Raw genomic sequence first — 68177 nt, 5'->3', positions numbered from 1 at the left:
TCTGCATTCTGTATTCCTCTTGAGCCAGTTTTTAAAAAAATATATTTTTATCATGATCTGTTTCTTCTATTTGTATGTGCAAAGATATACATTTGCTTTTTTATATTTAAGAAAGAGAAACCATGTTGATTTTTCTGGGTACCAGTTTTAAGTTTCCTGGGTACTGCATGAAGCTAGGTCTGTTTTCCCATTTAGTTCTCCCGGAAGGAAAAGGTTGACCAGGTGTAAGAATGAAGTTTGTTCATGAAGTTTGTTCCGGGCATAAGAATGAAGTTTGTTATTATAGTGAGACTGGGCTAGGAGTTGACTTTTAGCACTGGGAGAAGGGTATTCCCTATCGTTAATCCCATCTTGCTGAGCTCTACAAGAGTAGAGATAGCAAAGGGTGTGGTCTAAGGAGGGCATCTTGGGAAGTTGTTAGGGAAAGACTTCCATTTAATCTCTGCTCTCATAACTCTTCTTTCCTCACCAGCCAGCTCTTGGGCTCTGCTGGGTGTACCAGCCCCTCAGCTTCCTTCACTTACTCTGCACAGTGGGCTCACTTCTACTTCTCATCCATCAGCAGCTTCTCACCACTTACTATTTTCTACAAATCTTGGAAAGTCTCTTTTTGGTGATGGTCTACTCTCATTCTCTGCTCTCTTCAGATCGTTTTCTTTTGCTTTTTTTTTTTTTTTTTTTGAGAAGAAGTCTTGCTGTGTTGCCCAGGCTGGAGTGCAATGGCATGATCTTGGCTCACTGCAAACTCCACCTCCCGGGTTCAAGCCATTCTCCCACCTCAGCCTCCCAACTACTGGTGTGCGCCATCACGCCTGGCTAATTTTTTATATTTTTAGTAGAGACGGGGTTTCACCATATTGGCCAAGCTGGTCTTGAATTCCTGACCTCAAGTGATCCACCCACCTTGGCCTCCCAAAGTTCTGGGATTATAGGCGTGAGCCACCACGCCTGGCCTCATTTTCTTTTACTGGCATTCTAATCGAGTTTCAGGAGGGAGAGAAGGCAAATGTTTGTGCTTGGTCCATCATCTTTGCTAAAATTTTATTTTTAATTTTTCATCCATCTTCATAAATGAGATTGTTACATAGCTTTTCTTTTCCTTTATGTCATGTTTCTTTGGTTTTGGGTTCAGGGTTACAGGAACTTTAAAGAATGGTTGATTCATATTCCATGTATTTCTATGCCCTGGGATAGTTTAAATTCATCCACACACTGATCCAGTAACTTACTGCATTGCAGTCACCTGGGAATATATTTTAAAGTGCATATTTCACTTGTCTTTGTATAATCACTGGAAAAATATGGAAAGATGTATATAAATCGTTACATTTATACACTAATAAAATTTGTTTCAGCAGGAGTAAGATCAAGGAGAAAATGGGGAGACAATTTTTCTTTTATATATTGTTGGATTTTTTTTACAACCACTAAATGTAACTTCTGAAATGAAAAAAAAACCTTTATGAAAAATACAGATTCCCAGGCCAAATTTTGGAGACTTAAGTTTGTTGAGTCTGGGAAGCTAGGAAATCTATATATGTTTTTAAATATGTACCTAGGTAATTGTGATATGCAATCAAGTTTAGAAACCCCTAGTATAGATATTATAGGAATTAGTTTTTTCTTGAAATTGTGAAAGTACTTACCTATAGAATCCCACTGCCCTAAGGCTTGGTGGCGGAGGGCAGGGCAGGTGGAGGGAATGTTGTTCTTTGACTCCTTTTTACAGTTTGTCTTGTAAAGATCAAAATATGCCACTCCAAAACATGCCACTTTGGCATACAATTATTTTGAGCTGAAGGCATTTCAGATTCAATAGATGCAGAAAGAAGTCGTCTTATCTGATGAGAAGTAGAAACTTCTCAGAAATGAGGACTGCCATAAATCCCCTTCTCCTAGGGAAGTTTTATGGTTGCAAAGAAGACGGAGTTGGCGCCAAGATGGATCTGAACAAACAAACCTCATTCTGTTAATTTCCCTCATATATTTACTTTCCTGTGGTTTACTGCCTTTGGGAGCCTAAGATTTTTTTTTTCCTTTGTCTTGTCACTTCTCTACAAATTTATTGTTCTTTGTTAAGATGCATAAACCCACATTCTAAACACCTCTTTGAATTTTTCATCACTGAGTTTCTCCTGGGTACATGCCCACTGTACATGCTAATAAACTATTTGTTTTTCCCTTATTAATCTGTCTTTTCTCAGTTAATTTCCAGAGCCCTGGCCAGAGAACCTATGTGGGTAGAGAAAAAAGCTCCCACCCTCTTACCGTCAATTTTGGTATATTATGCATCTCCTGGGAAATCATCCATTCTATTAAATGTATTAATGAAAATTTAGATCTACTAATTTCTTATTAGCTTTACACTTACCCTTTTTATCTTTATTTTTATTTTATTTTATTTTTTTGAGACAGGGTGTCGCTCTGTCGCCCAGACTGGAGTACAGTGGCGCGATCTCGGCTCACTCCAAGCTCTGCCTCCCCGGTACACACCATTCTCCTGCCTCAGCCTCCCTAGTAGCTGGGACTACAGGCGCCCGCCACCGCGCCCTGCTAATTTTTTGCATTTTTAGTAGAGACAGGGTTTCACCGTGTTAGCCAGTATGGTCTGGATCTCCTGACCTCGTGATCCGCCCGCCTCCGCCTCCCAAAGTGCTCGGATTACAGGCGTGAGCCTCTGCGCCCGGCCTTTATCTTTATTTTGAACTCCTTTCTTATTCTTAGTATTTGTGATTACTCTGTTTTTTTTTTTTTTAAGTTTTATTGTGGTAAAAAATATATATATATAACAAAATTTACCATTTAATCCATTTTTAGGTGTACAGTTCAGTGCCATTTTGTTCACTCATAATGTTGTACAACCATCACCGCTATCCATCTTAGAACTTTTTCATCGCCCTGAGCAGAAATTCTGAACCCATTGAGTAGTAACTGTCCATTCCTTCCTTCCCTAGCCGCTGCTAACCTCTGTTCTACTTTCTATCCCTATAAATTTGCCTATTCTTGGCACTTCATATAAGTGGAATCTTAAAATAATTATCCTTTTCCGTCTTGCTTATTTCGCTTAACATAATATTTTCAAGATTTATCCATGTTGTATCTGACTTTCATTCTTTTTAAAGGTTAATATCCTATGAAGTATGTATATATCACATTTTGTTTATCCATTCATCTGTTGATCTCCTTTTGGGTTGTTTCCACTTTTTGGCTATTGTGAATCATGCTGCTATGGACATTTGTGGGCAAGGATCTATTTGAGTCTTTACATTCATTTATTTTGGGTACATACCTAGAAATGGAATTGCTGGATATGGTAATTTTACATTAAAATTTTTGAGCAACTGCCAATTGTTTTCCACAGGAGTCACATCATTTTATATTACCGCCAACAATGTACAGGGGTTCCAATTTCTTCACATCCCCACCAACACTTGTTATTTTCTTTTTTCTTTTTTAATAATGACTATCCTAATGGTATGAAGCGATATCTCATTGTGTTTTTGATTTGCATTTCCCTAATAGCTAGTGATATTGAACATCTTTCATGTGTATATTGGCCATTTGTTTATCTTCTTTGGAGAAATTTATATTCAAGTCCTTTGCCCATTTATTTATTTATTTATTTATTTATTGAGACGGAGTCTCCCTCTGTCGCCCATGCTGGAGTGCAATGGGGCAATCTTGGCTCACTGCAACCTCCACTTCCCGGGTTCAAGCAACTCTCCTATCTCCGCCTCCTGAGTAGCTGGAACCACAGGCACTGCCACTACGCCCTGCTAATTTTTGTATTTTTAGTAGACATCGGGTTTCATGATGTTGGCCAGGCTGGTCTCGAACTCCTGACCTCAAGTGAACCACTGACCTCGGCCTCCCAAAGGGCTGGGATTACAGACTTGAGCCACTGCACCCCGCCTTCCTTTGCCCTTTTTTTTTTTTTTTTTTTTGAGACGGAGTCTCGCTCTGTCGTCCAGGCTGGAGTGCAGTGGCCGGATCTCAGCTCACTGCAAGCTCCGCCCATTTTTAAAAATTGAGGTTTTTTGTTGTTGTTGTTATTGAGTTGTAAGAGTTTCTCTATTTCTTTTTTTTTCCTTTGGAGACGGAGTCTCGCTCTGTCACCCAGGTTGGAGTGATTAGCCTGCCTCAGCCTCCCCAGAAGTAGCTGGGACTTCTGGCATGTGCCTCATGCCCGGCTAATTTTTGTATTTTTAGTAGATTCGGGATTTTGTCATATTGGCCAGGCTGGTCTCAAACTCCTGACCTCCAGTGATCCGCCTGCCTTGGCCTCCCAAAGTGCTGAGATTACAGGTGTGAGCCGTCATGACTGGCCGAGTTTCTCTATTTTTTATTAATTTATTTTTTGAGATGAGTCTCGTTCTTATTGCCAGGCTGGAGTGCAATGGCACAATCTTGGCTCACTGCAACCTCCACCTTTGGGTTCAAGCTATTCTCCTGCCTCAGCCTCCTGAGTAGCTGGAATTACAGGCTTGTACCACCACACCTGGCTAATCTTTGTATTTTTGTAGAGATGGGTTTCACCATGTTGACCAGGCTGGTCTTGAACTCCTGACCTCAGGTGATCCGCTCACCTCGGCCTCTAAAGTGCTAGGATTACAGGCATGAGTCACCATGCCTGGACTATTTTTGAATGATCTGTTTATTATTCTGTGTCTCCTGGAATTCTGTGAAGCGTCCATTGGCTTTTCTAGACTTGTGCTGTTCAGTACAGTAGCCACTAGCCACAGGTGATTATTAAGATTTCAACTTTAGTTAATTAAAATTAAGTAAATTAAAATTTTAGTTCCTTGGTGACATTAGCCACATTTCACATCCTTAGTAGACACACATGGCAAGTGGCTGCCATACTGGACAGCACAGAATGAACAGTCCTGTCATCACAGAAAGTTCTATTGGACAGCACTGTTCTAGCTCTGCTTTCCACAGCTCTTACTTTTTCTCCAGTATTCTGTATCTCTATTTTTATGGTCATCATTCTGAGAGATGTCCTTGACTTTATTCAGACCTTTAATTGGCATTCAATCATGGCCATTGCATTATTGGCTTCTAATATTTAATTTTGAATTTTATTTGGCAATGGTCTTTATAAATGCCAACGTTTCTTTTGTTTTTCTATTGCTACCTTTTCACAGCAGCATATTATTTTATTTTTTATATTTATTTATTTATTTATTTATTTTTTGAGACAGAGTCTTGCTCTGTCGCCCAGGCTGGAGTGCAGTGACGTGATTTCAGCTCACTGCAACCTCTGCCTCCTGGGTTCAAGCAATTCTCCTGTCTCAGCCTCCTAAATAGCTGGGATTAATTACAGGCCCGTGCCACCACACGCGGTTAATTTTTGTATTTTTAGTGGAGACGGAGTTTCGCCATGTTGGCCAAGCTGGTCTCGAACTCCTGACCTCAGGTGATTCACCCGCCTTGGCCTCCCAAAGTGGTGGGATTACAGGCGTGAGCCAGCACTCCTGACCAGCATATTCTTATTTTGTAGGTGAAGTTTGCTCTTGATTATCCCCAAGGACACTAATTCACTGTAATAAACTATTTTTAAGATCTGCTGTTTTCTGAATTAATTGTTTCGTCCATAATTAAATGTCCTATTTGTTCATCTTAGATTTTCTCTTCCATATTGTTGGTTTTTCTAAAATGTCTATTGATTCTTAATTGTCCATTTATATTTTATAAATACAAATCTAGGCCGATTCATAACTTACATTCATTCTCTTAACAATTGAAACTCCATTTCCACAGCTGACATTTCTCCTTAATTATAAGATTGATGGGCGGCTCTCAGTGTGCCAAGGTCAGTAACAGTCAGATCAACTCCCACAGTTGCTAAAAAAAGAAGGTTTTACTCTAGAGGTGAGTGCTTTATTTCAATCATGGGTGAAGCTGCCTTTCTATTTTACCCTTTCTTCCACTTCTATTTTGAATTTACAGAATTGTCTGGGGCCTGGTCTGATTCTCTTGTCTCAAGACCTGACTAAGAGTCCCCCAGGCAGATTCTCCAAGTAATCAGAGAGTGGTAATCATGGCTTTATCCTGCAGTGAAACATTGCAGCCAGCTGCTTTATATAGAATGATGACTTGCTCAGTTGCTCCAGGGCAGACCGTTAATTTGTGACTCCAAGTTCCACCTCTACTCCTTGCCTTTGCTGAGTCCTGGAAGCTCTTTGAGGAAAAAACATCTCTAACTTACATTTTGAATCTCTGCTACATCTATTTAGGATGTGAATTTCCCTGCTGTGATTTCTCTGTCAACTAAATACCACCTTCATTAATTAATCTTTGCTTTTGTGGACCTCTAGTGCATTAGATTGAATTAATCTTCAGAGTAATCAATTATCATCAATCTATAATGTTCCTCTCTGATTATTGTTATTACTAATACTATTACTATTATTTATTTTGGTCTTCGTGCATGACAAAGGCAGTCTCTTTTCACCAAAATGTTAGACTCTTCTGAGTCTTCTGCTTAACTGTCCTATCCTTGGGCTTTCCTCTCTGTCCTTGAAGAATCCAGTTTGAGCTAGAATCCACAAGTCAATTTAATGAAAATTCACCATCCCTGAACATTGAAAATATCTTCTGTCCATCCTTCATCTGTTAATTTTGTCCATAGTATCCTTCACTGTACAGAAATCCTTTTTGTTGGTGTAGATCCATTCACCAATTTTTCCAGATGAAAGTTTTGGCTTTTGGGGTCTTATTTTAAAAATCCTTTCCCCATCCCAAGGCCACAATATGTAATTATATACTTTCTCCTATTAACTATTTTACTTTCCATATCTAAATTTTAATACAGCTAGAGTTCACCTTTTTCTTAAGGCGTGAAGTAGGAATCTTTTCTTTTAATCCATAAGAGGAGCGAATATTCTCAATACCATCAACTATAAAATTAATAATTTATCCACTAATTTATGGTTCCATCTTTATAATATTTCAAATTTATGAAATCTGTTTTTGTCCCACTAGTCTATGTGTTTGTTCCAATTCTTTCTAGTATAGTACTATGGTTTTGTAGAATATTGAAGCAGGATATTTTCCTGACCCCTTCACAGGCCTTGCGACAGGGGTGTTTCACTTACTCAGCCCGCAGTGCTCCACCCCTCACAGAAGGGGGAGCACATGTGAGCAGGTGCAGGAGCCAGGGTGAGTGCTTTTGGGTGCTGATAGGAGCAAAACTCCATGTGGGCCCCACAGCAGTGACTGGGGGAGTCGTCCCTGCAACCTCTGAAGCCCCAGAAGGAGTGTTACAGTGACCTTTTCGCTTTGCCATCTATGGACTGCTTAAGTGTTAACAGCTCAGTGGAGGGTCAGTGTGGCAGCCTTTTGCACCCACACTTGAGGCACCCGAGTTCTCGTCTGGTGTCCAGAAGGAATGAGGTCACACAAATGAATCAAAGGTGGTAAATGCGGGGAATTTTATTGCCAATGAAAGTGGCTCTCAGTGGGTAGGGGAGCTGAAAAGGAGACAAAGTGGGAAGGTAATCTTCCCTTAAAGTCCAGATGTCCTTGGCTGGACTCCTCTTCAAAGCTACACTGTCAAGCTGTCCCTCTGAAGTCAAGCCTCTTGTCTCTGACTTCCAACTGTAGTCTCTGACATCCAACTGCTTCTCCTCTCTCTACTGGCTGAGCCTGTAGTTTTTAATGTGCACAGGATGGGGGACAGTGTAGGCCATGGGTGGTTTTTGAAAAGGCAACATTCAAGCAGGAAAACAGGGATGTCAGTTTTCATTTTGGGCTACAGGTTCAGGCTATTCAGCTTGAGGGTGGGGCTTTAGCCAGGGACCCGCCCTCTTCTGCCCAGAATTTCTCTGCCTCCTGTCCCTATCAATATCTTTGCTTTGTAGAGAATCTCTGCTCTTCTTCACAGCTGTCTTAGTTATCTGTGAATTTCTATTCTTCCCTATGTATTCAGAATATTTTAAGTTGCTAAAACCTTTTGATATAAATTGTACTAAATGTATAGATGATTTTGAAAGACAATGAACATCTTTGTGATGTTAAAATTTTCCATTCTTTTTTTTTTTTTTTTGAGATGGAGTCTTGTTCTGTCACCCAGGCTGGAGTGCAGTGGCATGATCTTGGCTCACTGCAACCTCTGCCTCCCAGGTTCAAGTGATTCTCCTGCCTCAGCCTCCTGAGTAGCTGGGACTACAGGTGTGTGTCACCATACCTGGCTAATTTTTGTATTTTTAGTAGAGACAGGGTTTCACCATGTTGGCCAGGATGGTCTCGATTTCCTGACCTTGTAATCCACCCACCTCAGCCTCCCAAAGTGCTGGGATTACAGGTGTGAGCCCCCATGCCTGGTCCATTCTTAGTTTTTTTCGAGATGGAGTCTTGCTCTGTCACCCAGACTGGAGTGCAATGGCAAGATCTCGACTCACTGCAATCTCCACCTCCTGGATTCAAGCAATTCTTGTGCTTTGGCTTCCCAAGTAGCTAGGACTACAGGTGCCTGCCACCACGCCCAGCTAATTTTTGTATTTTTAGTAGAGATGGGGTTTCACCATATTGGCCAGGCTGGTCACTCCTGACCTCAAGTGATCCGCCCCCCTCAGCTTCCCAAAGTGCTGGGATTACAGGCGTGAGCCACTGTGCCCACCCCAAATGTTCCATTCTTTAACATGACATGTCTTTCCATTTTTTCTAGTCTTTATGTATTTTATTAGAGTTTTTTTTTTGTTTTTTCTGTTTTTTTTTTTTGAGACGGAGTCTCGCTCAGTTGCCTAGGCTGGAGTGCAGTGGTGCGATCTCGGCTCACTGCAAGCTCTGCCTCCAGGGTTCACACCATTCTCCTGCCTCAGCCTCCCAAGTAGCTGGGACTACAGGTGCCCACCGCCACGCCCAGCTAATTTTTTGCATTTTTAGTAGAGACGGGGTTTCACCATGTTAGCCAGGATGGTCTCGATTTCCTTACCTCGTGATCCACCCGCCTCAGCCTCCCAAAGTGCTGGGATTACAGGCGTGAGCCACCACACCCGGCTTTATTAGAGTTTTAAAGCTTTTCTTGTATATTCTTTGATAGGTTTATTTATATTGTTAAAATAGATAATTGGGATGTCATTAGGATGAGACACTCCAATGCCTGAGGTTCTTAGCAGAGAAACCAAACCCCAACTCAGTGTAAACTGTAAAATGAAACTTAGGCTAAACCAATCATAAACTGTTAACTAAACTTCTAACAGACTTTCCACTTTAACCAATTAAATATTTTTTTTTGTCTTGCTTTCATGAGCACCTTATAAAGGTTTCTCCCTTGTATCTTCTCAGCAGAGCACTGACCTGCTCATAGTCTGGTGTTGACTGTTGAATGACAGAATGCTCAAATAAACAAATAAACTCATTAAGATTTTAAGGTGTCTGAGTTTATCTTTTCTTTTCTTTTTTTTTTTTTTTTTTTTGAGACAGAGTCTTGCTCTGTTACCCTGGCTGGAGTGCAATGGCACAATCTCGGCTCACTGCAACCTCCACTTCCTGGGTTCAAACGATTCTCCTGCGTCAGACTCCCAAGTAGCTGGGGTTACAGGCACATGCCACCACAACTGGTTAATTTTTTGTATTTTTGGTAGAGACGGGGTTTCACTCTGTTAGCCAGGATGGTGTCGATCTCCTGACCTGGTGATCTGCTCACCTCAGCCTCCCAAAGTGCTGGGATTACAGGCGTAAACTGTGCCTGGTGTGTTTTACCCTTTTCTTATTAGGGAGGTAAGGTAAGAGACTAATCACAACAATGTGATCAGAAACTAAACTAGATTGGGGTTGAATTGTAGTTCTGCTAGACTCAGTCTCTGGTTTGATGGGGAGGTTGTCAAGTCTCTACCTACTCAGCCATATCACACGATGGGAAATTCACCTATGCCTCCTAAAGGTTTGAGCTTGGTTCTTTAGCTTCCCACTCAACACGGCTTCAATTTTGGCAAATAGGAGAGCGGGACCAGCTGTGCATTTGACACGAGTCCCCCTTCCTCTACAGGGTGTTGACTCCTAATTACTGTGAGAGTGGAAAATTTCAGTTTGTTATTCTGTGCCCCTCCCACAGCCTCCCATGCCACTCAGGCACTTGGCAAATGTTCCATGGGAAAAGCTGGCCATGCTTCAAGGGCTCTGTTCAATCTGAGACCCTACATCTTTAATTATGAGAAATAATTGGACATTGTATCTTAAAATATTTTTCTGGTTCTTTTTCCGAGACTCCTGTTAAATAGATGTAGGCCCTTATACTTTTGTCATCCATATAACTTTTTTTTTGAGACAGAGTCTTGCTCTGTCACCCAGGCTGGACTGCAGTGGCACAGTCTCAGCTCATTGCAACCTCTGCCTCCTGGGTTCAAGCAATTCTGCCTAAGCCCCCTGAGTAGCTGGGACTACAGGTGCATGCCACCATGCCCAGCTAATTTTTGTATTTTTAGTAGAGATGGGATTTTGCCATGTTGGCCAGGCTGGTCTTGAACTCCTGACCTCAGGTGATCCACCCACCTCAGCCTCCCAAAGTGCTGGGATTACAGGTGTGAGCCACCACCATGCCTGGCCCACTTTTCTTTGTATTTTCTATTTTTAGACCTTTTCCGTTTTTTTGAGATGGAGTCTTGCTGTGTTGCCAGGCTGGAGTGTAGTGGTACAATCTTGACTCACTCCAAACTCTGTCTCCTAGGTTCAGGTGATTCCCCTGCTTCAGCAGCCTCCGGAGTAGCTGGGATTACAGGCACGCACCACCACGCCTGGCTAATTTTTGTATTTTTAGTAGATGGGGTTTCACCATGTTGGCCATGGTCTCGATCTCCTGACCTCATGATCCACTCACCTTGGCCTCCCAAAGTGCTGGGATTACAGGCATGAGTCACCGCACCTGGCCCCAATATTTTTGATTTTGGTGATTGTCTTCTGCCTGATCTTCCAACTCTCTAATTTATTTTTTGGCTGAATACATTCTGCTGTTTACTCCATCTACTGAGTTATTTGTTGCAATGGTTATTAAATGTTGTCATTGCCAACATTTCTAGTTATTTTTAAATCATTGCTTATCTTGCTTGATATTTACAGTGCCCTCCCTTACACGTCTTGGAGGATGTGTATTGTTCTTATTGTAAATCCCTCTTTTGCCTAGTCTGTTCATATGACTTTTTTTTTTTTTTTTTTTTTTAGAGACAAGAGTCTTGCTCTGTCACCCAGGCTGGAGTGCAGTGGCACTATCTCGGCTCACTGCAAGTTCCACCTACCAGGTTCACACCATTCTCCTGCCTTAGCCTCCCAAGTAGTTGGGACTACAGGTGCCTGCCACCACGCCTGGCTAATTTTTTGTATTTTTTTTAGTAGAGACAGGGTTTCACCATGTTAGACAGGATGGTCTCAGTCTCCTGACCTCGTGATCCAACCGCCTCGGCCTCCCAAAGTGCTGGAATTACAGGCATGAGCCACCACGCCCGACCCATATTACCCCTTTTGTTAGTCACTCATTTAGTGGTGGTTTTGGCTCTGAGCTCATCTTCCCTTGGAAGTGTTGGCTATCTTGGTGAATAATGTGTCCTCTGTGGGAAGGAGTGAGGTTAAAGATGGGGCTCCAGCTTTGGCTCCTCCAGGCAAAGGTATGAGGGGAGTGCCTCAGGGTGCAGAGCCTCTAGCAGCTATTCCTCATTTGCCACCTGTCCACAGACAAGCCAAAGTGAAGTGCCTCCCCTTCCAGACCTTCCTCTGCATAGTCTCTTATCCCAACCAAGGGTACAAGAAGAAGGAGAGACTGCTCCATGGCTCCTAGCCAGCCTTCATCTATTGAATCTGTTTTCCACCAGCCAGTCCAGCTGGCTCCAGAAGTGCCTTGAGGTTCCCTTGCCATTTTTGGCTGGTGTTGTGTTGATGTTTTCTGCCTGCAGAGGTGAAAGGGCAGGCTACCCTCCACCTGGAGAAGTATGGGGGATAGAAAAGCAACAAGAAAGCCCTCTCCCAGACTTATATCGACCCATGACCTCTGGCTGTCACCACTCCAGGCTGCAGTGCTCACCCGACTAGGACCCATCTAGCTTTTGTTTCTCAGGGTCAGATTCTGGATACATCATCCCTCTCTCCCTTATACAGTGTCTCCAGGGCCGAGTCTGGGGGAGGGAATCTGCAGTCCACTCCATCCAGCACCAAGGTAAAAATCTGAAGCCCCATCTACTTTCCATCTTCTAAAAATTCCCCACTATTTCTGGTTTGCTAATGGTTCTTCATTTTATTTTCTAGCCCTGTTATGTACTGATTGTCTTAAAAACCATTTGTATCTTTTCTGCCATTTTCAAATGTGAGAGCATGTCCTGAGACCCTTCCTTTTCCTCTTAAGAAGAATCTCTTTGGCCGGGCGCGATTGCTCATGCCTGTAATCCCAGCACTTTGGTAGGCTGAGATGGGTGGAGCAATTGAGGTCAGGAGTTTGACCATGGTCAACATGGTGAAAACCCGTATCTACTAAAAATACAAAAAATTAGCTGGGCGTGGTGGCAGGCAACTGTAATCCCAGCTACTTGGGAGGCTGAGGCAAGAGAATCTCTTGAACCCAGGAGACGGAGGTTGCAGTGAGCCAAGATCACGCCATTGCACTCCAGCCTGGGCAACAAGAGAAAAACTCTGTCTCAAAAAGAAGAAGAAAGAAGAAGGAGAAGGAGAAGGAGAAGAAGAAGAAGAAATCTCCTACTTAGTAGAGGCAGCGATTCTTGTGCAACTTTGTAACTTTCATTCATCCCATTCACTCTTTCCTGTGTTCTTGTCTGTAAAATGGGAATAGAGGAGTAGGTGATGTTTGAGGGCCTTTCACCCTCTCTGTGCTGTAGCTCCAAGGATCAGGCCCAACTGTTGTTTGGCTCATTTTCTGCTGTACATTTGCATTAGTTCAGAAATGTGAGTGATGGCACCACTTTCTTTCTAATTTCATTCTGGTCATTGGTAGAGAGCAAAATGTAGAGCTGAAAAATGAAGATTGTTTCCTCTTAGAAAAACAAAAAGCACAACCATCTACAGAAACCTATTCCTATAATGAGCAGCTGAGGCAGGTGAACAGAGGATTGTCCCGAGAAATGTGAATGAAACTGCCGCCACGGAATGGGGTATCTAGAGTGGGGGATGATGCGAGGGATTTTTTTTATTCCTTCCCAAAGCAAAAGCAGACTTTTAAATTATTTTTATCTTGCATTCTGGCCTCTTTCAAATCCTCTGAAGCCCCCCAAAGTTGCCAATGACTAACGTGAGACTATAACTCTCTAGAAAATAGGGATATCTCTGCCTCTGATGCCGGAAAACAGGGCAATAGACAGAATGACCTCCAAGAACCTTGCCTATCAAATACAGCATCCAGTCATGTCTCTTTGTAGAGGTAGAAACCATTCATGCTTCTGGGAAGAGCTAAAAACCATTCTGAGAAAGGTTGCAGGAGCTGAAAGGAACACTGGGATGCTGGCTCCCCCTGCACCTTCCACCACGATTGTAAGTTTCTTGAGGCCTCCTCAGAAGCTAAGCTGATGCCAGCTTCATGCTTCCTGTTCAGCCTGCTGAAGTGTGAACCAATTAAACCTCTTTTTTTGATAAATTACTCAGTCTCAGGTATCTCTTTATAGCAATTTGAGAACAGCCCAATCTGCCATCGATGATTTTAGGTACTATAAAGCCATAGACTATTGGGCAAGGGCTTCAGCTCGACCCTCATATACAAATAGGGAAATAGGCTGAAAGAGCTCAGAGACTTCCCTGACATCACCATAGTGAGGCAGTAGCTGAACTAGGAGTAGAACCCAAGGCCTCTTACTGCTATGCAGGAGTCTGATACCTGTACCTGGATGCCTCAAGTAAGTTCCTGAAGCTTCTAAGCCCCCCACTGCTTTTGAAGGAAACTCTGGGTCAGGTATAGAATAAGGGCTAATTAAATGTGCAGTACTGTGGCAGACGCTGTGGATCCCCATTGTGGTTGAAGGACCTAGCCCTGCAGGTGCTAGGAGGACTGCAGGAAGATGGTCTCTCAGCTGTAAGTCCTCTTTGGGAATTGCCTCTGCTGAAGAAAGCAACCTGGATCAAAATAACTTCCCCCTTTTCAGAAGATCCACATCCAATGACTGAATTGTGCTTGAGTATTAAAGGCCAGCTCTGTCCCTGACACAGGACAACTTGAAAGGGGTTGTTCCAGCTTCAGAGTGCCCCATGTGGTTGGTGAAGGCCTTTGCTGAGTCTGTACTGTGGCCTAACTTCTCCCCTGCCCAATTCTACTTTTCTCCCTTTTCTTCCCCGGGTGTTGAGCTGCAGAGCACTCTCTATTCTAATCTCATCTAATCTCAGAGTCTGCTTCTTAAAGAACCCATCCTGCCACATTTGGGTTGAATTACAGTCATGAGGAAGCCTGAACTTGGGAAGCAGCCAGGGTCTGGTGGCTTCAGTCGTGGCTGGGGAGCAGCTGAAGAGAGATGGGTCATGAGGTGGGGCATAGACCCTGGACCTGGAGGCCTGGATTCCTGCCTCTCCATAGCAGCTCACCTGCCCAATTATGATTTTGCCTGCAACCCCCAAAGCAGAGCGGGGAGAGGCTGTGTGATTATTACTGTTACAATCACTGCTTAAAATCAATGCTAGGTGTTCCAGTAGATCAATCTCCCCCTAAATCTTCACCCCTCTTCTTGGGCTCTGCTCACTCTCACCTCCCTCACTCTCAGCAGATGATCTTGCCTCGTACTGTCCTTTACAGGAAAAATGAAAATGAAGCCACTGGGAAGCTTTCATGAGTTTCACATCTCGTATCCTTGTTACCCTATCCTCACCTCCTCCCATCCAGCCCAAGGAAGGGTGGTCCTCCCTAGGTACTGGGCCCTGCCCCTTTCTGCTTCCTTAGAAATCTCTACATGTCGATTATCATGACCCTTCTCCCTCATGGGGCTTACCTGTTTCCTCTCTCCTGGTACCTTCCCATGGGTACATAAATATGTTTAGGTCTCTCATATCTGGAAAAAAGCACCAACCACAGATAGAAGAAAATATTTGCAAATTATATGTTTGATAAAGGACTTGTATCCAAAAATTTTCAAAGAACTCTTAAAACTCAACAAGAAAACAAACAACCTTATTAAAGAATGGGCCAAAGACCTTAACAAACACCTCACCAGGAAGACATTTAGGTGGCAAGTAAGCATATGAAAATATGTTTCACATCAAATGTCACTGGAGAATGCAAATTAAAACAATAAGACATGACTACACACCTATTGAAATGGCCAAAAATCCAGAACACTGACAACACTAAAAACTGGTGAAGATGCAGAGGAACAGGAACTCTCATTCATTGATGGTGGGAATGCAAAATGGTACAGCCTCTTTAAAAGACTGTTTTTGGCAGTTTCTTTTTTGTTATTTATTTATTTATTTTTATTTTTTTAAATTATACTTTAAGTTCTAGGGTACATGTGTACAACATGCAGGTTTGCTACATATGTATACATGTGCCATGTTGGTGTGCTGCACCCATTAACTTGTCATTTACATTAGGTATATCTCCTAATGCTATCCTTCCCCCCTCCTCCCACCCCACGACAGGCCCCAGTGTGTGATGTTCCCCTTCCTGTGTCCAAGTGTTCTCATTGTTCAGTTCCCACCTATGAGTGAGAACAAGTGGTATTTGGTTTTCTGTTCTTGTGATAGTTTGCTGAGAATGATGGTTTCCAGCTGCATCCATGTCCCTACAAAGGACATGAACTCATCCTTTTATGGCTGCATAGTATTCCATGGTGTATATGTGCCACATTTTCTTAATCCAGTCTGTCATTGATGGACATTTGGGTTGGTTCCAAGTCTTTGCTATTGTGAATAGTGCCGCAATAAACATGTGTGTGCATGTGTCTTTATAGCAGCATGATTTATAATCCTTTGGGTATATACCCAGTAATGGGATGGCTGGGTCAAATGGTATTTCTAGTTCTAGATTACAAAACTAAACATATCCTTACCATATAATCCACCTTCCTTTGTTAAATGAGGAGCAATCACACTTCTCAGTATTTAACAAAGGAAGTTGAAAAGTTACACCCGAACAAAAAACCCTGCACATGAATGTTTATAGCAACTTCATTCACAATTGCCAAGGACATCCTCTTGTCCTTCAGTAGGTGAATAGATAAAAACCTGTGGTACATCCAGACCATAGAATATTATTCAGTGCTAAAAAGGAATGAGCTAGCAAACCGTGGAAGGACTTGAGGAGAACTTAAATGCATATCACTAAGTGAAAGAAGTTAATCTGAAAAGCCTAGATACTGTATGATTCCAGCTATATGATATTCTGGAAAAGGCAAATCTATGAAAACAGTAAAAAGGTCAATGGTTTCCAGGAGTTGAGGGGAGGAGAGGAATGAATAAGTAGAACACAGACTATTTAGGGCAGTGAAACTACCCTATATGATACTATAATGGTATAAACATGTCATTATATATTTGTCAAAACCCACAATTTGTATAACACCAAGAATGAACCTTCATGTAAACTACAGACTTTGTGATGATGATATGTCAAGGTAAGTTCATTGATGGTAACAAATGTACCCCATAAATTGATTATCGGGGAGGCTGTACCTGTGTGGGACCGGGGGTATATGGGAAATCTCTGTATCTTCTGCTCAATTTTGCTGTGAACTAAAACTGTTCTAAAAAATAAAATCTATTTTTAAAAACAACACCACATTTTCTATCCATGTACTTGTCAACTACTGGTCTTTTCATTTATCCACACTCATGCCACAAGCAGTTATTAGGCCCTATTCTAGGTGCAGGAATACAGCAGTGGACAACAAAGTTATGACTCAAATTCTATGGAGGGAGATAGGTAATAAATGCATAACCGAGTAATATATAATATTGTTAGAGAGTAAATAAGTGCTAAGGAAAAAAACTCAAGCAGAGTAAAGAAGTTGGGGATGACCAAGGCTGGGGATAGTGACACCACTTTATATAGGGTGGTCAGGGAAGGCCTTCCTGGAAAGGTAACACTTGAACAGAGACCTGGAGAAAGTAGGGAATGCGCTCTATGGACATCTGGGGAAAGAGTGTCCCAGTCAGAGGGAAGAGCAAGAGCAAAGGCCCCAAGGCAAGCATGACTGGTATAGTTAAGGAGCAGTAAAGGAAGCGAACACAGAGTAGAGGAAGCAAGGGGGAGAGAGATGAGATCAGAAGGAAAGCACAGAGACAGATCATGTAGGAGGATCATATAGAACAATTGAAGGACTTAACTTTTACCCCAGAGAATTTTGAGTAGAGGAATGACTTGATTTGCCTGCATTTAAAGAGGTCACTGTAGCTGCTGTGTAGAAAGTAAACTATAGAGAGAAGAAGTGGAAGGAAAGAGACTAGTCAGAAAGCCACTGCAATACAGGTAAATATGGATGGCTTGGATTAGGGTGGTAGCAGTGGAGACCAGAAAGGTGCTCCTGGTTCTGGATATATTTCTAAGGTAGGAGCCAGTAGGATTGTTGTGTGGGTTTTGCAAGAAACAGAAAAATCGGCTGGGTGTGGTGGCTCATGCCTGTAATGCCAGCACTTTGGGAGGCCAAGGTGGGTGGATCACCTGAGGTCAGGAGTTCGAGATCAGCCTGGCCAACCTGGTGAAACCCCCATCTCTACTAAAATACAAAAATTTAGCTGGGCCTGGTGGCAGACGCCTGTAGCCCCAGGTACTCAGGAGGCTGAGGCACAAGAATCCCTTGAGCCCTGGAGGCGGAGGTTGCAGTGAGCTGAGATTGCTCCACTGCACTCCGGTTTGGGCTACAGAGTAAGACCCCATCTCAAAAAAAAAAAAAAAAAAAAGGAAACAGAAAAATGAAAAATCAAGGATGACCGCAAGGTTTTTGCCCTGAGCCAGAAGAAGAATGAAGTTGCCATCGCCTGAGATGGGGAAGACTGCAGGACAAATGGTTTGTTGTTTGTTTTGGTGGCAGTGGGTAGGCAGGAGGATGAAAATCATGCGTTTGATTCAAGACAAGTTAGTGAAGATGTTGAGTAGGCAGTCAGATATACAGAATTAAAAGATGCAGTCCAAGGTGGAAACTTGAATTAGAGCATTCTCAACACACAGATTGTATTAAAGCCGTCAGACTGGATGAGATAACTGAGGGAGTGGGCCTAGACCCAGAAGAAAAGAGTGTGAGTACTAAGTCCTGGAGTTCCTGTACGTTAAGGGGTTGGGGAGAGGAGAAGGATCCAGCACAGGAGACTAGAAGGAATAACCAGCAAGGTGAGAGGAAAAGCAAGAACTTTCTGTTCTAGAGGCAGAAAGTGTTTCAAGAAAGGTAGTGAATGATTTGGGAGACAGTAAAAAGATTGATGATGCAGGAGAGGAGAATTGCTGGTGTGATTTCCTGAGTAGGCTAGTTGTGCAAGAGGAGGGCTGACCTGAATGGTAGCACAGGGAGGGAAGGCAGAGGGTGTGGCCCAGGTGCTCTTTTCTCTGCTCCCAGATCTGCTCTTCTCGAGGTGGCCTTCCCCTTCTGCCCCCTGCACTTGACCACTTTCCTGGTGTCAGACTCTGCAAGCAGCACCACCAGGGTAATTAGATCAATGTCTTCCCAAGTGTGTATTGTCTTAGAGAAGGCCAGACCTGGGTAGGTCCCTGATGCCTTTCACTTATCAAGTTCTTCCCACCCTTCAAGGTCAGTGTAAGTCCACCTCCTCTGCGAACCCTTCCCTGACCTCCACAGCCTCAGCCCACACAGCTTTCCCCTCTCCTTCCCTCCCATTCCTCCTTTAAGCTGGGCATTGAGGAGCATCCTTGGACACCTAAGACACGAGGCCATTTCTTTTTTTTTTTTTGAGACGGAATCTCGCTCTGTCGCCCAGGCTGGAGTGCAGTGGCCGGATCTCAGCTCACTGCAAGCTCTGCCTCCCAGGTTCACGCCATTCTCCTGCCTCAGCCTCCCAAGTAGCTGGGACTACAGGCACCCGCCACCTCGCCCGGCTAGTCTTTTTGTATTTTTTAGTAGAGACGGGGTTTCACCGTGTTAGCCAGGATGGTCTCGATCTACTGACCTTGTGATCCGCCCGTCTCGGCCTCCCAAAGTGCTGGGATTACAGGCTTGAGCCACCGCGCCCGGCCAGGAGCAAATTTCAGCTGCGTTTCCACTTATCACCAGGAGGGGGCTCAGAGTAGCAAGTGCCTATGTCAACCATGATGGAAATAACTTGAAAAGGAGTAGGGAAGTTGGAGACTGTTAATTCCTTTCTGGCTTTGCAGGCCGCTTGTCCTTGGCGCTAGCCTGCTTTATTAGTCCTGTCTGCTGCAGGGCTGAGGGGGAAATTCTGATGCTCAGTGAAAAATGGTGGCTCAGGGCTGCAGAGGAGCTTTGGGAGGACTCTGAGAGGAAAAGGCCCAGAACAGTTAAGCTACCTCCTCTGGCCACATGGTTAGTTCGTGGCAGGGATGAGAGGTGAGCCCTGGTGTCCTGGTTTTCAGCCTGCTGTACTGTCAATGCCCCTTCCCGCCAGCCAGGGTCAAGACATTCACTCCAGAGTTCAAGCCCTCATTCAGCCACAGCATCCCAGGTGGGAGTTTGGGAGCATGAATGTGGAGCCTGGAGGAGAATGAGCCAGAGTTCCTGCCCTAAAGGAGCCCTCAAAGTGCCTGGGGAGATATGACACGTGGCTCGGGTCAAGTGGAGAACACTGTGGGCAGCACACATCAGAACAGACCAAGGTTGAAGCTGGCACCTGCTCCTTGGAGGAGGCTTAGGGAAGTAAGTGGATTGGTCCAGTTTGAGAGGACAACCTCTGATAGACTCCCTCCTCCTAAGGTGGGAGGAACCGGACTGTGTGAGTATTTATGGAGGGGTGGAGGATGATGGAGAGGGGCCACATTTTGACAGCAATGCTGACCCCAAAGAATAATGAAGGGCTGGTTGAGGAGCTACTAGGGTGAGGAGAGAAACTCTGGCTGGAGTCACTCCTCAGAAGCCACACATCTGGCTGCACCTCTCCCTGAGTAGACAACATTAGTGCTGCTGCTCAAGTTCCTGTGTGGAAACCCAGAGCCCATCCCTGTTTGCCTGTGAAGGTGCCAGGTTCCTGCAGAAAGGATTTCTTTTGAAGTTATGTTTGTGATGGTCTCATCATGAGAACTGAGGAAGAAAGAGGAGCCACATATGTTATTTTGCTGAAAGTCCTGTTTTAAGAAAACAAATGCAAGGTTGTATTCATGAGCAACTGCTAACCACAATAATGGAAGAAGCAGGTAAGCTAATAAGATGTAATACCCCATGCCTCATGTAGTAACTTTGGGTGAGGTAGGCCAGTGGGCAGGAAGCCCCATGTCTGGTGGCAGAAGCAGGGTGGGAAGGAAACTGGAAGAGAACTGAGCCTTGGTCACTGACTGAGGATGCTGCAACTCACACATCCTGCTTCGTGGCCTGGCTTGTCTCGAACTGGGTTCTTCCCTAGCACCAGTAACCCAAGTGGAGATCTTGCAGCAGCCAAGACATGGTGCCAAGTAGGGTCACTTTCACTGCAAAATGCCTATCTCCAGGAGAGAGGGAGAGTGGACTGAGAGAAGCCAGGGAGAGAAAAAGGGTGGGGATTTGCAGTTGGTTGGCCTGCCTCAGAGATTAGGGTTGACATGAAGAACTGCAGGTTAAGAGTGCTCCATTAAGGAAGATTGGATAAACTGTTCTCACCATTGGGGCAGTTAAACCTTCCCTTGAGTCCATTTGGTAAGGTGCCCTGAAGATGTCTAGGCATAATGTCACAAGCCCAGCTGAAAACAAATACCACAAAGAGACCCTATAATTCGGCAAACAGCAATATTAGCACTTAAGATTCGGCACCTGGGCCGGGCGCGGTGGCTCAAGCCTGTAATCCCAGCACTTTGGGAGGCCGAGACGGGCGGATCACGAGGTCAGGAGATCGAGACCATCCTGTCTAACACGGTGAAACCCCGTCTCTACTAAAAATACAAAAAATTAGCCGGGCGAGGTGGCGGGCGCCTGTAGTCCCAGCTACTCGGGAGGCTGAGGCAGGAGAATGGCCTAAACCCGGGAGGCGGAGCTTGCAGTGAGCTGAGATCCGGCCACAGCACTCCAGCCCGGGCAACAGAGCGAGACTCCGTCTCAAAAAAAAAATAAAAAAAAAATAAAAAAAAAGATTCGGCACCTGGCTTACTTCTGTAGTCCTAGCTATCAGGGAGGCTGAGGAAGGAGGATTTCTTGTGCCCAGAGGTGAATACAAGGCTGTAGTGAGCTACGATTGTACTACTGCACTCTAGCCTGAGTGACAGAACAAGACCCCATCTCTTAAAAAAAAAAAAAAAAAAAGGATTAAGCACCTGGATTGAAATTCAGATTTCTGGATTCCATGTGGTTTATCCACTGTCTTCCTTATGAGGACCATCACCACTGGCTTGTGAGGCTGGGCACTTGTGAGGGGGGGCACTTGATCTTATTTGTCTAGCAGGAACCTTTAGTTGTTCTGGTCAGTGCCTGCTTCTCTGAGCCTGTCTTGGGGCAAGCCTAAGAGCAGGGCCAGGACTAGCGTGAGGTGCCTGCACCTATGATGCAAAACTGAAGGAGGGTGCTCACTTTCAGGTCAGCGCAAGGGCAGAGCCTGTTCAGTTATTTGCATGTGAGAGCTATTAGAAAAAAACAACTCCCAATGAGATAGAAGAGTTCCCCTGGTAGCATGGTGCTGTTTTTAGTTTGTTCTGTTGTTTTGTTTTTTAAACTCTGTCCAACCCTCCTATGTGGAGGACCTCCCACCTTCCTTCCAACTCACCAGCTGCAGGACACAAACTCTGAAATGGCTTTGTGGTATTGGGAGTGTTGTCAGCCCAGGTTATAGTAAAGAAATTGGAAAGAGAAAGGGGATTGAATGGTTCGGTTTCACTGGGGATGGGGAGGAAGACAGATAATGGAAAGGGTGAACAGGGAAGAAGAAAAGAGGCTGGTGAGTCAGAGAGAAGCAGGTAGTTAGAAAAGACTGCTTAGAAGCTCTTTCGTTATGTTGTTGTGTATGTATTAGGGCCTTAGGGTTGTGAGGTGTTCCCTGGTGATCCTCCTTGGAGGACCCGTTCCTCTTTCATTAGGCTGCTCCTGTTATTTTGCTTGCCAGACGCTTCCAGCTGGAATTAGTTGGTTCTAGACATTTGAAGCCTATTCCAAGACTCAATTCCCAGGACTAAGAAACTAGGAAGCCGGAAACTGCATTGGTTGCTATGCACCGTATTCAATTTTGCACCGGATTCAGTCATTTGAGAGAAATGTGGTTGCCTTCAGTTTAGGCTGGATGGAACGGCTCCTGATGTTACCCTATGAGTCCTAAGTGAGTGGGCAGAGTGGAGTGTGGGTGGGTGGCCTTTGCCAAGACATCAAGGATTTGAGGCCTAAAAATGCAAACAACTTGGGAAGTAATATGCACCAACCAGCCTGAGGGAAGGGAGGCCAGTGCCAAGATGTTGGCTCAGCATCACAGGGATCCTCGATAAAATCCCCAATCCCCACTTGGGCCTTAAATCCCTGACACTGCCGAGAATTGATTTTTGTTTCTTGAGGAAGCAGTCAAAATGAATACATTTTCAGTATCATTCTTAGGAGAGGCATCTCAATGTTTCTGAGCTGCTTTCTATGAGATGGACTATGAGAGGACTTAGGAGAGGCATCTCAATGTTTCTGAGCTGCTTTCTATGAGATGGACTATTAGGGTTGACATGAAGAACTGCAGGTTAAGAGTGCTCCATTAAGGAAGATTGGATAAACTGTTCTCACCATTGGGGCAGTTAAACCTTCCCTTGAGTCCATTTGGTAAGGTGCCCTGAAGATGTCTAGGCATAATGTCACAAGCCCAGCTGAAAACAAATACCACAAAGAGACCCTATAATTCGGCAAACAGCAATATTAGCACTTAAGATTCGGCACCTGGGCCGGGCGCGGTGGCTCAAGCCTGTAATCCCAGCACTTTGGGAGGCCGAGACGGGCGGATCACGAGGTCAGGAGATCGAGACCATCCTGTCTAACACGGTGAAACCCCGTCTCTACTAAAAATACAAAAAATTATTTTTTATTTTAGCTGCTCTAAAAAGACAGAAATGTCTCCATAGCTTACACTGTATAGTTTGCTTTATCTAAATTTATTTAAATAGATGAGAGAGACACTTTTCCTTTTGTATGTCAAAGGAGGCAAAAGGAAGTTGTCTCCTAATTTCAGTCATAATTTGTGCCCTGAGGAAAGTTATAATATTCTATTGTATGGATACACCACATTTGCCTATCCATTCATCTGGAGATGTAGACACTTGGTTGCTTCTACATTTTGCCTATTGTGAGTAATGCCACTATGAATATGAGTGTACGAATATCTCTTTGAGACCCTGCTTTCAATTCTTTGGGGGTATGCCCATAAGTGGAATTGCTGAATCATATAGTAGTTCTATTTTTAATTTTTTTTTTTTTGAGACAGAGTCTCACTGGAGTGCAGTGGCATGATCTCAGTCCACTGCAACCTCTGCCTCCTGGGTTCAAGTGATTCTCCTACCTCAGCCTCCCGCATAGCTGGGACTATAGGCGAGTGCCACCATGCCTGGATAATTTTTGTATCTTTTTTTTTTTTTTTAGTAGAGATGGGGTTTCACCATGCTGGCCAGGCTGGTCTTGAACTCCCGACCTCAGGTGATCTGCCCGCCTTGGCCTCCCAGAGTATTAGGATTACAGGTGTGAGCCACCGCACCTGGCCTATTTTTAATGTTTTTGAGGAACTACCAGACTGGTTTCCATAGCTCAGGGCTGCTCCTTTAACTTGCTTTCCCCAAAGCCTCCATTGGTGAGTTTCATTTCCATCTCATTTGCCACACTGGGTCACGTGACTGCCTCTAGCTGCAAGTGGATCGGGGTACCCATGTATTTTCAACCAGGCATAGAACTTCTTAGAACAAATGCTACACTCTGTTGGTAAGGAAGAAGAAGAGAATGAATTTTAGTGGACAACTAGCAGCCTAAGGGCAAATGAGAACACTGGAGGGCTTCATGTAGGCAAGATACATTGTGGCATTGTGGGAGGATTTGCGCTTTAGAAGGCTCTCTCTGGCACCTATGGACTGAGGATTCATAGTCAGCAGAATCAGTTAAGAGGCTTCAACAACAATCCAGTGAGGAGTGATGGGGGCTCAGATGAAGATGGGGTGGCAGTCGGGTATTCAGGAAAGGGATGGATTCCTAAGATATTCTGATATTGGCAGTGGGAAGAGGGGAGAAGTGGGAGGGAGGGAGGGATGAGTCCAGGTTTTGAGCATAGTCCTTCCTGTATATCTAGAAGGGGAAACAGGTTTGGGGGACAGGTGATAGTTCAATTTTGCACATGTTGAATTTGAGGAACCTGCAGGATGGTAGGTAGATAAAAAGTAGGATAAGACTTGTCCCAGTCTGGGTCTTTTGGGATTGGTTTGTGACCTCCTTGGTGAACTTGAAGCAAAACTGGAGATAGCACATTCTGAGTCATCTACTCCTGTGCTGGCCCAGGAAGCAGGTTGTGGGGAGGTGGGGGGTGGGAGGGATAGAGGTGAGAGGGGTAAGGCTGTTGTCCAGAAAGAATGCATGAAGACAACCTTCCATCCTGAGTTTTTCTGGTTCTGATGGGAATCTCTGTGTAGCACCCCCATTCCTGAGTTCCTAGGGACAATCAGACAAACATTCTCTGAACCAAGGAGACCCCTGCATGGTGGGATGGTCATTCTAGCTATCGGTGTCCAGATCCAAGTGTCTGAGTCTCAGATGAGCTGGTCCTACACACAAGCTATCTGTGCCCTGTCCAAGCTGTTTGCCCTTCCTAGCGGATCAGAGCCCTCTCAATCTGCTGCTTCCAGGGATGAGAGCCAATACACCTTTCCTTCCCTCCTGACCTCTGCTCTTGAATGATTATTTTAAAATCTCCCCCCATAGACACACTATAAACTGCTCTGTGATGTTCCTTCACTGTCCACCATGGCTGAGTCATGCCAGATTATAAATCCCCTAGGACAGGACCAGTGTCACCACTGCAGGGCACAAGGCACAGGACTGACTCTTTGTGAAGGGAAGGAAAGTAAGTTTCTCTAGGTCTGTTCAATGCCACCTCTGGGGTCCTCCAGCAGGGCTCCTGGCTCCCTCAGCCCAGGCATACCTCTCCATGTGATGCTTCTTTCCCAGGTTGCTGGGCCAAGTGGGGGCTACTCATCCTGAGACCTGTAAGGCCAGATCCAGGCTGGACGAGGCTGGATAGGGCCTGGCAGGGCAGCGGGGAGCAGCGTGGATTTCTCCAGAGTTCCTGGAGGTCGTCAGGGACAAGACAGCTGGGCCTCTCTGCTGCCATCCCTAGGAGCAGTCGGCAGTTACACAGACACAGCTGCTGTGTGATTCAAAAACACATATGCACGTAGACTCAAATACAGAGTTGCTTGAATGTGTTCACAAATATACACACCTGGCCGGGCACGGTGGCTCATGCCTGTAATCCTAGCACTTTGGGAGGCCAAGGTGAACAGATCACGAGGTCAAGAGATTGAGACCATCCTGGCCAAAATGGTGAAACCCTGTCTCTACTAAAAATACAAAAATTAGCTGGATGTGGTGGTGCACACCCGTAATCCTAGCTACTCAGGAGGTTGAGGCAGGAGAATCACTTGAACTCGGGAGTCGGAGGTTACAGTGAGCCGAGATCGCGCCACTGCACTCCAGAGTCAGATTCTGTCTCAAAAAAAAAAAAAGGACAAAAAACCCCCCACATCCATGCACTGCCACCCCTACCCATATACCACATGCACACTTAAATTCAGAGGGCAAATCCTGGTTCCTCCCTTCATAGCTATGTGTCCCCAAGTTACTTAATCTCTTTGTATCTTAGTTTCCCTGTTTCCAATCTGCAAAAAAAGAGGATAATAATGGTATTCACCTCAATGAGTTGTTGTGAAGATTAAATGAGATAAAATGGTAAAGAGCTTACAACAGTGGCAACACATGCAGAGAGACACACATGTTTTCATACTCATTTCTCAAGCCCTGCCCAGTACTGCCACTGGCACTGGTGGTGAGCCTGGCAGCAGTACAAGGTTGGAGTCCCTTCATCCCTCTGAGCCTTGGTTTTCTCATCTGTGAAATGGGAAAATATCTACCCCGTGGGGCTGTCTGGAAAACTAAAGAGGCCCAGCATGGAAAGCTCCTAACCTAACTCTGGCCCACAAAAGCCTCCCTACGTTTTAGCTGTCACTGTCCCTGTGAGGAAGAACAGATCCAAGAACAGGTGCAGGGATGGGCTGCACCACGGCAAAATCTGGACAGGCCCGACCCCCATCTCCTCCTAGGCTGGAGCGGAGCCCTGTAAGGACAGAGCCCAAGGCCACTAGGTGTCAGGCCTGTTGGAGCCAAGTCCGGCCAGCAGTCTGGGGTGGGGCTGGGGGCAGGGCTCGTCGGATGGCCGTGGGTGGAAGGAAAAGAGGAAAACCAGCTCAGTGGAAATTGTCCTGCGGTTGGCTCAGGCGCCCACGACACTGTATTTATAGAGAGCTCCCTGCAGCTCTTAATTCCTCGCAGTCAAGTTAACCCTTTCTGGGCTGTGGTGCCAGCATGGTGTGGAGGAAGAACCCAGGACTGGGGTCGGACAGCAGGATTCCATCGCTGTTCCGCCGCCAGTCGATGACCAGTCAGTCGCCTGTCCCCTCTCGCAGAAAGGAAGATTCAGCTCTTGGAAGTGTGGGAACTGGGTGGGGGATGGGCAGCGCCCTGCTCCCGGAGCCGAGGGTTTTCCCCGCCAGGGTCAGGCCTGGGGGCGGGGCGGGGCGGGGCGGGGGCCAGGCCGTGTGCTCTGCCCAGCGGGCTGGCTCAGGCCTCTGTCCGCAGCCGCCGCCGCGGGGCCAATCCGGCCTCGGGGACGCACCGGAGCCGCCTTTCCGGGCCCCAGGCGGATTCTCCGGCCCGGCCCGCCCCGCCCCTCGGACTCCCCGGGCCGCCCCCGGCCCCTATTCGGGCCAGGCCTCGCTGCTGCGGCGGCGACTAAGCTAGGTTGGGCCGCGTCCCCGAGTCCCAGAGTCGGCGCGGCGCGGTGAGTGCTGGCGTGGCGCGGGCGGCGCGGGGTGGGGCGGCCTTTGTCTGCTGCGGGCCGGGCCCAGAGCCTGCGGAGGTCCGCAAGTTCCCGCGCTGGGCTGCAGGAGCTGGGCGGGGGCGCCTTCCCTCCGGGCTCCCGCTCACCTGCCCTCCCCCGGGTCCGGGCGGTCCCCCGCGCACAGGAGTCCCGGGAACCGCGGGCGCCGCTCCTGCCCTGGGCTGTTGGGCCCGCGGAGAGCTGGGGGCGCCTGGATCCTATCCCGCCCCACTTCCCTCGGCCAGAGAGGGGCCCGGGCGCCGTCGGACCTGCAGACCCCGGAAGCTGCGGACCGGGCCGGGTGGGTGAATGCGCTTTTGGAGGCCCCGGGTCTGGAGCGGGCATGGGGGCAGATCTGTCCGGTGTTGAAGCTTAACGAAGCCGCCGGCCGGGGCTCGGAGGTTAGCGGGGTCTCTTGGGTCCTGCGGAGGAAAACGCCCAGCTCCGGGAGGGGAGCGGCGGGGAGGGAGGGCGAGTGGTTAAGCGGGTCCACTCTGCGGGGCCCAGCAGGGCGAAGGTGTGGGCGACTGGTGCACGTCTACAGGCAGCCGTGGGCAGCATGAGGGGTTAGATTCCGGGAAGGACAGGTAGAGACGGCTGGCAGGGGCCACGGGGTGAGTAGGTGTCGGGGGTGGGGAGGGAACTGGGATGGGCAGTTTGGGCTTGGGAAGCCTCAGGGAGGTGGGGGATGAGGTGGGATGGAGAGGAGATGCGGGCGACTGTGGAGGGAGGTGGGGACCCCGAGTGGGGGCACACTAGAAGGGAGGGGATTGAATCCCAGCGCCCAGGGCCCTCCCTGCGACAGTTTAGCTAGCGAATTGGCAAGTTTGGCAGCCTAAGGCAGGGGATTTATTTCTAAGCCAAACCTGCCCTAATGAGAAAAGCGTGATGAATGACTCAGATATGGGATCTATCACTGAGGGAAAACATTAAGCAAATAGTAAAGCAAAAAAGATTGTGTGTGTGTGTGTGTGGCGGGGTGGGGGGGCTGTTATTTGTCTTAATTTAGAAAAACGATTTACTTTCAAATTGGATGTGGATAATTGTAAATGAGTCTCATCTCTTCATTAAAGCCCCAGGTCCTTTTCTTATAAGCATGTCTTTAGCAGTTAGTTTCTATATTAGAAAGTAATGAAGTTGCTTTGTCTTTAAGGGAGTTCTTTATTTAGTGTGGCCTCCTCTAGTTCCCTCTGGCCTCCCAGAAGTCCCTAGGAAATCTGATGCTGTGCTGCCTTCCTTGTAGTGTGGGGGCCTGCAAATAGGTGGGACAGCTTGAGGCTGAGGGGAATTGAAGTTTAAACTTGAACTGAAAGTCTAAACCTGTCCGATGGGTTGGGCTGATCTGAGTGCAGGGCGGGGTGGAGGGCTATGGGGCTGTAGGGTATGAAGTGGTTCATTTCATGGGAGTATTTTGGGTGAGTACATTTTCCTACCCGATGGTAGGCTGGCTGAATGTCTCATGTTCAGATACCTGACAGCTGCGTTGGGTGCTTTAATATTTATGCAAAGGACAGTTATAGAAGTGTGGTCCTTTCAAAGTAGTCCTCTGGGGTGTCTGTGTCCTTATTAGGTTGACTTCTGAACCTTCCTGTGGGAATTCCTCCATCCTTAAACTTTGGCCTTCCCTAGAGGAGTACATCTTCATTCTTTGGAGTAGGATTTGAGTTTGACACGGAGCCTGACAATGCTGTTTGGAGTCAGAGATGCAGTGTGATAAGAGAGCCACGAGTTGGAATTCCACAGCACCTAAAGAGACTCCTAGAAAGTGTTGTAGAACAAGTGGCTGGATGGTACTTAGCTGCACATATGGGGTTTGGGGTCTGTGCAGAAAAATGACCAAATCCAACCAGCCTCTGAGATTATGACCACATGGGGGTTGTTAAGCTGTGGATCTGAGTCATAGGGTCAGGGAAAGAGGAAAAATGGCAAGGAGGATGATGTAAGCTTATCCTCTGAGTGGGTGTTGACTTCTCATTGTCCTTTTCCCACATCCCCAGGGCAGGAGTGGTAGGGAAGTCCACCAGCAAAAGGGGGAGGGCACACCCAGGGCCTGGGGGGTGGGGAGAGGGGTGAGGACTGGTTCACATGATTTTTGAGAAATTGCCTTTGATCTTATTGGCTCAGAATGGACCCCACACCTGGAAGGGGGCCACATGTACAGTTATGCAACCCTTGCCTGCCACCCCCAGTTTTGCCGCCCCTGCTGTGTGCCAGATAAGAGCATTGGGTTTTCAGGTTTGGGAGTGGGTAGGGTTGTACTGGAAGCTAAATAGACATTATCTCATGTAATCCTCATAGTAATCCTATGAGGTAGGGTATCATTAACACCGTTGTACAGTTGGGGAAACTGAGGCCCAGAAAGGGCAAGTCACATGCCCAAAGACACACAGCCGGCAAATGGTGGAGCTGGGCTGTTGTCTCCTTCCAGAACTAGCTTTTTCTGCTGCTCTGGAGGTAGGCACAGATTTTACTTCTCTTTCTGGAGCCTGGCAAGATGTGCCAAGGGTCTCCGTAGTAAGCCAGGGAAGACTCATCTGGGGAACCAGAGAAAGGGCATGCCTGACCTGGGTGACCCAGCGACTAGTGGTCTTCACAGCATAGTCAGGGCTTTTGCTGAGAGTTCTTCTCTTCCAGAGCCCTGGCCTTCATCATGCTGGGGCTTCCAGTAGTCCCTCCTCCACCCTCCAGTTCTGACCAGTGCTCCCAGCCAGCTGCGTCCTTTCTTCCTTTCTTTCTCTTTGTGGTCCAGAGAATGAATGCCTGCTCCACACACCTTATGCCATTGGAAATTTGACCTTCGCTAGGCATAGGGAGCATAATCTGCAGGAAGTGGAGTGAGAAGCATTTCTTTTTTTTTTTTTTTTTTTTTTTTTGAGACGGAGTCTCGCTCTGTCGCCCAGGCTGGAGTGCAGTGGCCAGATCTCAGCTCACTGCAAGCTCCGCCTCCCGGGTTTACACCATTCTCCTGCCTCAGCCTCCCGAGTAGCTGGGACTACAGGCGCCTGCCACCTCGCCCGGCTAATTTTTTGTATTTTTTTTTAGTAGAGACGGGGTTTCACCGTGTTAGCCAGGATGGTCTCGATCTCCTGACCTCGTGATCCGCCCGTCTCGGCCTCCCAAAGTGCTGGGATTACAGGCTTGAGCCACCGCGCCCGGCCTCTGAGAAGCATTTCTTGCTGGGAGCCTTGGAGCAGGGAGAGATACTGTCTCTGGGAGGCAGGGGTCCTAGGTTACCCTAGAGGCAATACAGGCTCCTAGGAACTGGGGCTCCCTTGTGGGAGACTTTGGAATGTGGCCTTGTGAGAATGCTCTGTGCTAAGGGATACGGCAGCAGAAAGGTAGGAGCCCGTGGTACTTGGAGCTGTGACCGGGCATCTGTGAAGAGGAAGGGGCCGAGAACTACTAGAATGAATCAGAGCCAGAGATAGAGTCAAGTTGTGCATTTGCTACTTTGGAGCTGGGTCAGTAGTGGGGCTGTAGGTGAAAAGTGGGGACACAGAAGGAGTAAGGTCCCAGAGACCCAGATGTGTGGCCTGACAGAGGAGGTCTTGGCCAGGGAGAGTGGGGTAGAGGCAAAGTGTTGGCTCAGTGCGGAGGCCTCATCTAGGAGACCTTGTCTCCATACTTGCGGCAATAATAACAGCAATAATAATAAATATTACTGCAGTTTTGGTACTGGGCACTTTCCTAAGTCCTCTCTCTCTATTGTCTTACTTTATTCTCACAGCAACCCTGTGGGGTAGGGATTGTTACCCCCATTTTAGAGATTTGGAATTGGGTCTCAAATAGGTTAAGTCATTTAAACTTGGTCATGTGTTTAGCAAGGCATCAGTGTCAGGATTTAAACCCAAGGCTACCTGCTTCTGATCTCATGCTGTACCCTGGGCAGGCAAGGCAGCCTGATGATTCCATTCAACAAGTGAGGAAGAGAGGAGGGTCAGCTGGCTCTTAGTCACCTCTGCTGGTGGCTGATGATTGAGTGTGGGTCCTTGGGCAGTCGGCCACCACTCTCTGGGTTCAGATTTCCATCTGTACAATGGGCCTGGAGATAGGCACTGGACCAGATGTACCATAAGAGGCCTTCTAACTCTGAGGTCTGGTGGAGACTGCTACACTCCCAGAGGGGTCTGGCGCTTAGATGGAGAGGGGTTGGCAGAATTGTTCTGCTAGACTGAGCCTCTTTCAGGGTAGAAACCAAAGGAATTTGGAGGCAAGGAGGCATTTAGGCAGATCACATCTGGAGAAAATGCTCCCTTCCGTGAGTGCAGTCTGGAAAGGTTTTGGGAAAGGACAGGATTTCTGGGTATGTTTAGGTGGGCACCTAGCAGGACTCAGCAGATATTGAGTGAATGCAGATGTGTGTGCTCTGGGCCTGCCAGTGTCTGCCCTCTGATGTGGTCTTGTGTGCTCTCATCCCTTTCCTTCCTCTCCCTATTCCCCTTGTTGCCATCCCTTCTTTTGACTGGACCTCCTCTGGGCGCAATGTAGCTTTCACTTTTTTCAGGGCTCTGTGCCTACAGTGCATGTGTGTGTGTATGTGTGTGTGTGTGTATACACATTTCCACATGCATGTATAGGTCAGTTTTGTAGCCCCTGCACATGCTTCTAGTTCCAGGGAGACCTTAGCCCTGCTTTGCTGGCCAGCCCTGATGACATACTACTGTCCTGACTCACACAGAAATCACTTGGAGAGGAAGAACTGATTCCTGCTCTTGGATGGGATCACGGGACTGGGGAGTGGTGCCCAGTGGACATCCTTGAACACAAAAAGCCCAAACTGACTCAGATTATCAGGAAAAAGGAAAGCAAACAGGGAGGCTGTTGCCAGGGAACTCTAGGGACCCTCCCATCTCTTTTCTGAGGCTGCTGCCCATTTATAGAGCACCTAGTATTAACTAAGTCAGTTTTGATAATTTTCCTCATTGAGTCCTATAATCATCCTATGAGGGTAAGGTTTATAATCCCCATTTTACAGATGAGCAAACTGAGGCCCAGAGAGGATATTTTCATAAAGTTTCATTACTAGGAAGTGACAGAGTCTGGATTTCAACCTGTCTCTCCAACTCCAAAGTCATCTTCCTAAACACTAGTGCTAACTTCTTCCATGAAGCTTCTTGCAATTACACCAGCCCAACATGTGATATGGTCACAGCATGGGATGGTGGTCAGGGCCCTTTGATGATTGATGAGATAAAGACCCAGAAAGGCAAGGGGGTTTGCCCTAGGGAGCCTGGCAAGTGAGTGATAGAGCCTGGTCTAAAGTCCAGTATATCTCTCTTGTTGCTGTTTTCCTTTTTTCTTTTGTTAATTTCCACAAGAATTTACATGTCCATAGTTAAAAACAGAGAAGTGTATCAAGTAGAAAATAGTAGCAAACTCTCACCCTTATTCCCACACGTCAGAGTTGCATTCACTCTCAGGCATCCAAATCCTTTCCCCATATACAAACGTCCATCCATCCATATATCCATCCATCTCTCTGCCTAAACACACATGCATTCATTCATTCACTCATTGAATAGTGCATTGAGAACCCATTATATGCCAAGCCATTGCTAGAATTAAGGATGCAATAGTTAAATAAAGCAGATGTGGTTCCTTCTTAGGGAGGTTCCCGTGTATCATGAAGAAAACAGACTGGGTGCAATGAGTAACAGGCTCCTTAGAGTGGCAGATCTCTTACCTGGCCTTTCTGTCAAGGTGACCCTCAGAATATGGAGGTGTTACCTTTTATCTTAGTCCACGTTTTACTGCTATAACAGAATACCACAGCCTGGGTAATACATAAAGAAAAAAAGTTTATTTGACTTGTAGTTCTGGAGACTGGGAAGTCCAAGAGCATGGTGCTGGCATCTGGTGAGGGCCTTCTTGCTGCATTATCCTATTGTGGAAGGGCATGTGAGTGTGCAGGACAGTATGGGGGCAGCACTTACTCTTTTATCAGGAACCCACTTTTCCTGTGATAACAGCATTAATCTCTTCACTTCTTACAGGCCCCACCTCTTAATACTGTTACAGTGGCAATTAAATTTCAACATGAATTTTAAAGGAGACATTCAAATCATAGCACCCACGTCATCTAGGAAGAAGGAACTGTGTTTGCAGCAACTCTGTGAGGTAGGAAAGGGAGTCCTATGTTGTAGAAACTGGAAGCAGCCCACTGTGGTGAGGGGCAAGTAGAAAGAGGTGAGGCTGGGCAGGTGGGCAGGGCCAGGGCAGATGGGGCTCTGTAGGCTATGGAGGAGCTGAGATCTTATCACAAAGAAAGTGAACAGCCCTAGGATTAACTATTGAAGGCACTGACATAATATGACTTAGGTTTTTATATTAATAGCAATTATTCTGGCTGTTGTATAGAGTATAGATTGGAGAACAAAATTGGGTGGGGGAACTAGAAAAGGTAAACAGACTGGTGAAGAGGCTTTTATAGTTATCCAGGCAAGAGATGATGGTGACTTAGAAGACCAGGAAGACAAGCAGGGGTGGAGAGAAACGGAGATAGCAAAGATATAGCAGACATATTTGAGGAGTCCTTCAGTTACAGATAATAGAAAACTAGCTCAAGTACATTTAAGAAAAAAAAAAAAAAAAGACTGGTTCAAGTACCTAGGCAGTCTATGTGTGCAGCTTGCTTCAGGGCTTAAATGATGGTTTTAGGGCTCTGTATCCTTCTAGCTTCCATCTCTGCCTCTGTTCATTTGTTTGGATCAATTCTTTAGATTGTTGGTAGCAGATAGATTTATTGCTAACAGTCCCAGACCATATCCTTCTTAGCAATCTCAGCAAGAAAGAGACTTTTTTGATGGCTGCTGCAGCAAGGCTCTGGGGAAGTCTCTGACTGGGTGTGGCTTGGCTTACAGCTCATTCTTGAACTAATCACTGAGTAGGGGCAGGTTACAATGAGCCAGGTCTTGTAACATGCCCAGGCCCTTAGCTGGGAGGACAGCTCCACCAGTACAGCATGGACTGGGCTCCCTGCAGGAGTGTGGAGCCTTGCTACCAGAAGGGGCCAGCATAGACCAAGAGAAGGGCACTGTAGAATAAAGGACATGGAGCGAAATAACTGTTAAGACTAGCTACCAAAGACAGATAATCTGCTCAGCATTGAATTTGCCTCTTTGTCAAGGAAACAAGGAGCAGAAGATGCTAAGAAGGAATTGAAGTTTAGGCCAAGTGGGAAGGTGCTCATCTGTTTTAATTGGATTTGTCTTGCCCCTGGGATTGCCTGTTCTGGTATAGGGTGAACTTGGAGATAGTATCTTTGAGAAGCTGTCAGGGATATTTCAGGCCAGTCTAGGGTAGAAGAGGGTTGGAGATGTGGGTCGCAGTATTCCACAGTTTCCTGCTGTGCACAGATTCAATCCAGAGTCCTCATCTACCTCCCTCACTACCTCCCTTGCTTTCTCTCCTGAGTCTCAGCCTCTCCTGGAGTCTCATCTTCCCAGAATATGCTGTGGACATCTCCTCTTCTGGAACCAATGAGCAAGTGAGCACTTGAAGAAGAGCCCACTAGTGGGCACTTGCATGTCTTCACTGGGGTTTTGCAAATGCACTTCTTTTCTTTTTCTTCTCCATTTTATTGGTCCCCAGCCAGAAGCAGTGAAGCTTCTCTCTTTTTTTTCATTTTATTTTTTTTTTGAGACGGAGTCTCGCTCTGTCGTCCAGGCTGGAGTGCAATGGCGTGATCTCGGCTCACTGCAACCTCCACCTCCCGGGTTCACACCATTCTTCTGCCTCAGCCTCTCGAATAGCTGGAACTACAGGCGCCCGCCACCACACCTGGCTAATTTTTTTTGTATTTTTAGTAGAGACGAGGTTTCACCGTGTTAGCCAGGATGGTCTTGATCTGTTGACCTCGTGATCCGCCTGTCTCGGCCTCCCAAAGTGCTGGGATTACAGGCGTGGAGCCACCGCACCTGGCCGCAGTGAAGCTTCTCATGACAGCCCTGGGGATGAGATGGGTAGATGGGAGCTGGGTAGCAGCACAGGTAGGCACACTCCTCACCCCAGTGTACTGAATGGTGGGTGGACATTGATGCAGGGACAGATGGTGCTGTGGGCTTTCCTATTCCTGTCCTCTCTCTGAGGACCTTGATGACACCCAAACACAAACAGAGAGAGGAGAGTAACCTTTCCAGATGATATTCATTCATTCTTTTTTTAATCCACCAACAAATTATCGAGCATTGTCTATGCACCAGGAACGGTCAAAAGAGTACTTCAAAAGATCACGACAGGGCTACACAGCATTGTAAATATAGTTAATGCTGCCGACTTACACACTTAAACCTGGATAAAATGGCCAACTTCATGTTACATATATTTTACGACAGTGAAAAAAATGTTGTGGCAGTTGGAGGAATGGACTCAGTTTAACTGGGTGAAATGGAATAGTAACCAATGAAATATCATATAAAGCTCCACCCCATTCTCAGCTCCATCAGAAGAGGTTGGCAGAGGTGTGGATTAGCAGCAATGAGTGTGAGTGACTTCTCATGGTTGGCTGCAGATTTGATAGTCTGTTATTTTGGATTATTTTGGTGAATAGTGTGACATGGCTGCTCCATGGTGACTTCGTCAAGGAAGATCAAATACGTGCAGGGCTGTGATAAGGAAGGGGGCAGACTTGTTCTGTGTGGTCCAAGGGGTCAGATGAGGACTGTTGTGGGCTGTATTGGCAGATAAATTTGGGCTCAGTGTAAGGCAGAGCTTCTCATCGATGAACTCTGTCCAAAAGCAAGTGGATAGCCCATGGAGGCCATGGGGGCCCATCACAGGGGAGGGCAAACAGATTGTGTGTATGTGGGGAGGCGGGGGGGCAGAGAAAGGTGCCCTGTTCTGATACTTGACCATTAATTTCTGCAGTTTCCCCAGAACTTGTTCTCATGGCATCTCCTCAGTGACCCCACCTTTGGCTCTGTCACCACCATTGCATGAATGACTGCCCTGTCCCTCTGTTCTGAGCTGCAGCTGGGTGTGTCTGGGAGTCCGTAGGACATTTTGGTGTGGATGATCCATAGCTCGAGCTCAGTAGGAGCTGATCTTCCCCCTCCACATGCTTCATTTCCAGGTCTCCCCATCTTGTTATGGGTGTCCATGTTTGCCCATTGCTCAAGCCTTCAGTGCCCCCTTCACACCTCCAGCCCCTCCCTCAATACAGATAGTCCCCAAGCCTGGTCACTTCTACCCTTGACATTTGTCCAAAGCTGGGCTCATGCATCACTCAGTGACTCTGATGAGATAGTCTCCTGTTCGTGTTTTGAGATACCTATTTTAGATGTGGTTTCCTTTTGTGGCTCTGAGCAGTGGCAATGCTCATGGGGTAGGGAGAGGGGGAAGAGAAGGAGAAAGTAAGGGTGGGATGGCTCCTTCGTTAGTTCAGATGCTATAAGAAAGACTCAAAATAGCAGTGACTTATGCTGGAAGAGATGTTTATTTCTCATCCATGTGACCATATGGGTATATCCAGGGCTGATACTACAGTCCCTCAGGGTTCTTCTGCCTGCTGCTCTGCCGTCCTCAGGGTGTTGCCTTTGGCAGTACAATCGCCACACACACCAATCTGTGTTCCAGCCAGTGGGAAGGGGGAGGGGAAAGGGAAGGGAAGGTGTGCTTCTCTCTTTAAGGGCATGATCCAGAAGTTGTACACATCAGTGTACATATTACATGGCCACACTCAGCTGCAAGTAAGGCTGGGATCTGCAGTCGTTAGCTGAGTGGCCCTGTGCCTAACTAAAAATGCTATGGAAGACAGGGAGAGCTAGGTGTGGTGGCAGCACCTGTAGTCCCTGCTGCTTGGGAGGCTGAGGCAGGAGGATCACTTGAGCCCGGGAGTTCAAGGGTGCAGTGGGTTCTGATTGCACCACTGAACTATGATGGTACCGCTCTAGCCTGGGTGACAGAGCGGGACCCTGTCTCTTAAAAATAAAAGGGAGAAAATGGGTGTAAGTGGACAACAACTTGCAATTTCTGCCACAGTCACTTTGTGCATTTTAAGTGTGAACTGCGTGGCTGTGAATTGGCTAAACCTTAAGGATATAGTCCCTGAAAGCGTCAAATACTGATAAAGTTCCACCAGAATCCACAAAGCTTTTCTTTTATAGGTAGGAACACTGAGCTCAGAGAAGAGAAGTCGCCTAGTTAAGATTGCATAACAAAGTGTCAGAGCTGGGACCAGAACCCCAATCTCTGGACTCATTTTCTAGAATTCCAAGGAGATCTGGCTGAGAGGCAGACAGGCAGTGTCAGGAGGATGGGTCTCTGGAGTTCAGGAAAAGGCTACCTTTCCCAGTGTGGCTACCTGGGGAGCTGCTCATGACTTTTCAGGGATCACCTTTGGGGTTATGCCTTTGAGGTGCCTCCAAGTCACCCTGACTATATCATAAATAGTATACTATACTGAACTGCAGTGATCTACCCACATGTCCCTCTTCCCTATTAGAATCTGCTCCTTGAGGACAGACGCGTAGCTTAGTCATCTCTGCCACTGGTACTTCCCTACCAGGAACTCCGTAAGTAGAGAAATGAATTACTAAAGATATGAATGCATGTAGATTCAAGGACTCCTTCAGTTGCAGACAATAGAAACTTAGCTCAAACTGGTTTAAGGAAAAAAATGGTAGGCTCAAATATCTGGGCAGTCTAGGTCTGCAGCTTGCTTCAGGCATAGCTGGATCCAGGGACTTGTCTGACATTTTCGGAACTCTGTGTCTCTCTGACCCTTTTTGTCGTCTTTGTGGGAAGCGTTGCCCAAGGAGCCCCTGCGGGGACTGGGAGGAAGTAGGAGGTTAGGAGGAAGTGGAGTGATGTGGGTGATTATGGTGGGGGCAAGGAGACCCTCTTGGGCATCCCCAGGCCCAGGGCATTTTGGCCCCGAGCCCAGGTGCAGTCTGGATTTGTTGTTGTAGCTTTCTGAGGGCACATCTTGGGTCATCTCTTGGGAGCCTCCCTATGGCCCTGCTTCTGCAGGGTTGGATGCCCTTGCTGTACCTTAGGCTGAGGACAGCCTGAGCGCTCACTCCTGCTGCTCTGTGAAAGCCCAAGGTGCTCTGTGGTTTTGGTATAGAGCAGGAAGGAGGAGGAGCAGGAGTGGGTGCTAGCGGGTGACTCACGTGGAGGGGTGGCACATGCTGACTCCAGGGCAGGTCCTGGCTGGGGATGAGATTCCCCTTTGTGGCAAACATTGTTGTGGGGATGGGGTACACAGGCAGCATGAGGCCTGCGTGGCTGCACGTGGCTCTGGGTTCTGGGATGCCCAGCTCTGTGTTCCCAGGCCACTCTCCCATTATCCAGGAGCACTTCCTTTCTGAGCTCTGTCTTTGTCTCCTGTCTTCAGCTCCTTCAGGCCCAGCTGTCAGGGTAGGGGTCTCTGGGTGCCGTGGACTCCTCTGGTCTCTTTGCTTCTGGGCTGTCAAACTCCTTCTCTCCAGGGCAGGTTTCCAGGATCCAGAGTCTAGGAAAGGAATGAAAGGGAGCAAGTCCCAGGCCCAGCCCTGGAAGTTCCTCATCTTCCCTCTGGAGGGAAGGGCAGCTCGGCCCTGGGAGAGCCTGGGTAGGTCTGATCGGGGGAGGTGCCCTCTGTTCCCTGCACCTGCCCAGAGTGGCAGGAATTAGCCTGATATATGAAGGAGACAGTTACATGAAGGGTCTTGAGTGCCAGGCAGAGGAATGGGGTCTGACTTCTAGAGTGAATGGGGAGCCATGGGAGGTTCTTGAGAGGGGAGGGACATAAGCAGATTCCTGTCTTAGGTCCTAAGAGAAGGTACCTTAGAGAATGGGGCTGGCAGGGAAAGAGAGGAGCAAGCAGGGCCAGTGAGGAGGGTGCTGGGTCAGGGTGGGAGATGGAAGCTTGAGAAGCAGTGTGGAGAGTGAGGGAGGTGGCCCAGGAAGAACCCACAGGCCTTGGTTCTGTCTGGGGGTAAAGAGAGGAAGGGAGATGTGGAATCTGGGCGTCCATTCATCCTTAGCCCTGGTGTCTCCCGCAGGGGGTGGGCAGGTTGTGCAGGCAGCTGCCTGCTGGATCTTCCTGTGGGCCTCAGGGTGGTCCTTGTAGGGCAGGATGTGGTGCCTGCCAAAGGTGCTTTATGAATGGAGCCCGGGAAGACTGCTGACTCAGCAGGCGGCAAGGCTTTGAGGCCGGAAGCGTCTGGAAAGGAAGTGGCTGCTCAGGGCTTCCCCACTGTAGACAGCTGGGAGAGAAGGGGGGCTGGCCAGGATGCACATGGTTTGGCTGAGGGACTCCCTCAGCCCAGCTGCTGGGGGTGTGTGTGTGTAGGAGTGGAGGGTGGTGGGGGGCGGGTGTGCCTGGCTGGGACTGGAAGGATTGAGGCTGGGCGCTTGGGATGGAATTGAGGCTAGCAGCTGTTAATGAGGTTTGCTCTGCGGAAGGGCGGAAAGGTGTAGCAGAATTGGACTCTTTTCAGCTGTGCTGACTGGCAAATTATTTGACATTAACAAAGTCACTTATCTGGGCTTTAATTTTTTTTTTTTTTTTTTTTTGAGACGGAGTCTTGCTCTATTGCCAGGCTAGAGTGCAGTGGTGCGATCTCCGCTCAGTACAACCTCTGCCTCCTGGGTTCAAGCAGTTCTTTTGCCTCAGCCTCCTGAGTAGCTGGGATTACAGGCCTACGCCACCACGCCCAGCTAATTTTTATATTTTTAGTAGACATGAGGTTTCACAGTGTTGGTCAGGCTGGTCTCAAACTCCTGACCTCGTGATCCGCCCACCTCAGCCTCCCAAAGCACTGGGATTACAGGCATGAGCCACCACACCTGGCCATGGGCTTTGATTTTTTAAAGTCCTGCAAAAATAGGACCAAGTGGTACAGCCTATCTCCCAGGGTGTTAGGAGGACGTGAAATCATTTCTATTCTTGCTGATCAATGTTGGTTGGCATAGATGTGGCTTGATCAGGACACGGCACGAATGTTTAGGCAGCAGCTGTCAGACTCAGGGAAGAGGTGTGTGCAGCCTGGAGGGTGGCTGGGATTGGGAGCAGGGCTGGACTTAGGGATGTCCGCTCTTCCCATCCCCAGCTCAGGCCTGACCTGCAGCCACAGACCTGCCTTTTACTCAGTCCTGACTCCAGCCTTGGGGTCATCCCCATTCCTCGCCTCTTCCACTTCTGATCCGTCTTGGTCACTCAATACAGATATATTAAGCTATCAAATGTTCTCTCTCTGCATTCCCACACTCATACACCTAGTCGCCTCCTAAAACTCTGTCCTAGAAGCTTCTTTGCAAATACTGCTGACTTCACACAAGCTATACTGAACCCTTCCATTTTCTCTGCCTCAGCGAATGCTCCACCCTGTCACGGAGACTCGAAACCACGGCCAGCCTGACTGCTCTTTCTCTCTACCCAAGTCCTCAAATGCTGTCACTTTTACCCAGACATGCTTTGTCTCTTCTGTCTGCCCCCTCATTTATTCAACTACTATCCCTTCCTACAGGGATGGCTATAATAGCCTCTTTTTTTAATTTTTATTTTTTGAGATTGACTCTCGCTCTGTCACCCAGTCTGGAGTGCAGTGGCGCAATCTCGGCTCACTGCAACCTCTACCTCCTGGGTTCAAGCGATTCTCCTGCCTCACCCTCCCAAACAGCTGGGATTACAGGTGCCCACCACCATACCCAGCTAATTATTTGTATTTTTAGTAGAGATGGGGTTTCACCATGTTGTTCAGACTGGTCACAAACTCCTGACTTCAAGTGATCCGCCTGCCTCAGCCTCCCAAAGTGCTGGGATTACAGGCATAAGCCAACACACTCAGCCTGAAATAGCCTCTTAACTGGCCTGTCCCTTGCCCTGATACAATCCAGTCTGTGCCGAGGAGCTAGAGTGAGTTTTAAGCATTGTTACCTAGATTATGCGTGATTAAAACGCTCCCCAGTGATTCCCATTACTCATAGAAAAAACGAAACTCCTCACTAGTCTCTCAAAGCCCTGCTTGATCTGGCTGAAACACACCCTCCCATCAGATGTGGGGTGGAGGTGCTATCAGATTAATTTTCATGAAGCTCAGCTCTGACCATGTATTTCCCTTATTCAGGAAGCTTCAGTGGCTCCCAGCTGCCTTTAGGATACAGTTCACACCTGTCAGCCCATCTCTAAGTCTGGCGCCGACAGGAGCTCCTGCTCTGCCCTACCAGCTACTACCAAATTAATCTGCACACATCCTAGCCCCAGAGCAAGCCAACCTTGCCTTCAACTGCTGCCTTGCCTCTTCTTCCTTATATCTGGATACATCTTAGCTGAAAGGGTGGATCCCAGCTGCCCCCTGCCCCATCTTCCCTGTCAGGCCTCCCCAGGGACTCCCTGCCAAGCATCTCAGCAGGGGGCCCTGTGGGGTATGGGAACGAAGACCTCCCAGTGGGCAGTTGCAGCCTTCCCCACTCTGGTCCAGGAGAGATGAGGCGAGAGACGGTCTGGGGAGAACCTTTGGAGACAAAGGCCTTGCATCCTCTTCCTCCCAGGCAGGGGCAGCCTTCCACCACGGGGAGCCCAGCTGTCAGCTGCCTCACAGGAAGATGCTGCATCGGCCGGGCAGCCCTGGCATGGGTGTGCACGTGGGTGCAGCCCTGGGAGCACTGTGGTTCTGCCTCACAGGTGAGGGTAGCAGCATGGGGACTGGAGGGGAGGGACAGTGATTGTGGCAGTTGGGGAGGGGGTGCCCATGCCTGTCAGGGGTCCTGCCAAGCCAGCTCTGGCTAGCAGGGCCATACCTTACTTCCACCTGTGGGATCCAGTAGGCAACTCACTTTACTGTTCTTAGCCTCCATTTCCTTGTCTGTAAAATGGGAACATGAGTGCTAAATGTGATCGTGTTGTTTCTTGAATACACTGTGTGTGCCCCCTCCCAGGACCTTTCCACTCGCTTTTTCCTCTGCCTGGAACTTTCTGCCCCTAAACGTCTGCATGACTGGATCCCATATTTTGTTGAGGTCTTTGCTTAGTGTCACCTCCTCTCAAGGCTCTCCTGGCTCCCTTGTATAAAATAGCACACTGCCGCTCCTCCCTCCCGATCCCTGGCCTCCCTGCATTATTCTGCCTAGATTTGCCCCCACCTGCCATTTTCTTGCTTCCTCCCTGTTCAAAGAGCAGGGTCCATCCCAGGGCCAGGGCGGCTGCTGCATAGTAGGTGCCCAATAACTGTGTAGAATAAACGATGTGACTCTCCCCACACAGTGCACTCAATAATAATAGCTATTTTAATAATATCCTGACCGCATTTCAAATTCTCATCAGCATCTCTGCTCTGAGACGGCGTCCTCTGTGGGGAAGACGAAGCTGAGTGTCTGGCGCCATCTTGTGGCCGTAAGGAAGTGGTGCCTGTCTCTACCCAATGGCTGCTCTGATTTCTCTAGAGCAAGAAAGGGTTTTGTCTGGGTGACTTACCAGGTTTCATTCCCCCAAATGCCCCCTCCAAGGGACACTCTGGTCCGACTGACAGGGCATGAGAACTGGCCTGGGGCACCAGGGGTTTCAGCAAGAGATCCAAGGCTGGCTTAAGAACTTTAGAGATCTCAGCCGGGCGCGGTGGCTCACGCCTGTAATCCCAGCACTTTGGGAGGCGGAGGCGGGCGGATCACGAGGTCAGGAGATCGAGACCACGGTGTAACCCCGTCTCTACCAAAAATACAAAAAAATTAGCCGGGCGCGGTGGCGGGTGCCTGTAGTCCCAGCTACTCAGGAGGCTGAGGCAGGAGAATGGCGTGAACCCGGGAGGCGGAGCTTGCAGTGAGCCAAGATGGCGCCACTGCACTCCAGCCTGGGCGACAGAGCAAGACTCCGTCTCAAAAAAAACCCAAAAACTTTAGAGATCTCTAGGTACTGCGAAGATTATGATACTGAGTATGATCCACAATAAAAATAATAACCATAAAGTCAATGTTATTTTTCTAAATGCAGGAAACCTTTAACGAGTGCTGTATTCAATTGGCGTTGTTTCAAGGCTGATCTTCACACATTTTGAGTGTGCCTGTTTTGCTAGTGCTCGAAGCACACAATCTAACCATTACCCAAGAATGGTAGTGCCAGGGTGGGGGGCTCGCTTCCCCAAAAGAAAGGCTATCAGGACCCCTGCCTAACTATCCAGGGCTCTAGAAGAAGAGCTAGTATGAAGACAGAGGTGACTGGGTGGGGAGGCTGCGGGGTAACTCCACAGGATAGCGGGCAGAGATGGGATCAAGGACCCTGCCCAGGGGCTTTTTGCTGGAGGCTCTGGCTCTGGACATGACCTGGCCCTGTCTCTGGAAGTGAAGTTGACTCTGGACAGCTGGGATGTCTGTTCCAGCTTTCCTCCTCCTCTCTTTCCCCCCCCTCTTCCCCCTCTTCCTCTCCTTCTTCCTCCCCCTCCTCCTTTGTCCTTTTTTTTTGAAATGGGGTCTTGCTCTGTTGCCGAGGATGGAGTGCAGTAGTGGCGTGATCTCAGCTCACTGCAACCTCCACCTCCCAGGTTCAAGCAATTCTCCTGCCTCAGCCTCCCAAGTAGCTGGGATTACAGGTGTGCACTGCCACACTTGGCTAATTTTTTGTATTTTTTAGTAGAGATGGGGTTTCACCATATCTGCCAGGCTGGTCTTGAACTCCTGACCTCAGATGATCCACCTGCCTCAGCCTCCTGCACTGGGCCTTTTCCCCTTCTAACTCGTCAGCAAGTCCTGTTGATTCTCCCTCCTAAATTAACTTCGAATCTGCTCCCCTCTCTTCCTCTCTACTGCCACCCTTTGAAGCCACACCACCCTCACCTCTTACAGGGATGGCTGAAAAAGCCCCTAACTGGCTTCCCCTCTGCCCTGCCACAGTCCAGTCTCCACAGAGGAGCTAGAGTGAGTTTTAAGCATTGCTACTCAGATTACGCATGATTAAAACACTCCCCAGTGATTCCCATTACTCATAGAAAAACTTAAGATAACTTAGATTCCTCACTGGTTTCTCCAAGTCATCTTTGGTCTGGGTGGGACATGCCCTCCCATCAGATGCATCTGCCACAGGGGACACTCCCTGATATTTTCACACAGCAAGGCCAGTCTTGCCTCAGGGCCTTCCACCTGCTGTTTCCCCTACGGGGGTTCTCTGTATGTAGCTCTTTTTCCTTCCTTGTAAATTTCAGCTTAATCGCTTTAAAGATCACGTGCCTCACCACCGTATTTAAAGGTACGGGTGTTCTCTCTTGTATAAAAACAAATTGTGTTTCTTTAGGAAAAGGAAAAAAAAAAGCACTTGTGATTCTCTCTCCTCCAGAGAAAACCACTATTGACATTTTTGGTGGATACTGTTTTGGACTCCCCAGTTTATAAAATTACGCTCATGGGGAAATGCACATGGCGCAGGCAGGTGTAAAGTACCTGCAAGATTTTTGAAAAGCTGTTGCTTCACTTGCTAACCTGCTGGCTTCTTTTCTTCACATACCTTAGTCACATGCTGATGAGAATCTGTGTGCCCGTTTGTCCCTCTCTCCCATTAAAATGTAATTTCTGTGGGTGTGTGACCTTAGTGTTGCTCTCTGTTGCATTTCTGACTCTTATGCTTGACACCTGCAGGTGCTCACTATATTCTCGACTGAATGAGGCCCTGAGACAATAAATTACTTTGGGTCTCAGGCCTCAAAGGAGGGGTGGATAGAGCCTGGGTTTAGCGGGACAAGGAGGGGGACTAGGGAGGCCCAGAGAGTTCCCACCCATCCTCAGTCCCCCTTTTATGTCCCCCACTTCCCTTGCCCCCAGGAGCCCTGGAGGTCCAGGTCCCTGAGGACCCGGTGGTGGCACTGGTGGGCACCGATGCCACCCTGCGCTGCTCCTTCTCCCCCGAGCCTGGCTTTAGCCTGGCACAGCTTAACCTCATCTGGCAGCTGACAGACACCAAACAGCTGGTGCACAGTTTCACCGAGGGCCGGGACCAGGGCAGCGCTTATGCCAACCGCACAGCACTCTTCCTGGACCTGCTGGCACAGGGCAACGCATCCCTGAGGCTGCAGCGCGTGCGTGTGGCAGACGAGGGCAGCTTCACCTGCTTCGTGAGCATCCGGGATTTTGGCAGCGCTGCTGTCAGCCTGCAGGTGGCCGGTGAGCACTGGGAGTGGGGGACACCTTCCCCTTGGTTCATCCTCCATTCCCCCTGCAGCTCACCCCCTGCTGCACCACTGCTCCCAGAACCCCAGCCCAAGTGCTGATTCCTGTACTCAGCCCCATGCATCCTTTTCGTCGTCTGCCATTGCCCTGCTCTTGACCCCTGTCCTCTGCCACCTCCAGCTCCCTACTCGAAGCCCAGCATGACCCTGGAGCCTAACAAGGACCTGCAGCCCGGGGACACGGTGACCATCACGTGCTCCAGCTACCGAGGCTACCCTGAGGCCGAGGTGTTCTGGCAGGATGGGCAGGGTGCGCCCCTGACTGGCAACGTGACCACGTCGCAGATGGCCAATGAGCAGGGCTTGTTTGATGTGCACAGTGTCCTGCGGGTGGTGCTGGGTGCGAATGGCACCTACAGCTGCCTGGTGCGCAACCCCGTGCTGCAGCAGGACGCACACGGCTCCATCACCATCACACCCCAGAGAAGCCCCACAGGTTTCTTTGCTTAAATGTCCCCCTGGGGGAGGGGGGTTCTGCTTCTATCAGCAGGGGTTGGGAGCTCCGAATCTAGCCCCACCTTCAGTCTCCTGGAACAGCGAGTTGCCTCCTAATGATAGGGAGAAAGAGAACGGGGAGGTGGGGGTGTTCATTGGATGGGGTTGGGGGCGGAGCAATCACAGGCCTTCTTGGCTATCCTGACTTCAAGGCTCTGGAAGCTAATGGGAAGACTGGAGCCACATCTGGGTTAGCAGAGGGGTGGGAGAAAGAAAGGAGTCCTGATGGCAGGATTCACCAGGGCTGGAGTTGGTGAGGGTCACCTACCCCAGGCCTGGCCCTGGGATTGATCTGGTCAGGCCAAGACCCACCTGCTGTGATTGTTCTCAGAGGACTGGGAAGACTCCATATCTGAGAGTCCTCAGGCTTAGTTTACTTTCGCATCTAAGAAGAAAATAGGAAGATGGAACAGGGTCTGGGAGTTGATGGGGGAAGAGGTTGGGAGACTTGGATGGTAGCCTGGAGAGTCCTGCTTCTCCTCATCACCCTGCCCCTCTGACCCCGCCCCCAGGAGCCGTGGAGGTCCAGGTCCCTGAGGACCCGGTGGTAGCCCTGGTGGGCACCGATGCCACCCTGCGCTGCTCCTTCTCCCCCGAGCCTGGCTTTAGCCTGGCACAGCTCAACCTCATCTGGCAGCTGACAGACACCAAACAGCTGGTGCACAGTTTCACCGAGGGCCGGGACCAGGGCAGCGCCTATGCCAACCGCACGGCACTCTTCCTGGACCTGCTGGCACAGGGCAACGCATCCCTGAGGCTGCAGCGCGTGCGTGTGGCAGACGAGGGCAGCTTCACCTGCTTCGTGAGCATCCGGGATTTTGGCAGCGCTGCTGTCAGCCTGCAGGTGGCCGGTGAGCACCAGGAGGGGGACGCCTTCCCCTTGGTTCACCCTCCATTCCCCGTGCAGCTCACCCCCTGCTGCACCACTGCTCCCAGAACCCCAGCCCCAGTGCTGATTCCTGTACTCAGCCCCATGCATCCTTTTCGTCGTCTGCCATTGCCCTGCTCTTGACCCCTGTCCTCTGCCACCTCCAGCTCCCTACTCGAAGCCCAGCATGACCCTGGAGCCTAACAAGGACCTGCGACCCGGAGATACGGTGACCATCACTTGCTCCAGCTACCGAGGCTACCCTGAGGCCGAGGTCTTCTGGCAGGATGGGCAGGGTGCGCCCCTGACTGGCAACGTGACCACGTCGCAGATGGCCAATGAGCAGGGCTTGTTTGATGTGCACAGTGTCCTGCGGGTGGTGCTGGGTGCGAATGGCACCTACAGCTGCCTGGTGCGCAACCCGGTGCTGCAGCAGGACGCGCATGGTTCTGTCACCATCACAGGTAGGGGCAGATGAACAACTGGGGAAGGACAGAGCGAGTAACTGCCTCTTTACTGGACCCTAAGGTGGAATTTCCATAGGTTTGGGTGGCCAGAAGACTTTTTCAAAATCCCTTTCATAGACTTCAGGTGCTCACACTCTTAAGTCCTTAAGGGACTCACCCACAAGTCCTTAAGGGACTCGAGCTGATAAGAACCATTTATAATGTTTGCCTTCCTAAGAGTGCTTTTCGTGGCACTTACGCTTCTTATGCAGAGGACAAAGTACCTGCCTGGAATTTGGAGGCATGGGCAGGAATGCTGGGGCAGCCAGAAGGCATGGCCCAGGGGACTTGTGTGGGTGTGCTTTCCAACAACAACTCCTCTGAGTGGTAGGAAGGTATTCTGGGTCAGTGGGTGCCATCTGATTCTGAAGCCCTGAGTGACAGCTGGACCTCCCCAGTTAGTCCTCAACACCTGAGTCAACGTCAGCTCTTCTTCCTGCAGACGTGAGCTCCACCCAGGCAGCAGTTGGATGGGCAGGGGCTGTCTCTGCTGCCCCCATGTGGTCAAACACCAGATAGAGGCTGCCCCTTGAGTGATTCTTAGTCTCTGGTTTCCAGGTCCTAGCCTGGTGGGCACCTCTTGTGCCTGAGGGTGTGAAGAGTGTTGAGGTCAAGAGCCGCAGTCTCCATCTGTGTTTGGCCCTGAGAGGCCTCTAGTTAGTCACTTCCTGGGCTGATGTGCTCAGTCTGGCTCTTCAGTATCTCTCTCTGGGCCAACTGAGCTTTCCCAGAGACCTCCTCCTGGTACACAGTGAGGTCAGGACAGCAGGTTTTGCCTGTCTGGTTCTCCTCTTGTCTTCTGACGACTTCCACCTGACCCCCAGCCCATCCAAGTTCTGATCTTGCCCCCAGTTTCCAGGTCTGCACTCACCTCGGGACTCACTGACTTATTCCTGTCCTTTTCCCCTTGAGCCCTATGTGGTCCCCACTTCTGACAAGCTCGGAGCCAGGGCCCATCACATCTCCTGCTTGGAGTTCAGGCTCACTCCTCCTTCTCTCTTAGGTGTTTCCTTCCAGCAAGGATGTGCTCCCTCTGCCCACCCCTTCCCCAAGATGGAAAATACTCCCTTCCTGGAGACCCCATGGGCCTGTGCTATCCAGGAGAGAGTAGCTGCCCTGAGCTCTTGAATGTTCTGAGACATGTCCTTGACCTTTTAGAGAATAGCATACGGTCTAGTGGTGGAAATGCTGTTCACAGGAGAAAAGAAGAAATAGAAGATAGAGTGATCTTGGCAGAGGATATGAAGCTTTCAGAGGAGGGAGGGTGATAGTGAGGACACCTCCAGGGGCAAGTGGGAGCTGAGAAGGCCTTGAAGGATAAGGGGTCTTTGTGGTCATTTGCACCCTGGGCTGAGCTGGATATTTGCGATGCTGTGCAGAAAGGACTTATGAGTATAAATTTGATTGCAAAGAGAATGTTTATCTCACCTAAGAGAAAATTCTCTATTTTAAACTTGAGTAGCTAACATTTAAAGTGATTTTAAAAGAATTTAGGGCCGGGTGTGGTGGCTCACACCTGTAATCCCAGCACTTTCAGAGGCCAAGGCAGGTGGATCCCTTGAGGTCAGGAGTTTGAGACCAACCTGGTCAGCATGGTGAAACCCCGTTTCTACTAAAAACACAAAAATTAGCTGATGTGGTGGCACACACCTGTAGTCCCAGCTACTTGGGAGGCTGGGGCAAGAGAATTGCTTAAACCTGGGAGGCGGAGGTTGCAGTGAGCTGAGATAGTATCACTGCACTCCAACCTGGGTGACAGAGCAAGACACTGTCTTAAAAAATAAATAAAAATAAAAAAGTGATTTCATTGAGACCATTGTTGCCAAGCACATTTCACAGATGAAGAAACTGAGGTCCACAGAGAAGGGGGAGCTTTCCCAAGGTCACAGACTGGCACAGTGGTTCTGAGTCTTTGGGGTCAGACCCGTCTTTGAAAATTGGATAAATGATCAATGCAGCAGTTTGCATGTAACTCTGGAGGGTTCGCTGCCTGTCTAAACTCCTCCGTGGATCCATAGGCCTAGGCTCCAGTGCCCTGCAGTGAGGAGATGAGCCACGATCAGAATCCAACTTTGGCCTCTCAGCCTAATTTCCTCTCCTCCCCACCAGCCAGCCTCCTGTTTTTCTTAGAGCAATTCTGGCCTACTTTGGAGCCCTTGGCCTGTATTTTGCTTCAGGCAGCTTTGTGTCATGTAAAACATTCTGGGATTCAGGCTTTCAGTCCTCCAGCTGGTCTGTCCCATACCTGACGAAGTTAGTGAAGTTGAGTGTGCTGTGCAGGGCCTCTCGGGGGGATTTATGGAGCAAGCCCTGAAGATATGGCCGGAACCCTAGCTCTGTCCTTTCTTGGGTGAACAGGGCAAATCTAATTTGTGTTCCAGGGACAACACCAGCTAAGGGGGAACATGGAAAGAGACCCTCTGCTTGAGCATTTCTGTGGCTCTGCCCCCTCCTCTGCCGTCAGAGCCCCATGATGGGATTTCCAGGGTGGCAGTGGTTGTTTTTTTTTTACTGTGTGCTCTGTGGACGGGCCCTCTTGGCCACCGCATCAGCTGCTGCCCTCCTTTTCTGCATACCTCTCTTCATCACTGGGGTGATGGATCCCTCTGCTTCCAATGGCCAGCGCAGCAGTTTTGCCAGCGGTGCCTATTGAAGGTGACATCTACAGATCCCTGCATGAGGTGCATCTATGCTGGGGTCTCTGCTGCCAAAGGGTCCGTGGCACTGTGCACTGCACTGACAGGGCCTCCTGCAGAAGCTGCTGAGGCCCTGGGCACACATCATCTCCAGAGAGCAAAGGAAAGCAGCACTGTCTTTTGTCAGACTTTTCCTCTCAAGACCTCTGCGCAGGACCCAGCTGGGTGCAGGGGCCGGCCTGGAGGATGGTATGTAAGATGGAGCCACACAGGCTGTGCTCAGAACAGCTCCTGGCCCTGCCCAGCTTTGGGTTCTCAACTTCATCCCTCTTAATGTGAGCTCTAAGAGGAGGGGCCTCAGTGTTTCACGTAAATATCCCCCTGGCAAGGCCCCTGCAGACCTACCTGACTCCCTGGGGAAACTCCAAGTCCTCGCTCCAGCCCCCTCAGTGACCTCATCTGTATGTAGGGCTCAGCAGACATTTTCTGTAAATGGCCAGGGAGTAAATGTTTTTAGGCGTCGTGGGCCACACACCATCTCTGTTGCTGCTGCTTCTCCTTCTGTTCCTCCTCCGCCTTCCCCCATCTGTTTTTGGTATTCCTTTACAAATGTAAAAACCATCACTAGTTTGTGGACTGTACAAAAACAGGCCACAAGCCAGCTTTGGCCCATGGGCCGCAGTTTGCTGCCTCCTGATCCGTAGAATGGAAAACGTCACCAGGTGGGACTGGAGCAGTCAAAAGAGGGCCTCTGGAGGAGGTGAATATTGAGCTAGGTAGAGAGTTTGGGAAACTGATAGCAATAGTGCAGAGGTTGGAAGGAGCCAGTTGCTTCTGGGGAGAATGGTTAGGACACCAGTTTGGCTGGAGCTGAGGCTCCTACAGTAGAATTAGAAAGAAAGGTTAGGGGAGGGTAAGCAGCAGCCAGCTTATAGAGGTCGTTGAATCACCCTTGAAGCTTGAAGCATTATTCTGAAGTCACTAGGGAGCCATAGAAGGTTCTTGAGCATCATTCAACCACAGACTTTTCAATCCTTTCTGGTTGAGGCGTGTCCACATCAGCTAGGGTTGTATCAGGGTTTGGGGAGTATATGGCGAAGGGACTATGGGAACTTCAGTGAGCTTTATTCATAGTGTTAGGGCCCAGTGAGGGTGGGAGCCCCTGTTCACACTTGGAGCTAATGGTGCTGTCCTCCGGGACATGAGGCCAAGCTTGACGGTCTCACCGTTCCTACTTTTTCTCTCAGGGCAGCCCATGACATTCCCCCCGGAGGCCCTGTGGGTGACCGTGGGGCTCTCTGTCTGTCTCGTTGCACTGCTGGTGGCCCTGGCTTTCGTGTGCTGGAGAAAGATCAAACAGAGCTGTGAGGAGGAGAATGCAGGTAAGGGTGTGTTTGTGTGCACTTATGTGTCTTGGGGTATGTTGCTGTGTCTTTGGTGTCAATAGAATGTCACTTTCTAGAGACAGAATGAGTGTGAGTGTGCAAAGGGGGCTGGATTTGTCTGTGTGTGACCTTGAGTCTATGTCTTGTGTGTGTGAACAAGCGTGAGCCTGTCTGTACATGTGTAGATACCACAGGATGAGTGTGGATGAGTGTGACTGGAAGGTGGTGGGAGTGTAAGGCCAAGCGCTACAAGGGGATGAGTGTGTCTGTGCAAACAAGTGTGCCTGTGAAAGTGTAAGTCACATGCGTGTGTGAGAGAGCAGGCCAGAGCATGGAAGCTGTGCGGCACAAATGTAGGCACGCCAGGGGCAGGCATGGCACTAGGGAGGAACATGCCTGCCTCAGAGTGAGAGGGTCTGAAGCAGCTGCCATTTGTGGGGTTGAGGGTCAGCCTGAGCTGGCATTGGTGACTGGTAAGTGGGTGAGAGGACATTAGTGGGTGGTGAGTTGACCCTGGTGGGTAAACAGATGCATGAGAGTAGATGGGTAGTCAGAGGCTGGGGATGGCTGGAGGTCAGGAAGGAGAGGGAAGAAGAGAGTGGTCAGGTGGCAGATAGGTGAGTACTTGTGAGGTGGACAGGTGGAATGATGAGCGGGTAGACGGCTGGTTGGTTACGTCTGTTGGAGGTTGATGGTTGGCAGGGCTGCTGAGCGAGCGGATGGGTGAGGTGATGGGTGGGTGGGCTGGTGGAGGGTAGGTGGGTAGTCTTTGACTGGGTGTGTGGTAACGGCTCTAGGCTGGGTGGATGGTCTTTGGCTGGGTGAGTGGTGGGCTGCAGTCTGGGTGGATGGTCCTTGACTGGGTGAGTGGTGGGCTCCAGGCTGGGTGGATGGTCTTTGGCTGGGTGAGTGGTGGGCTCCAGGCTGGGTGGATGGTCTTTGGCTGGGTGAGTGTGGGCTCCAGGCTGGGTGGATGGTCTTTGGCTGGGTGAGTGGTGGGCTGCAGTCTGGGTGGATGGTCCTTGACTGGGTGAGTGGTGGGCTCCAGGCTGGGTGGATGGTCTTTGGCTGGGTGAGTGGTGGGCTCCAGGCTGGGTGGATGGTCTTTGGCTGGGTGAGTGGTGGGCTCCAGGCTGGGTGGATGGTCTTTGGCTGGGTGAGTGGTGGGCTCCAGGCTGGGTGGATGGTCTTTGGCTGGGTGAGTGCTGGGCTCCAAGCTGGGAGCCTCTTCATGTTGTCACAGGCTCGGCTCTGCTGTGCTCTGCTCTCGGGCTCTAACCCGTGTCTAGCATTCGGACTACAAGTCAGGCCCACTCAGGCCCTGTTCACCAGCTTCCTGCACTCTTGGGTGGGAAAGTGCTGGCATGAAAATGGGCTTGTAAAAGAGTTTTGTTTATTCTGAGTTCTTGCCTTTGCAGGAGCTGAGGACCAGGATGGGGAGGGAGAAGGATCCAAGACAGGTGAGTCTGAACTTGGAGCTGGCACTCTTGGCTGGGAGAGGGACATATGGGAAAGGAGAGGGGACTCAAGGATCTGGAGGGGACAGATTTGCTGTAAGGTTTGAATGAAATGTGTTCTCTGGACTGAGGCCTTGCCACCCTGGTGAGTCTGCTCTTTGCCCAGAGTTAGGCAGGAGGTGGATCACCCGGTTCCCTCCCAGGTGTGTCTTCATTTCTCCTGCCAACCTTTACCCATCTGCCAGGGCTGATTCCACCTGATTGGCCCCACAGTGTGGCGTCTGGTAGCTTCCTAGGGGTGGGAGCAGGGACTCCAGAGATAGGGCAGTCTGGGTTTAAGTTCCAGCTCCATCTCAGGTAAACAGAGTGGCCTTGAGCAAGATGGTTTGCCTCTCTGACTTCAGTTTCCTCTTATGTGAAATGGGGATAATCACAGATTCACAGGTTGTTTGAATTATTAATTTAATTAATTGAGATAACATATATAAAGGACCTAGTACCATACCTAGTGCCACGTGCTTAATACACTGGAGTCCTATTACTATTAGGCAAACAACTTAAGACAATCCTGTTCTAGTTACAGGCTCTGTAGCTTTGGGCAAGGTGCCTTGCTCCTCTGGGTGTCAGTTTCCCATCTGTAAAATGTCATCCTGACCCTGCCCTGGCTGTTTTGAAGCTCTCTCAGGTGACTGGAGAGGGAGGTACTTGCAAAGGACATAGGAGCATGGCACAGTAAGCTGGGGGCCCAGCTTGGGTGGTGCCCAGGCACTGGTGCCCATGGCTGCTGGAGGCCGACTTCCAGGGGATCCTGGGCTGGGAGAGGCAGGTTTCCGCTGAGCCATTTGGGATGGTTCCAGTTAATGCCGGTTTCCTCCCCACCCCTGCAGAAGGAAGGGCAGGAGCTTGACACTTGGGGACTGCTGTAAATTATGCCAATTAATTCTTTGCCTGTTGGTGCCCAGTGTGGCAGGCATAGAGACAGCTCTGGGATCAGACCTCATTTTTCATGCTCAGAGGCAGATGTCGTTGGCGGAAGGAAGGGAGTGGGGAGAAGAGTGTGGGTGAGGGAGTTGGTTAGTCTCATTCCACACGTTCCCAGGCCCACCTGCAAATCTGCCAGCTTCCTTTAGCTTCTCACATCACCCTGTGTGTAGAGTGGGCTCAGGGCAGTTCCGCAACTCCAGCTGGAGGTGGAGGGCTCAAGGGTTGTCCCATTCTATAGATGCAGAAAACTAAGGCCCAGAGAGAATGACAAGCCACAGAGTGGAACTGGGACCTGGGGCTGGGGCTTCGGACAGCAGCCTAGGGCCCCTTCCCCTGTGCTGTGAAGTGGTCCCACTCTGGTAACTTCTCCCGCCCTTTCCAGCCCTCACTCCTTCCTCTGCCTGACTCCCTACCCCACCACTTCCCACAGCTCCTCACCGTGTGCGCCTTCCTTTTTTTACAGCCCTGCAGCCTCTGAAACACTCTGACAGCAAAGAAGGTAAAGACACCTGGGCGTGAGATTGTGTCTGTGTATGCACACATCTGTGTGTGAGAGACTGAGAGGGTGGGTAGGCATCATCCTTTCACTGGTGACCTGAGGCCCCTCTGCAGAAGAGCAGCCTCAGCTTCCCCGTGGTGAGATGGCAGAGGGCTGAGTAACCAAGGTCCCATCTGCTCTAATGGGACCCAAATATGACAGAGGCTTAACCAGGACAGTAGTTTATTCCTCCTTCCTGTGATAGTGTGAGCATAGGTAATTGTAAAACCACAGATGACCTGAAGCCCGGTTCCACTTACCTGGATTCTGCCCTCTTCAACTTCAAGCTTTCATTCCTAGGTCTAAGAAGCTGTCCGAGCTCCCACACCCCCTCCAGAGCCAAGAGGGAGAAAAAGGAAGGATATGTTTCCTTCTAGAGCTTGACTGGAAGTAGCCTGCATCACTTCTGCTTACATCCCATTGGTCAGAACCCAGGCATATGAGCCCTAACTCAGGGGAGGCTAGAAAAATGTTCAGCTGGGTAGCCATGTCCCCGGTACACAGTAGGTGGTTAGTAAATGTCCATAGCCATTATTAGGCCTATTGTTATAATGTCAGTGATGACATTTGGAAATGTAGGAGATAAGTCATTTCCTTCCTGTTGTTCAGAATCAAATAACCATAGAAGATTTGGGCAGATGGAGATAAAAAGTGTCAGCTTAGGCCAGGTGCGGTGCATCACGCCTGTAACCTCAGCACTTTGGGAGGCCGAGGTGGGTGGATCATTTGAGGTCAGGAGTTCAAGACCAGCCTGGCGAACATGGTGAAACCCCATCTCTACTAAAAATACAAAAATTAGCTGGGTGTGGTGGCGCATGCCTGTAATCCCAGCTAGTTGGGAGCCTGAGGCAGGAGAATCACTTGAACCCAGGAGGCGGAGGTTGCAGTGAGCTGAGATCACACCTGTGCACTCCAGCCTGGGTGACAGAGTGAGATTCCATCTCAAAAAAAAAAAAAAGTCAGCTTGGTTTTGAAGAGTTTCTGGAGAATGTGGCCTGGTTGGACAAACCAGTTTACTTCCTAATCCTGCTTCTTGGTGAGGCAGCCTGCCCCTTCAGTCTCTGGCCATGCTGGACAACCACAGAGGCAGTGCCCAGATGGGGGAGCTCCTCTTCCCAGGGACATACAGAGCCGCAAGAATGGGTGAAGGCGAGGGCAGGGGCAGGGCCCAAGCCCTTCTTCCCAAGTCTCCATTCAGCTCCAGATGCAGAGTGGGGTCTGAAATATGAGTCTTTGGGATGGCCCTCCACATGGAGACAGGAAGCTCGAGGGAAGGAGGAGGGCCTCTGCCGTGTCACTCTCAGGGAAATCAGTGTGGAGGGGACACTGGGAAGGCTGCCTGCTGGACGAGGGAATTGGGCCTGGCCTTGGAGGGTGAATGGGATCTGGAGATGAGAAGGGAAAAGTGTTGCACTTAGAGGGAAGTGGAGGGAAGTGTGTAGGGCTGTGGACCTGTGGGGACTGAGAGGGGGCTGCGTGAGGTGGTCCCCCTCAGGTGCCCCAGCATCCTTGGCACCTGCATCTGTGTCTGGGCCTCCAGGGCAGTGGTCAGCATGGGGGCTGTCCGTTGGGCTGCTGTCTCACACACACTCCCCACTTGAAGTGTGACCAGGTGCCTGGCCTTCTGGGATAATCCCCAAAATAGAACTTCTGGCATCTAATGCTTTTCCCATCCCTTTTTTTTTCTTCCCATCATGAAATGAAGATGATGGACAAGAATTAGCCTGACCATGAGGACCAGGGAGCTGCTGCCCTTCCCTACAGCTCCTACCCTCTGGCTGCAATGGGACTGTACTGTGAGCCCTGCCCCCAACAGATGCATCCTGCTCTGACAGGTGGGCTCCTTCTGCAAAGGGTGCGATACCCAGACCACTGTGCAGCCTTATTTCTGCAATGGACATGATTCCCAAGTCATCCTGCTGCCTTATTTCTTACAGACACAGTACATAGACCACCCACAGCCTTATTTCTCTAAGTCATCCTGCCTGCTGACTTGTTTCACAGTACATACATTTCTTAGGGACACAGCACACTGACCACATCGCCACCCTCTTCTTCCAGTGCTGCGTGGACCATCTGGCTGCCTTTTTTCTCCAAAAGATGCAATATTCAGACTCACTGACCCCCCTGCCTTATTTCACCAAAGACACGATGCATAGTCACCCCTGGCCTTGTTTCTCCAATGGCCCTGATACACTAGTGATCATGTTCAGCCCTGCTTCCACCTGCATAGAATCTTGTCTTCTCAGACAGGGACAATGCGGCCTCAGCATCTCCTGGAGTCTAGAAGCTGTTTCCTCTCCCCTTCTTCCTCCAATACTGGGCTTTTCCCTCCCTGCCCCAAGTGAAGACAGGGCACTCTGCGCCCACCACTTGCACAGCTGTGCAGAGAGACCTGCAGATGCACGTGCTGGAACACGTGTGGTTCCCCCCTGGCCCAGCCTCCTCTGCAGTGCCCCTCTCCCCTGCCCGTCCTCCCCATGGAAGCATGTGCTGGTCACACTGGTTCTCCGGGGGTCTGTGATGGGGCCCCTGGGGGTCAGCTTCTGTCCCTCTGCCTTCCCACCTCTTTGTTCCTTTCCTTTCATGTATCCATTCAGTTAATGTTTATTGAGCAACTACAGATGTCAGCACTGCGTTAGGTGCTGGGGGCCCTGCTTGGGAAGATCAAGTTCCTCCCTCAAGGACTCCCCATCCAGCCGGGAGACAGACAGCTAACTACACTGCACGCTGCGGTTTGCAGGGGGCTCCTGCCTCGCTCCCTGCTCCACACCTCCTCTGTGCTCAATTCTTCCTGGATACCTCACCCCCACCCCACCCCTAATTCTTACCCAGAGCATGGGGCTGGGGCGGAAACCTGGAGAGAGGGACATAGCCCCTCACCACAGCTAGAGAATCTGGTGGTATCCAAAGTGTCTGTGCAGGCGTGGGCAGGTGGGCAGGCACCAAGGCCCTCTGGACCTTTCATAGCAGCAGAAGAGGCAGAGCCCGAGGCAGGGCAGGGCCAAGAGTGCTTTGGGGACATAGAGGGGACTGCCCCCCGCCCCCACCATGGTGCTATTCTGGGGCTGGGGCAGTCTTTTCCTGGCTTGCCTCTGGCCAGCTCCCAGCCTCCGGTAGAGTGAGACTTCAGATGTTCTGATGCCTTCTGGATGTCATCTCTCCCTGCCCCAGGAATGGAAGATGTGAGGACTTCTAATTTAAATGTGGAACTCTGAGGGATTTTGTAAACTGGAGGTATGTTTTGGGGAAAATAAATGTCTTTGTAAGAAACGTTTTCTCTGTGAAGTGTTTGGAAGCAGGGTGGGCCCCAGGCCTCAACCGGCAGGATTCTCTCCTGGATGTGGAAGCCTGGCCCTCCTTATCTCACCGTCCTGAAATCACTGGATCTCCAAGGCCATTTGGCTCCCTCCTTGGCTTCAGGTTCCCCCTGGATAAAGTGAAGTTGGTTGTCCAGAAAGCCAGGCCCTTTGGTCACTCTATGGGGCTCCTCCCAGTGGAAGCATCACCCAGTTTCTTTCCCTCAGAAAACGCAAACCTAGGCTTGTTGAGGACCTCTGCTAATGTACCCGTTTTAGAGACTGGGAAGCTGAGACTCAGGAAGAAGCTGGCACCAGGAAGAATTCTGAATGCTGTTTCTGGCTGACTCAATTGGATGGGCACGGGGCCAGGGATCAGAGGTCCATTCCCAGGACACAGTGCTGCCCTATGACCCTGAGCAGGACATTTCCCTTCTCTGAACCTTGGCTTTCTTGTATGAAAAATAGCCGCCTGTGCACAGTGGCTCATGCCTGTAATCCCAACACTTTAGGAGGCTGAGGTGGGAGGATCGCTTAAGGCCAGGATTTGAAGACTAGCCCAGGCAATATAACAAGACCCTGTCTCTGCACAGAATAAAAAATCAGCCAGGTGTGGTGGCACACACCTGTAGTCCTAGTTACTCAGGAGGCTGAGGTGGGAGAATCACTTGATCCTCAGCCCAGGAGGTCAAAGTTGCAATTCGCTATAATTGTACCACTGTACTCCAGCACTGTACTCAGGGCAACAGAGCAAGACTCTGTCTCTAAAGAAAAAAGGAAAACCAGAACTGAGGTTTTAACCACTTTCCACTTTGAAAGACTGAGAGGAGGCACACAGGCTTCCAGAGAGCCAGATTCAGGGCTCTGGGAGCCTGCCTAGGGCACTGCATTCGTTTGCCCCTGGATGACAGTGTCCCGGCACTGGGACAGCCTGGAGCTTTGCAGACCCTGGGCAGCAGCAGGAACCTGTGCTGGGGGTCAGGACACTTGACTTTCAGTCCTGGCTCTGCTACTAACCTGTGTCCGTTCATACCTCTGAGCCTTACTTTCCTTATCTATTAAATAGTGGTGACAGGTCATCTCCCAAAAAGTATGTGGCATCCTTTACAAACTGCAGGATTTGTTATAAAGTTGATGGCCGTAGGGGTGAGATCAGTCATGTTGCTTGAGGTCCCGTCATTGGTGCTCTGGGTGGGTATTAGGATGGAAAGACTTACGCCTTTGCCCCTCCAACCCACTGTGTGCCCTTGAGCTTGCTGCTTCACCACACTGGGCTTCAGTCCCTACCGGTAAGGTAGAGACAGTAATAGTTCCTGTTTCAAAGCATTGTTGAGAGGGCTGGACAAAGCAGTGGGTGAGAAGACACTGCAATTAGGCCGGGTGCGGTGGCTCATGCCTGTAAGCCTAGCATTTTGGGAGGCTGAGGCGTGCGGATCACCCGAGGTCAGGAGTTCAAGACCAGCCTGGCCAACATGGTGAAACCCCGTCTCCACTAAGAATACAAAAAAGCCAGGTGTGGTGGCACGTGCCTGTCATCCCAGCTACTCAGGGGACTGAGACAGGAGAATCATTTGAGCCCAGGAGGTGGAAATTGCAGCGAGCTGAGATGGCGCCACTGCATTCCAGCTTGGGTGACAGAGTGAGACTCCATCTCAAAAATAAGTAAAAATAAAAAGACACTGCAAACCATTAGGTGCTGGGCACACGTGAGGGGCTATTCTTTCCCTCCCTGGAGTCAGGCCCACGCACTGTTGCTCCTTAGGTGATTTTGTAGATTGAGCACAGTGACTTGGAACAAGCTGTCTGAAGCCCAGTTTGTTCATCTGTAAAACAGGCACAGGAACCCATGCTTTTTCTTTGCGACAGGGCTGGATAAGGCTCAGACATGACACTGCATCAAGTGTTCCGGGCACGGACCCAACAGGTGTGGGACTTGCCTGGAGGCTTAGGGGTAAAGAGAGTGGCAACTAAGTCCTCTGGTGACAAGTGCCCTGGGCAGCAGTATTTTTAGCTGCCCTTCCTGGGCAAAGCTCCAACTCCTGCATTTTAATGGAGAAATAATTCTCACAGTGCGACAAGCTGTAGCCTGCAGGTGTCACATCCATATTAAAAGAGGACAGAGCAAGGTTCATTTGCCTGGCTCAAGGTGTGACCAGAATTCGCCTCCAGGACCATTTGTAACCAGGGCTTGAAGACCAATTAGTGGATCTGACCATTCACCACCCAGAGGGAGGAGGAGACTGGCAGGAGGGGTGAAAATGGTATGGCCAGGGCATCTGGATCATCCTGCCTCTTCTACTTGTGTGCTTGGAGCATTCTGCTTACACTCGCAGACCCTGGGCAGCAGGAGAAGCCTGGGCTGGGGGTCAGGACACTTGACTTTCAATCCTGGCTCTGCTACTAGACTGGCTTCCTTCTAGACTATTGTATCCAGTCTTACACATTTACAAAAAATATTTTTTTTTTTTGTAATCAAACATTATGCAATGCTTTTTTCTGTTTTTACTCTTTTCCGAAGTCGATTCTTCTAGAGTGTCCTCATCCTCTTTGCTTTCTATATTGATGTGTAACATACCTCTAGTATTTACAAGATGCTAATCCTCAGTGTATGACTCCATGAATTTTTACACAAATCTCTACCCATATAACCACTACCCAGATCAAGATATAGAACAGTTGCTGGATTCCAGAAAGTTCCCTAGTGTCCCTACCCAAGCAACAGCCCTGCCCACTTGGCTGCTTTCACCAATTAGTTTTACTTATTCTTGAACTTCATATAAATGGAATCATGCGGTACATGCTATTTTGTATCTAGCTTCTTGCAAAGAACTCCCTCGTTCTTTTTAAATGGCTACATAGTATCTCATAGTACTGCTGTTCTAGCCTATATTTTGCTAGTTCCTACAGTTTAGACACAAATAATGCAGGCTTATGCTGGAGTTTCTACAGTATGGAGCCCTAGAAGTGGGATCTCTGGATCCATTTTAAGTGTTGGGAGAGTTGCCAATTGTTTCAGTTGCCTTTTTAGCCAGTCCCTGTGGCAGTAAGAATGTGCAAGTGAAGAAAACTTAGGGTGGCTGGAAAAACTGATTCTAGACAGGGTAGAGATGGTGCTTGGAATTCACATCCCGTTGGGCTCTCAGAGACTTCAGAGTGGAGCCTGATTCAGTAGCGTACGGGGCCTGCAGTTATCCCTTCCATCTGCTCTGGACCACCTTGCCCTTCAGCATCTGTCTGTCACTGCCGCTGCCTCCGTTCCCAGGAGCTGTCTGGGATCCCGGGACCCCAGTCCTGGGTGAGTGTGTCTGCCTCCGGGTGGATTATGTGGGCCCAGCACTGTGGTCTGAGTGGGTGTGTGCCAGGGTCGAGCCCTGCACCCGCAGCACCGTAATTGATGGGGGAAGGTTCTCAGCATCTTTGGGGTTTTTCTTTTTTCTTTTTTCTATCTTCTTTTAAAGAAGGTCTCACTCTGTTGCCCAGTCTGGAGTTCTGTGGTACGGTCATAGCTCACTGCACCCTCAACCTCCCGAGCTCTTGATCTTCCTGCTCAGTCTCCTGAGTAGCTGGGACTGCAGGTGCCTGCCGCTACACCTGACTAACTTAAATTTTTTTTTTTTTTTTTCAGAGACAGGGTCTTGCTATGTTGCCTGGGCTGGTCTCAAACTCCTGAGTTCAATCAATCCTCCTGCCTCGGCCTCCCAAAGTGCTGGGATTACAGGCAAGAGCCACTGTGCCTGGCCAGCATCCTGTTGGATGCAGGTGGCTCAGGTTAGGTTAAATCTCTTGCACTTGTGTCAGAGAGTATTCATAACCTTTGGCACTGCCAGCTCCAGGTAATTATGGTGACACTACTTCATTACTAATGAGGCAGAGCTTTGTTGGAACAGAGAAACACCTGAGTCTCATAGAGGAGACATAACCTGGCCCTCAGACAGAGAGTCTGTGACCTTTGCCCCCAGCCTTTCTCCAGCATCTGAGCAGCAAAATATCCTCTGCCCCTCAGCCTTCCTTAGCTAATATGATTACTCCACCCAAACGCCCTCCTCTGGATGTGTTTCATCAGCGTCCCTTGCAGATTGAGGCTCTGGCGTGGATCACGATGCTTCCGCTCATAATAGATCAGCTCTCACCTCCCGTGTCCTGGGCACTATGTTCCTAGTGATACAGCTCCAGATCCCATTAGTCCAGTGGTTCTCAACCCTGACTGTCCATTAGAATCACTTTGGGAGTTGTAAGTGGTGCCTGGGCTCCATCCCCAGAAGTTCTGATGGAACTGATTGAGTTTATTGCTAAATATTTGATGTACATATGCCACTGGCCCTAGTCTGGCTTATAAATTGATGTGAAACAGGATTCGGAAGACAGCCCTGAGCAGAGACCTTTGAGATGCCACCTCTTAGGTAAGCTAGCTATTCTCAGTGATCACCATATTGGACTCCGTAGGGTTTTTGTTTTTAACTAAGGGAAGCATAGAAAATACAGGAGCAAGGAAGGTTGAGGGAAGTGATAATATTTAATTCAGAAAGGAGGGGGCCCTGTTCCCTGTGTTGTGGGGCGGGGGAGAGAGCAGGCATCCTGAGTTCCTGCACTCACTCAGACCAGACACATAGGCTCTGGGAGAATGATGATGAAGCATGGGGTGCCACTGGTGATGGTTCTGTCCTTTTTAGCTCTAGGAAATGGGGAGCCCTGCCTACTCCTGAGCATCCCCTCCCCCTCCTCCTCTCACGGCCTCCCTTTTGCCTCTGTGTCTCTCACCTGTCGCCCCCAGGCCTCCAGATGTGCATAGCCACGTGACTGCTTTGGACTCCCTCTGCCCTCAAGCACTATGTCCTCCGCGGAGGGAAGGACCATCTGTCCTGCTCCCTGTAGCCGTCAGTCTACATTTGTGTGCCAGGCTCAGGGAAATAATAGCCTTCATGTTTTTCCTGCTCTCCCCCACCTCCCATCTCACACGTGCTTCAGAATCAGGGCATCCTGGGGTCGCTACCACATTGCAGCCCTGCAGTATCCAGAATGACTGAAGCACAGCAGTTCTCCTCTGCCACCCCCACCCTCCTTCTTGAAGCTCTCTGGCCTCTAGTTCTTCCTCAGTCTCAAAACTCACCCATCTGAAGTCCACCTGCCTACCTATCTACCATAATTTACAGGCCAGCATGCTCCCTGGGTGCTGGTCTATACCCTATTCTGTTTCATTCCTGCTCCTCATGTTTCAATATCCTCTCCTAAAAAGTCCCTGTGGAGTGTGGTCCCATTGTTGGAGGTGGGGAAGAGGGACTGATGTATCTGCAGAGCCTGCCAGCCGCTGAACTGACATTTTGCCTTATTTGCTAAGATAATTTAGTATAATTTGCTACTAATGAATGAATGCACTTCTTGTTCTTATAGCTTTTGTAATTGCATTGAAGTCCATGTGCTCGCTGACAGCAGTTTCAGCAAACGTTCCAGGAACTGAAGCTGACCAGGTTGTAGAGGGCTCAGCCTCCTTGGGTGACCATGCTGAGGGCCTTGGTGACCTGTGAGGCATGGCCAGGGTGCTGATTTTCTTGGTGTCTCTATCTGTGCTGCTTTTCTCACCGTCCTCCTGTCCACTGCAGCCAGGAGGATCTGGGTCAGCCGAACAGGAGAATGTGCTGGCAGCCAGGGGTTCTAGACCTAGGACATTTTTGGAATGGGCTCTGCAGTGCTAGGAGAAGAGGGTGCATTCTGTTCTGTCTGCAGGATGGGTGATGAGGGAGTCAGGGGGGAGTATAAGGGAGAAGGGGACAGAGATGACTGGCGAGTGTCAGAAGTTGCATGTTTCATATTCAGTCATGTTTATAAGCATTTGCTCCAGCTCCCCCCATCCCTGGATATGCCCTCTCTCCTCTGCCTATGCGGATCCTACACACTCCCTCCTATGTATCCCCCCAGATCTCTGCAACTCTGTGTTTCATAGCCACGATGAAGCACTTGCTCACTCATTGCTCTCTGGCAACTCATCTCTCCAGAGCAGTTCTGGCTTCCCCCGTGCCCAGAGCCGGGCACAGAGCAGCTCCTGTCCTCTGGTCTGCTGCAAGCAGGAGGTACCCAAACCACATTAATTCAGGTCTCTGAATGGAAGTAACTAAGGCTGAAGTTTACTTCTACACTATCCATGTTAAAAGGGTTTCCCAGCAAATAAACAATGTAAATGAGGCTACTGAAGGATGCTTCACCTATTTAAAGGAATAATCTATTTTAAAAATCTTTTAGAAGCCCTTAGTTACCCAGAAACAATTGATACGGTAATTGCAAGCCATTTTTAACATTTGTTTACTAGAGAAGACTCCCTAACCTCTGTTCACCCACTCCCATGCTCTGCTAACCCTTAGGGAGCTGGGTACTAAATGCTCGGTGTCCTTGTAGACCCCATCTCTAAAATGGGGTCAGGAGTAGTACCTTCCCCTCCCTAGTTGACCAAAATGGACAGAGATTGCCCAAAGGACAGAGCCTTCACGGGGCCGCCTCACCTGCACTTACACAGTACGAATGGACAGATCTGGGCAGATGGCCCTGCACTCAGTCAGGACAAAAGAGAGCTTTGACCCGAGACCAATAGGAAGGGGCTGGATGGTCAGACAGGATGTGTGTGGGGAGGATGGGGGTGGAAGCAGAGGCAATTTCTCATTGCTCAGTCCAAGATGGTAGCGGAAGTAGCCCCAGGCACAAGGAGAAGCAGCCATGGCCCCCTGAGCACCAGCACTACAGATCCCTGGCCTGCAGATCGATTCTGCTTTCTCAATTTGATGGGCTTGTTGACTTCGGCTTGGGGAGGAAAAACAAGCTCTTTCTCAAGGAGAGAAGCCATGTCAGAGGTGGCTGTGGTGCCTCCATCCCTGCCGCACAGCCCACCCCTGCCCAGCCCTGCGAGAGATGCTGGGTCAGCAGTCAGGACACCATTCTTAGCCTCTCCCTTGGCCCTAGCCAGGCATCTGCCTGCCTGGTGGTGTGGGGCGAGGCAGGCCAAGATGCCTGGGCTGAGGGGCTCCTGTGGGCAGTTGTTGGGCCCTGTGCACCTGCCGCTGAGGCTGCTCCTGGTCCCATGTGTGTGGCCCTGGATGGATGCGTGCATTTGGCAGGGTGAGAGGGTAGATAAGAGTGAAGACAGGAAAGCAAAGGTCAGTATCCACAAACTGGGAAACATCAGCTTGCTGAGGAAGGGACCCTAAAGCCCCTTTTCCACAATATTGCTGAGCTCTAGAAGGGGAGGAATTGGGAGCAGCAGGGAGCAAAGCTCAGAATAGGACCCAGGAGGCTCTGCCCCCAGCTCAGTTCTGTGTCCGCAGGACCCTGTGATACAGCTCTGTGGGGTTCAATCTGAGGACAAGAGCATGGGTATCTGAGCAGCCACTTCCTGCATGTGGTGAGGCAACCCAACACAGTGGGCTTTTCCATTTTGCAGCCCCCACAGAACCAGCCCCTCCAAGGAAGCACATGTTTCCTTGGCAGCAGTGGTGGCAGTGGCAGCGGAGCCCTTGTGGGGCACCACTCCTCCCAACCTCAGCAACCTCCTGTCTCCTCTTGTGGTTTTCCTAATAAACATCTTTAAAATATTTATGAAGGCAGCTTCAATGAAGTAACACACCATTGCTTTAAAATGATTTTCTTCTAATAGGTAGCTTGAGCATGGGCTCCATTTCCCAAACTCCTAAGGGCAGGCCCATCAGGGTAACACCCCAGGGTGGGCATTCCAGGCTCTCTATGAATGAGCTGAGCAGTGGGAATCCCTTCCCTCTCTCAGGGCCTCCACTGGGGGGCCAGGCCTGGTGGCAAGTGTGGTGTGACAGTGTCATAGGGCTCAGGGACTGGACTCTGGCAGAGGGGTCTAGGGGATCAGGCAAGCCAGTTAGGGCTCTGGAAGAACTCCTGACATGGGAAGAAGCTGAAAACTGGAAGTTTCTCTAGAACCATGGATAGCACCTCCAACCTGTGCCCCTGGGGCACTGAGAAGTCCAGAAGCTAGGAGCTAGGACTCCTCGGTCTCTGTCCCACTGTATTGATAAGAATGGGGAAAGGCTGTACTCCAGAAGGAAGTGATGAGTGCCATGGATTTCTAGGGAGGAACCTGGACTGGGATGCCGTGGCCACTGAACAGTTGGTAGCTGAGCTCAGCTGCTCCCCAGCGGCCCTGGATGGAAAGGACACGATGGCAATGCCTTGTGTGCACATGTTGTGGGGTGGGTTGGGAGTAAGTTAGGATCTGCAGCTGGCCGCCAGATTTGTCTGTCTGGCCTTTGAAACTCCAAGAAGCCACCGCCTACCCTCCTTCTTACACAAATCCCTGAGCTGCCCTCTCATGGACAGGTGGGATCATACCTTGTCCAATCTCTTCCCGGTGCAGAGGGGGAAACTGAGGTTCCTCCCCGTCTCCCAGCCTCTCCCTAGGCTAGAAGGAAAACCCCATCCATATCTATCTCGTATGCAGACAGAGAGGAGGCCCTGATGGAGAAATTTTGGGAAAGGTTCTATTCTTGATTCTCACCCCACTTATCTCCAGAAAAGTCTCTTTCTAACAAGAGCTGTTTTCATCACCATTGCCTAAAGCCTGGAGCTGCTCTAATTACGTGTCAGGCTGGAATTTGACAGGAAGCATTTTAATTATTAATTTGAAGTGTGCTGAGCATGGGGTGGAGGAGGGCCGGCTCTGCAAGCTCACGCCCAGCCCTGTCTGTTGGGACCTCATTAATGATACCTCAGGCCTCCCAGACTTTCTTCTCCAGATGGAGCCTCTTCCCTGCCATGGCCCAGGGTCTGTACCTCCCACTCTTCTGACCTTCTAACCTCTCACTTTGCGCCATGCTTTCTTAGTTTCCTTATTTTCCTAAGCCGTTTGGCACAGAGTCTACTGTTTCCATTACATGGGATGGAGGAGACTAAGGCGCATGGAGGGCAGGGAGTCCAGCGGATGTCACAAGTATGCATTAGCCACAGGCAGGGCAGGGCCTTTGGGGTTCTTTAGTTCTTGTCTGCCAGCAGAGGTGGCCTTCTGCAGGGCTATCTCTCACCTGTGGTGTGCCAGCTTTATATCCTTATCATCTAAGGTGGCATGCAAAGTTTTTTCAATTTGTTGCCTGCATCTGATCCCATGTGAGCCTTTTTTTTTTTTTTGTCAGAGTCTCGCCCTGTTGCCCAGTGTTGCCAGACTAGAGTGCAGTGGTGCAATCTCGGCTCACTGCAACCTCTACCTCCCGGGTTCAAGTGATTCTCCTGCCTCAGTCTTCTGAGTAGCTGGGATTCCAGGTGCCCATCACCATGCTTGGCTAATTTGGTATTTTTAGTAGAGATGGAGTTTCACCATCTTGGTCAGGCTAGTCTAGAACTCCTGGCCTCCAGTGATCTGCCCGCATCAGCCTCCCAAAGTTCTGGGATTACTGGTGTGAGCCACTGCACCCAGCCTGCATCTGATCCTTTTAAGGAGCAGTTTCTTTGCTTCCTTTACACCCAAGCATGCGTGTGCCCTCTGGGCTGGACCGCTTGTCCACTCCCAGGTGAAGTAGAGTCAGAGCCTGTCATGGGCTAAGGACGTCATTTTGTCCATTTCCTCTCCTGCCCTCAATTAAGAAAGATTCATCCCCTGCTCATTGGTTGTTTTCTGGGTTTAACCCCTGGCACTGTCCTGTGTGTTGGGGGCTGTCTCTTCTGTCACGCATCATTGTTTCCGCGTTCTGGATTCAGGGCCACAAAGCTGCAGGCTAGGATGCAGCCCTGGAGCTGAAGATTGTGCTGTGTCACGTGGGTCCAGCTGCTGCTGTGGTGTGTGAGGCTGAGATTGCATATCTGTCCCAGGCTTCCTTCCTTGGGTTGCTGGCCAATCCCTTTCCTCTCCAGGGCATTCCTGCTTCTACCTGCATCCCAGGCTCGGTGAGCAGGAGCCTGTGCTCAGCCAATGGCCCCTACTTCATTTCTTGATGCAACCTTCCTTTGTGTTAGACTTGGTGCTGTAGTTGGATGGGAAAGTCATGATCCACTAGGGGAGATAAGCATTTATGTGAATTTGATCTAGGCAGAACTGTGGGGTCCAGAGGAGGGATCAAGGAACCCTGGAGGAATTGGGGCAGATTTCCCAGACACGGTGATGTGAGAGAGCTGAGTCTTAAAGGACATTTGGTATGTTATTCATAGTTGGGTGTATTGAACAGAAGCAACTGTATTTTAAGCAGAAAGGAATTTAGTACAGGGTATTGGGTGCTTACAAAGACTGAAGGAGCCAGTTTGGGGCTGGGTCTCAGGAAATGATTTCTTTTCTTTTCTTTTTTGAGACAAAGTCTTGCTCTGTGGTCCTGGCTGGAGTGCAGTGGTGTGATCTCAGCTCACTGCAACCTGCGCCTCCCAGGTTCAAGCTATTCTCCTGCCTCAGCCTCCCGAGTAGCTGGGATTACAGGTGCATGCCACCACGCCCAGCTAATTTTTCTTTTCTTTTCTTTTCTTTTTTTTTTTTTTTGAGACAGAGTCTCACTCTGTTGCCCAGGCTGGAGTGCAGTGGCGTGATCTTGGCTCACTGCAGCCTCTGCCGCCTGGTTCAAGTGATATTCATGCCTGAGTCTCCCGTGTAGCTGGGACTACTGGCATATGCCACCATGCCCTGCTAATTTTTGTATTTTTAGTAGAGATGGGGCCAGGCTGATCTTGACTCCTGACCTCAAGTGATTCACCTGCCTCAGCCTCCCAAAATGTTGGGATTACAGGCGTGAGCCACTGCGCCTGGCCAGGAAATGACTTCCAGAATACAGAATATCACAGAACTGACCAACCAGGGGGCTGCTA

At 49.3% G+C, this 68177-nt stretch overlaps 1 protein-coding gene across 5 annotated transcripts; it reads left to right on the top strand.

The window, feature by feature from the left end:
* The first annotated feature begins 26804 nt into the window (after nt 1-26804).
* Nucleotides 26805-57365, top strand: CD276 (CD276 molecule). Of its 5 annotated transcripts, XM_033189439.1 has the most exons (11): nt 26805-27054; nt 33087-33210; nt 41569-41701; nt 44821-45159; nt 45346-45660; nt 46232-46570; nt 46755-47051; nt 50977-51111; nt 52533-52574; nt 54019-54054; nt 55799-57365. In XM_033189439.1, the coding sequence occupies exons 2-11, from the start codon at nt 33130-33132 to the stop codon at nt 55819-55821; spliced, it is 1740 nt and encodes a 579-aa protein (XP_033045330.1). In that variant the 5' UTR covers nt 26805-27054; nt 33087-33129; the 3' UTR covers nt 55822-57365. The 5 variants fall into 5 exon arrangements, with proteins under 5 accessions (XP_033045330.1, XP_033045331.1, XP_033045333.1 ...); XM_033189440.1 differs by lacking the exon at nt 33087-33210; XM_033189441.1 differs by lacking the exons at nt 26805-27054; nt 33087-33210 and adding an exon at nt 27098-27394.
* The last annotated feature ends 10812 nt before the right edge of the window (nt 57366-68177 follow it).

This window comes from Trachypithecus francoisi, unplaced genomic scaffold (genome assembly GCF_009764315.1).
Source record: "Trachypithecus francoisi isolate TF-2019V2 unplaced genomic scaffold, Tfra_2.0 Lachesis_group3, whole genome shotgun sequence".
In the NCBI taxonomy this organism is placed as follows: Eukaryota; Metazoa; Chordata; class Mammalia; order Primates; family Cercopithecidae; genus Trachypithecus; species Trachypithecus francoisi.
Note: the sequence above shows the minus strand (reverse complement) of the source record. Positions and strands in the feature narration are given on the sequence as shown.

Bases quoted from the DNA above. Each gene is read 5' to 3' on its own strand.
- CD276 (XM_033189439.1), top strand. From the start codon at position 33,130: ATGAATTTTAAAGGAGACATTCAAATCATAGCACCCACGTCATCTAGG. The intron at 45,661-46,231 runs GTTTCTTTGCTT...CCCCGCCCCCAG, and splicing joins ACCCCAGAGAAGCCCCACAG to GAGCCGTGGAGGTCCAGGTC. The intron at 47,052-50,976 runs GTAGGGGCAGAT...TTTTTCTCTCAG, and splicing joins TGGTTCTGTCACCATCACAG to GGCAGCCCATGACATTCCCC.